Genomic DNA, 72,089 nt, shown 5'->3' on the forward strand with positions numbered 1-72,089 from the left:
TTTAATTTCAACTTAAAATCAACAATTAATTTTAACCACACATTTCATGAAATCCACAACTTTTTAATCAAATATTTTAAACTTTTATCAAAATGTATTGAAAGTTTGATTTTAATCTACAAGAAATGGGGCCTAGCTAGATATATAAAATGATTAAATGAATAGATTGGATGAATACATTTAGCCCATTTATGGTGCCATTTTTTATGACTCATGTTTTCTAAACTCATTTTTAATCACATATTTCATGAGATTCTCAACATTTATCAACTTTTTTGTCATAACATTCACTTTTACTAGAATAAACTAAAACATGATTTTTAGCAAAACTAATCGGGGCTTAAAATTCCCTCTTCGTTGCATGGCTGAAAATACCTTAACATTTATGCAATGCTCCTATTTAGTTGTATTAGTTTTCTAATATTTTGAATTATTATTGATATAGAATGTAGTGTAAAATATGAACAGTAAAATCAAGAATAATAATAATAATAATAATAATAATAATAATAATAATAATAATAATAATAATAATAATAATAATCAGAAGATCGAGTAAATTACCTAATAGATATCAATTACACATTGCACTTGGAGAAAACTATAGTTTGATATGTTTGAGTTTTATGTCGAAAAACAATAAGCACGTTCGACGATCCCATGTTTGTTTGATGTTACAAGATGACAAAGATTTATGGAGTTACTCTAGTTCTTGTAAAGTACTCAATACTTTAGTAATTGTTTTTCCTAGTCCATGCTATGGATATAGTTATGAGTGAAAATAATGTTAGAATTAGTTTGGTATTGTGCTCACAACATGCTTAGCAGTTTAGATGAGGAACAAATAAATTTTAGTGACATACTTAGATGGTAGAAAATGAACGAACATTAATATTCAATTGTATCTATCATAACATGTGATCTGCTAACACCATAAACTGGCCATGACATATCGTCTGTTCAAATGACCCAAACGATCATTGATAGTCTATTTTCCACTACTTTTTTTTCATTAATTTGGTGACATACTTAGATGACATACTATGATGGTAACACACCATAGTTTGTTCAAATAAATTTTAGTGACATACTTAGATGGTAACCATGTGTATTTGGGTAGCATACTGGATGCCAACAACCAAACCAAATCAAATCTTCTTGATTGACACTGTAATTTGAGAATTGTACTCATGCATGAGAAAATTGGTCACGTCCTTGAGTAGCCCTTTCCAGAGACACCTGCTGATGATTCGATTAAAGAAGGGGTGGCTACTGTAATAAACACAGTGATGACGATAGTACTGCAACATGTGTGATGTTTGCATTACGTCACCTGAGTTACAAAGCAACTTGAGAGTATAGATGTTGACTCATGATTTTTCATTTCATAGAGTTGTATGATAATAATCATGTGTGGAAGGATGCGAGACTTCCAAGCAACTATACCGATGCAAAATGACAGAGCGATCTTCAATTAGTGCTAAGGTACTGAAGGTGATTGACGTTGAGAAGTGTCTCAATTAAGTTCAATCATGATTATTAGAAAAAATTGTTTTCCAACACAAATGATACTGTTCTAGACATGAAAGATTAGACGGGATCAAACATTATTAATGAAGAAACACGTGTAAAAAACCTAAAATAATCAATAGAAAGGTTTCTTGTACAATAATTTTTGGCCATCAATGAACAAATAATTAAAGGGAGACACGAGCGAGTGTATCTTGTGATTTTGGCACGGCTTAAGAGCCGTTTTCTAGTCACTGTTATAAGGAATATTTCAGACCCTTAACTTTGTTCTACAATCTCTATCAGAAAGAGCTATTCGCAAGTAATTATGAATTATAATATGAATAAATTCAAATGCATACTCTTTAAGTTGCTTAACATACTTAGGACTGTTAAGCTCGATATCAAAGTTAGTAGTGGGCAAGCTATTGATTCCTCTAAGGATATTAAGAGGAACTCTAAAGGGGCTTTATGAAAGCGTCCAATATTGCTAAGACCGTCAAAGCAAAGGACAATACCAAATCTCATGACCTTTGGTTTCATTATAGAATGAAAGGTCATTGGAAGAAATATTGTATGGCTTACATCTACTTCACGAGTTTCTTAGGTATTTGATACCAGATGTAGATATTATATTTATACAAATATGGAGAAACTAAATAGAAATAGACCACTGTGAAAGAGAGAAGTTGACCTACACATTGAAGATGAGCAAATATTGTTGCATTGCCTGTAGGAGCATACTTCTTGCTATTGCCTTTTGGCTTAGTATTGAAATTAGAGAAATGTTGCTTTGTACCCACTGTAGCTGGAACTTTAAAATGAATTTCATGTTCAGACATGAACTATTTTAATGTTAAAGACAATTGTTGTTCCTGCTTATTTTGATTAAGATCTTAATAGTTATAGCAAGCTTCAAAATAAACATTTATATTTTAAACACTAAGCATTCTATAATAAGTATAGAAGTTAAGAGGCATAAAAGTGATAATCTGAATAATACCCAAATATGACATTGTAGACTTGGTCATATAGATGAAACGCAATTTTAAAATTACATAGAGATGTATACAAAGAGTCAATTGATTTTGAATCATTTGACAAATGCAAAACATGTCTGTTTGGCACAATGATCAAATCTCCTTTCACTTGAGAATGAATAAGTCTGCATAAATATTAGCATAATATATAGTGATGTTTATAGACTCATGTCAATTAATGCTAGATAAAGTTGCTCTTATGTCATCAATTATCTTGTATACTTGATGAAATTCAAGCATGAAGTTCTAGAAATGTTCAAAGGATTCAAGCTAGAAGTAGATAAACAAATAGGTAAAGATACCCTCACATTAAGATCCGATCGAAGTAAGAATATCTTAAAGATAAAATTTAGATTATCTAAGAGAGAATGAGATTCTCTTGCTGTGGACTCCTCCATATACACTACAACATAGTGGTGTATCTAAAAGGAGAAATCGTTAACTATTAGAGATAGTGCTATTAATAACAAGCCATGCAAATCTCCCAAAATTGTTTTGGGGTCATGCATTGATTGCAGTATGCAACACACTAAATCATGTCACATCTAAGTTGGTTAACAGAACTCCATACGAGTTATGAAAAAGCAGTAGTCCCAATTTATTTCATATGGAAGTTTGGTGCCATGACGTTTATTTGAAGCACCTTGAATCGGAAAAGTTTGAGACTAAATCCGATAAATACATATTTGTGGGGATATTCAAAGCAGACATTTGAATATAAATTCTATTATCATGAAAAAAGTCTTCGTCTCACGACTTATCACTTTCTTAGAGAAAATGTTTACTCTAGGGGAGGACAGTGGGAGCAAAATAGAACTTGAAAGAGTTCAAGAGTCCAAAGATATAGTTAACTAAGTAGATAAATCTGAGTTTGATCCCATATCTGATATGGGACATACTTTTGATCAAGAAGTAAAGACTCCTGAGGACATGTCAGCTTTATGTGAATCTAGTAAGATCATTCGACCTTCAAGAAGGTGTGAATCCATGATTACTAATCAGGTATTACTGATCTAGGATAATGAACCTGCTAGTTGCACTAAAATAAAGTCAAGTGTTGACTTAAAAGAGATAGCAAGAGGCCACGAAACTCGAGATGAACTTGACATATGTGAATAAGGTTTAGAATAGGGTCAACCCTCCTGGTGGGATAAAACCCATAGGTTGTGAATTGTTTACAATAAAAGGTAACAAACAAAGACAATGTGTTGACTTTGATGAAACCTTTCACCTGTAGCCATGCTGAGATCCATTCGGATTTTCGCTGCAATAGTTGCATACTGTGACTATGGGTTAAAGCAAGCCTCTTGGAGCTAAAATCTTCGATTTGATAAGAAAATCAAAATTTTGATTTTATCAAATATGAAGATGAATTGTGTGTTTACAAGAAGATAGTGGGAGCATTGTCGCATTCCTAATATTATAGGAAATGACATCCTTGTATTTCATTTGTTGAAATAATGGTTGTTAAAGGATTTATTCATGAACGATATGGGGAAACAACTTGATCTATAGAGATAGATCTAGATCTAGAAGATTGCTTAACTCATCCCAATCTATATAGATAAAATATTGAGAAGATTTTATATAGAGAAATTGGTTTACTCTTAAATGGTGTGTTGGAAAGGTTCCAAACGTGAAACAACCGTTGGTTCATTGGCAGAAACCTAATACATGATTGTTTCAGAAGCAGCAAGGAGTTGTGATGTGGATCAAGATGTTCATTAATGAACTTGGAGTAGTTTCTAATATTGTTGATCACATGTCATTGTATTGTGTAACAATAGAGCCACCGCGAAAGCGAAGGAACTGAGGTCTCATTAATGATCCAAACATGTATTAACAATCTCATAAGAGAGATAACACATAGAAATGACGTAAAGAGAAGAACAAATTCTTACATTTAACAATATTGCAAATCCACTGACAAAGAGTTGTCGTAGCATATACATGATCGTCATGTAGACTCTTATGACATTGGATACATAAGTGATTGGATCTAGTGTAAGTGGGAGTTTGTAAGTGTTATGCCCTAAGTCCAATCAACCTTGGACATAAATACTTTTGATATATAATTAATGTAATTTAATGGTAGATCTATTATTTAATTAATAGACAATTAAATTAAATAATAGAGTCCGTAGATTCAAATCTTTGTAATTTATTAATCACAAGGAGTTGTGATTGAAAGATACAAATTACATATTATTGAATCTTAAATCATCCGCGATCGTAAGTAATAACGAGATACGGATATCGTTATTACAGATAGATCACATGTGTCATTTCTTACTTGTGAAGTAAGTAGTTGATCTCACAAGTTAAAGTGTGGTGACACTTAAATGAATACGTGGATATTTTATTATAGAACAAAATATTGGAGACTCATCGAAAGATTCCATATGAATAACTATCTGAGTCTCAGTGGTTAATCTCTAACATTCGGTAGTGAGATTGGTCCTTTTGACTTGAGGTCGTCATAGTACCTTATTTGAGGACGGTCATGCTTTGACGGTGTTGGATGTTGCCAAGGACCGCTAATATAGCATCGTTCAGGTATAACAAGAATCATATGAAGGTTGTGAATGATCAATAGATGATTCGTCACTCTTAGATACTAAGAGATTATGATCTGCGTTTCATTCAATTAAGTCGATAACGAAATCCTTGGCCAAGGTGTATTCATAAGTCGAAAAGAAGTTTTCGACATATATTGACTTAATAGTGGAATGAAAGATATGATTGATAATCAAGATTGACATACTTCCATATCTTGTAATTGATCGGATTATATTGACGAAGGGATTATAGTTTCATGGTAAACGAACTAGTTTAGTTTTGTCATACTACGTGGTATTTTTCGTCACATGTATTGCCCTGACACATTGCTAGATGTCAATCTGGTACGGCGAGTGTTATTGGTGATAAATTAAAATGATATTTTAATTTATCAATTTTGATTAGATCAAAATAATATTTCACGTCCTCAGATATCGTGATCGGGAACCTAATGGATCACACACAAAAGAGAATTGGAAGATTGTAACTTGTCAATTAATTAATTTAACAATCGTTTGATAAATTAATTAATTGTATTAGTTATTTATATGCCCAAATTAATTAATTGGATTAATTAATTCACAGACTAGATTTAATTAAATGGATTAATTAAATTTTGGACCGAGTCAGGCCAAGCCCGTGTGGACTTATATAAATAACTTATTAGGATTTATAATTTGGGAGTGAATTCATTATTCTTGCTAGCACAAGAAGAAAGCCTCAATCCTGCAATCTTGTTTTCTGTGTGGATCACTGTTGGAGGCTGGATAATTGGACAGCTGTGGGTGACTGATCCATGTTGCTGGAACAAAGATATGACAAAAGAGTTTGCAAATCTTGTAAAAGGTACATCTTTATCACAATTTCTATCTAAACACAAAGACGATTCTTAGTGGGAATCAAAAATTGTTTTAATTTTTTGTTGTGCATGTTAAGTAGATCCCCAACATACCATACCACAGCACCCCAACCAACAAAATCCCCAAACCAGCCACCGCTATCTGCATATTCAATAAACCACAAATCAACCTCCAACACCTAGGGATGTCAATTGGGCCGAGCCAGCTAGGCTCGTGAAAAAGGGGCTCGAGCTCGTGAAATCACGAGCCCGTGCACGAGCCGAGCAGGCCTCGCCCGTAGGCGAGCCGCTCGTGGGTGGCTCGTTTGGATGAGCCACGAGCCGTTCAGTGACCGTTTTGGTCACTAAACTTTTGTTCAGTGACCAAAAGGTCACTAAACTTTTTTTTCTTTCTTTTTTTCCCCCCATTTTTTTTACTATAAATACCCCCTTCCCCCAGAATTTTTTTTCATATCAATCTCTTCTAAGATTACAACTCTCTCAACTCTCTTTTATTATATCAATTATCGAGTTTTTACTCTCTAGTGCTGCAAAATATACAATATCAATTCAATTTTTCCAGTTTATTAGTTACAATTTCAATTCATCCAATTCTCAATTCTCACAATCTCATTACATTTATATTCATCTAGTCAAGATTTCATCATAAACAATCACAGAAATGGATCAACGTTCATTTGTTGAAAGCTTGTTCGATACAGGATGTGAGCCATTGCCACATCATGGAGAATCACCTAGTACGCCGCAAAGTCAATTTCCAAATGAATTTGCCGGTTTAAATGACATACCGATACCTGAAGATATTCACATTCACGGTCAGGGAAGCCACATTCCAATTGATTTGGATGATATTAACGTTCCCGAAGCGGAACATGAAGATGAAGATCAGCAATTAAATATCCTAGATGTGAGGAGAAAGAGAAAGGCCAAAAAACAAGCAAAATGCTGGGCTCACTTTAAGTTGATTTCAACGGGAAAAGTCGTTGATGGCCTTGCAGAATCTAAAGTAGTATGTAAATACTGCCAACAAAGATTGACATGGCAAAAAGGAATTGGTACCACTCATCTCAACCGCCACTACAAATCATGTGCAGTTAGACATGGACTTCTTCCAGCTGGTCAAACACAATTACAATTTGGCAGTCTAGGCGTCGGTTCTACAACTTCACCCCTATCCACGTGGGTGTATTTGGAGGACGAGACTCGAATTGGAATGGTCAAATTTGTTGCCGCCACTGAGTTGCCTCTGGCTATTGCAGACAACCAACACTTCGTCTCGTTCGTGAAAGAATATCTACAACCGAGGTACGTTGGGGTAAGTCGAAATACTCTTCGTGCCGATACAATAAATTATTTCAATAATTCAAAACAACAATTAATTATGGATTTGCAACAATATGGGGGTGTTATATCCTTAACTTCTGATATATGGGAAGGGGTTAATAAAAGAGCATATATAGTTGCAACCGCACACTATATAGACCCACTTTGGTGCATGCATAATAAAATTATTTCTTTTAGAATTATTGAATTTCCTCACAATGCTAATAATATATATAATGCTATTGTCAGTATTGTTAGAGAATATCATTGTAAGAGTAAAATTCAATCTTTTACTTTTGATAATGCTAGCGTTAATAAGGTAGTCGTTGATAAATTGTGTAGGACACTTCAACCTGATTTTGGTGGGTATTTGTTTCATATTCATTGTGTGTGTCATATCTTGAATTTAATTGTGCAAGATGATTTAAAACATATAAAGGATGAACTTCAAAGGATTAGGAATGCATTAGTTTATATTACGATCTCTCCTAGTAGAAAACAAGAATTTGAAGATTTTTGTGCCGAACTAGAGGTGATGACTGCTAAAACATTTGATAGCGACGTATGTCATAGATGGAACTCTATATACTTGCTATTAAAATCATGTGAAGGTTTCAAAAATTTAATAACTGACTTTTATAATAATAGACATGTTAGAAGTGATGATGATGGTATGTTAAATGAATCCGATTGGATTTTAGCTTTGAAAGTTAAACGATTTTTGACATCTTTTTATGAGACCACAAGATTTTATCCGGCGTTTATTATCCCACAAGTTGTATGGTGCTTGAACGCCTTTATATAATTGCAAGAACATTCCATAAATATAAAAATGATCCTGTTTTTAGTGAAATTTTAATTGCTATGGAATTAAAGTTTAGAAAATATTGGGAAGAACTGCTTATATTATTTCCTTTAGCATGCGCAATGGACCCCCGATATAATATTTCGGGAACTAAATACATAATTGATCAAATCAATAAAGTTTTAATACTTGATACACCTATCGCCTATAAGAATTTAGAGCAAATATTATGTGGAATGTATGATTTATATGCGGAAAGAATGGGTGCAAATGTTAGTCGGGTACCCTCTGCTGCACCTACTCCTTCTGCTGAAATTGAAGAAGATGCTGCGGAAATAATGAATTTATTTCAGAGCATTGATACATTTAGATATGATGCAACTGCAATGTATTCATCTAGTGCCATGTCGTCTATATCTGCATCTCATCAAACATCGGCTGAAACTCAAAATGCGATGCCTACCGAATTAATTGATTATTTCAATCATAATATGCCAACAGACAAAAATTAAAAAAACTTCAGAAGAATTAATTGAATTCTGATGAAAGAATGAAAGACGTTGGCCAATTATTTCTGCAATTGCGAAAGATCTATTGACACCTCCGGTTAGCACTATTGCTTCGGAGTCTGCTTTTAGTGCAGGTAAAAGGGTTTTGACTAATGTCAGGAGCCGACTGAAAGAAGATGTTTTGGAAGCGTTAATGTGTGTGAAGGATTGGTAGGACGCTCATTTTCGATTACAAGATAAATACGCTGAAATTGCATGTCGTCAGGTAAGTGATATTTGATTTAATTATAGTAATCAAATTTTTTTATTTTTTAATCGTTAAATTTAATTTTCTTTAAAAAATTGTACACATTACAACAAGTTGTTCGTGTACAATTTTTAACTCCCCCTACTTAAAATTGATGTAGCCGGTCCCAAGTCCGGATAAAGGAGGAGGGTTTACATTTTATTAACTTTAAAAAGAAATCAAAAAATATATTTTTTATAAATGTATTTCAAAAAATAATTCGTTTTCATTATATAAATATTTTATACTTTATAAAAAATATTACAAATTACAATATGATATAAATAAAAAAAATAAAAATTTATTTTCGTTAAATTATTTGTATTTTTTAACACTTTTTATTTTTAAAACTCTATTCTTTATTAACTTTAAAAAGAAATCAAAAAAAATATTTTTCGTAAATGTATTTCAAAAAATAATTCGTTTTCATTAGATAAACATTTTATACCTTATAAAAAGTATTACAAATTACAATATGATATAAATAAAAAAAATAAAAATTTATTTTCGTTAAATTATTTGTATTTTTTAACACTTTTTATTTTTAAAACTCTATTCTTTATTTTATAAAAAAAAAAATAGGCGAGCCCACGAGCCGAATCTCGGCTCGGCCCACGAGCTCGTGGGCCAAGCCGAGCCGAGCTCGCCCAATTTCAACGAGCCGAGCCCGAGCTCGGCTCGCCATGAGCACGAGCCAAGCTCGTGGCATTAAGCAGCTCGGCCCATTGCCAACCCTACCAACACTGGCCACCACAAAATCAGAAAAAGAAAAGAGAAACGAGAAAACCTGATTTTGCTCAGTCACGACTGGAGGAACTGATCGTCGCTACAGGCGACGATTGGCCCATCGACTCTGCCACCTTATTATACTAGCGGTACTTGGAGAAGTAGATTGCTGCTTTGGAGAATGTGAGCATTACCGATACCATCATCTATGCATGCGACCGTCATCCTATCAAGTTTGACGTCGGATTGTTGTGTTGTGCGTGTGTGAGAGTGAGTGAGAGACGATGGTGGTTGGTTGGGTCTGTTGAATTGGGAGGATTCTTAGGGTTTGGGTAGGTGTAGTTGTTAGTTGGGGGATAGATATATAATTACATATGTTTTTCAAAATTAAAAATAATTATAACATTTCAAAAATAATAATCATAACATTATTTTTGTGTAAATAAATTTTAGATTTGATTTTTGAAGTTGAATCTTCAAAAATCTGGTGGGTGGATTTTTTTTATATTTTTTTTTACTTATTTTATCGATGGCATGAGGTTCGTGGATGTTTCTCTTAGAAATTTACCATGTTATATATATTGTTCATCTTTATTTAATTTGGCAATACATTATATCTTGTAGAACACAAATATGTTAAGTTGTTCCATCAGAACTGTGTGTAAAACTGTCTGTAAGAAGTCCTGATTGACTGGCGTATTTCGGATAAAAGGTATAATTGAGACAAATTGATTAATTAACTAGGTTTCAGTACTTACAAAATTGAAGATGAAGAATAAATAAATAAAATTATATTCATAAGTGTCTAGTTCCATTCAATATTGCATTCAAGCACATGAATAAAAATTCAAGAACGATCACAAGAAAAGCATAAACAAAAATCTAATTATCTATCTAAACTTATTTTGATTAAACGAATAAAAACAATTGATCCCCAAAAATATATGTCTACAGAAAATACATAAAATTTCTGGATCAATTTTCTGTAGTACATTCATTCATCCAAACGCTGTTTCTGGAAAGGAATCTGACTTTCTACTTTGTGTTGATCACCAAGAACCTGGAAATTCTGGCGAATGTAAAGGGTGAAATCTGAGTAAGTCTCCAGTAACGCGGGCTGGTTTAAGTTGAAGTCGACTGTAATGGTGCGCCCATTGCTGTTGCATTGGCTGAAGGCGCCGCCCCTGGATGTGATCCCACTGGTTTTCTTGCCGCCCTTTATCTCGCCTTCATAGTGCCTCCGCATGTGGCCACCCAAAGCTTGGCCAGTGGTAAAAGTCTGGTTACAGACGTGGCATTTGTGAATCCTACCGCTTGGGTTGAGATAAGAGATATTAGAGGTGCTGGTGCAGTGGTGGCGAACTGAGACCGATCACGGTGGCTGGTTTTGTGGCCGCCGAGTGCTTGGTACGACGAAAAGGACTTGCCGCACACACTACAAATGTACGGCATATTCTGGTCCGGCGGAGAAGAGACAATAACAGGAGAAAGGGTTCCATTGATTTCTTGTCATCATCGGAGGAGGCTAAAGCGGCTGTTCTTTCACTAGTGGTAGTGACTGCGGTGGTGGCGAGATTTAGTACATCTTTTATGAGTTCAACGACGGCGGCAGCACTGGTGGCTGGAATAGTGTGCCAACTCCGATTGTCCTGAGATAGCATCAAGAGGGCAAGTGCTGCTTCTTCTTCAATCTCCGTTGGTTCGTGGTTTCTTTTCTTGCTAGATTGAGAACAAAGAGTGTCAAACTCGTTGGTTTGAAGGCCCGCCATGGCTGAATTTATGGCTTCACTGTGTGTATTCTGTGTACGAGTGTGGAATTTATGGACTGAGTAAGAGAGAGAGAGAATTAGAGTGACGGATTCTGGAGTTAGTGTTTAGGGTTTATGTGGAAAGGCGTGGGATTTTATAATTAGAGTAGACTACTAAGGAATTAATTGATGCCATTAAGTGACTTTTTACAATTTAATAAGAACAATCCTAAGTTGATCAGAATCCTAGTAAAATCGAATCATGTTCCTATTTACAAGCTTTCTTGGACACATGTTACATGTTAACTACTGCTCTTATTAGGGACCTTAACAAATCTTTTCTTTGCAACAGAATCTATTGCTCGAACCGGAAATTTAGGCCCCTTATCACTCTGGTAAATTTTCGAGGACGTTCTTACATGTATATCAAGATATAATGGATTACATACTTTATCATTGGACATTTTAAAATACAGTGAATTTTTAACTACACATCATTTTTTGGCACACTTTCTGAATTTCCTTATCTTGACAAATACCATAATCCAATTTTCAATTGCAATTTTTTTTTTTTTACATATGTAAATAAGTTAAAAAATATTGCATAGGGTATGTTAACGTCAATATTCGCCGCATCATAATAGCTCTTGATTGGTATAGGTTAAAATCTTATTTTAATTTCAACTTAAAATCAACAATTAATTTTAACTGCACATTTCATAAAATCCATAACTTTTTCATCAAATATTTTATAAACTTTTAAAGTCTGATTTTAATCCACAAGAAATGGGGGCTAGATATATAAAATGATTAAATGAATAGATTGGATGAATACATTTAGCCCATTTATGGTGCCATTTTTTATGACTCATGTTTTTTAAACTCATTTTTAACCACATATTTCATGAGATCCTCAACATTATCAACTTTTTCATCATAACATTAACTTTTACTAGAATGCCGTAGCTAACCTGACCATTGAAAGAACTTGTGATTTTTAGCAAAACTAATCGGGGCTTAAAATGCCCTCTTCGTTGCATGGCTGAAAATACGTTCACATTTATGCAATGCTTCTATTTAGTTGTATTAGTTTTCTAATATTTGGAAATATTATTGATATAGAATGTAGTGTAAAATACGAACAGTAAAATCAAAAATAATATTAAGATCGAGTAAATTACCTAATAGATCTCAATTACACATTGCAAATGGAGAAAACTATATTTTGATACGTTTGAGTTGTATGTCGAAAAACAATAAGCATGTTCGACGATCCCAAGTTTGTTTGTTGTTACAAGATGATAAAGATTTATGGAGTTACTCTAGTTTTTGTAAAGTACTCAACACTTTAGTATTTATTTTTCCTTGTCCATGCTACGAATATAGTTATGAGTGAAAATAATTATTGTTCAAATGATCGAGACGATCGTTGATAGTCTATTTTCTACTAATTTTTTTCTCTCATTAATTTGCTAAAAAAACTCACATATTTATCTAATAATTCATACACATATATGAAAACAAGCAAAAATCAGGCAACATAGGATTAACAATTTCAACCGAAACTCAAACTAAAGAAAGAAGTGTAGATTACTTCAGTGTGCTTAGTGGAGATATTCTGCCAAGTTTTGCCTCCAGAAACACGTTTTTGCCCTTCCTTGCACACTGCAGATTCGGTTTTAATATATATAAGAATTTTGGTGTGGGAGAATTGTAGGAGGAGGAATGCAAAAACGCTGCTTTGGCTCTTCTTGCACAGCATTATACTTCTGTAGAATAGAGTAATTTCGAGAACTTGGTAGAAAAACTCAACACGTGCACATACGTAAGTGGCATTTGTTTCAAGCCAACAATTGTGCTAGTTTGCAAAATATTCATACCATATGTTGATTTCTGATTAATCTTTAATCTTATGATGTTCCAGAGTGCAATTACTCCGTCTCTTTTTTTGTTTCGTCTAGATAATTTCACAGGGAAACAGCTCATGTAACAGAGCTGGTCCTGAGACACCCAGGTCGAACAAAGAAACAAGAGCCAACCTCCACCTCGACAGTCAGCGCTTCTAAATCTGGAAAGCGTGGTGAAAAGAAGCGATAGTTTCAATCACAAACATGTCATGTCTATTTCTTTTAACTATTGAGGAGAGGCATATGAAGGAAGATTCCACTAATCAAGCTAAGGAGCAAAAATCAGCCACCACAAATCAAGCCAAGAATCAAAACCAGCAAGATAGCCAATAATCATACCTATAACAGTCAATCAATTTTTTGTAAATGTTATTTTGGTATAACCATGAAATTAGCCTGCTACTTTTATATATGCAAAATGTTGGCTAATTTCCTATAATAGAGATTGGAGATTTTGTATTTAAACGTACTCAAGTCATTGTAAAAAGTAGGTTGTAAAGTCTGTCATTTTTACAGAGAAATAAAACACTGCTCTAATTTTCATCAGTTGCGAATTTCCATCATGGTATCAGAGCTGCCATTCTCTCACGAGAGTTTGATCCCCATTTTATCTAACTCCACTCAAAATCCTTCATCCCCAACTGATATCCCCTTGATTGCTCTCAACGTTTCAGCAAAAATCAATAACAAACTTACTCCCTCAACGTTCCCACAGTGGCGTGCCCAATTTGAAGCTTTTCTAATTGGGTATGACCTCCTCAACTACGTCACTGGAGAAAAACCTTGCCCCCATCAAACTGACCAACCCTCATCCTCCCTTCAAAAAACGCACTGGGTAAGGCAGGATAAACTAATCCTAAGTACTATCCTAGCATCCACTGTGACGACCATCACCCCTCTCATTTTGTTTGCCAAAACTTCTCAGAAAGCGTGCAAAAATTAAACACCCTATATGCTAGCAAATCTCGAACCAGGGCAATGCAACTCAAAGAGGAAATAACACTAATGAAATGGGGCAATCAAACCATCCAGGAATACCTGCATATAGTGAAGTCTATTGCTGATGAAATAGCACTCATTGATCATCCAATTTCAGATGATGATCTCACTTTATACATTCTCAATGGTCTCGGCTCTGATTATCGGCACCCATTAGAGCTCGGGAAAAATCCCTCACCTTTGAGGAACTACATGATTTGCTCATAGGCCATGAGACATACCTGCGTCGTCTTGAAGTCTCAACACAACAGCTACTAGCCACGGCCAACTACACGAATCGGCGTCCAGGTTCTTCCTCTTCATCTGGAAGCAACGACAACTCCTCTTGGGTCCAAATAAGCAACATATCTTTAAAGGGTCCGTGGCCCAATCACGCCCAGATAGTTGGCCACGTGATAACAGGAAGCAAAATAACTTGGGCCGGTACAACGGCCAACGATGCTTCCAGCCTAAATGTCAACTTTGTGACCAATTGGGTCACATTGCAAAGCAGTGTCCGCGAGTGACTTTTCCCGAAGCTACTGCAAATTGTGTTTCCACCTCTCAACAGCAGAAAACTAAGTGGCTCATTGATTCTGCTGCTTCACATAATATTATGGGTGATTTGGCAAACCTCTCAATGCACTCGAAATATGGTGGGACAGATGAAGTTGTAATAGGCGATGGTTCAGGTTTGTGTGTATCACACATTGGTTCTTTGGTATTTCAATCACCAACACGTACCTTTCATTTAAATGATACACTTTGTGTTCCAAGTATCCGCAAAAATTTGATTTCCGTTCATCACTTTACTACTCAAAATAATGTTTTTCCTTGAATTACACCCTGTTCGTGTGATACCCGCAAGTGTACGGGATCGTTGATAAGTAATAATAAGTTAGTTAAGAGTTATCGTCCCATAGAGAATAAATTTAATTCAAGTTTACTAGTTTCGTATGGAATTCTAGTTATGAAAACAAAATAAATATTTTGATTTGATTTAAACTAAACTAATCTAAGAAAACAATAAAAATTGGGGTTTTATCAAATTATGGAGGATTGTATTGAATTTTGACTCCACCCATTGCTATTTATTTCAATTCTTGATTCGTAATCTAATTTCTTTCACGAGTTCTTGACAATCGATAATACTAATATGTTAAATGTTCTTTTCCAAGATACACCAACCTATGATTAACACGACCCGATCCTATTCCTAGTCCGAATTCATATGAAAATCATGCATTTAGTTTAAGTTATCAATATGATTGCATGTATGATAGATATTATTCCTAATCCTAACTATACATGTTAATTTTGCCATGTTCTAGACTCGTTGTGAGTATTCCTACACTACAACAAGCAACTAACTATTCAATTGATGGTCAAACAATTCAATAGTGCAATGGGAATGCAAAATTAATCAAGTAACACACGAATTAAGCTAAATACTTATTTTGAATTAAAATAAATAAATATTAGGGTTCATCTCATCCAATACAATGAAAAACTAGCCTATCATATTAATATATAATTTACAAGAAGAATAATAGAAACATATCACCCGAATCATGAAAAAATACAAAAGATGTTGATCTTTACGTCCAAAGTTGAATTCTTCAAAATTTGATGTAATTAAACTTCAATTCCTTGTTATGGCTTGATCTTCTCTCTCAAAATATAGCAATTAGCCCCTTGTTTTTGATGGATTTGATGAAACTATTGTGTATGAAGAGGTAAGAGAGAGACCCTTTCATTGCTGTCCATCTTGTATTTATATGATGAAACTAGGTCAAAATTCACGTCCAAATTGTCTTCTAAAAGAGTTTGAATCAAATAAGGAAAGTTGCCTTCGCGCGCACATAATTTTGTCTTTGCACAGTTTTCAGTATTTTGATCATAACTTTCTCTTTCAATGTTCGATTCAGGTGATTCAATGTGCATTGGAAAGCTAATTAAAATATCTACAATTCTTCTAGAAATACAATTTTTCCAATTCAAACATTATCCATCCGAAAAATGGGTCTCAATTTGACCAAAAATCTTGAAAATATCCTATATCATTGGAAGTCAATTTATGTTAATATTCTAATTATATCCCTTTCCTTTTTGACTTAAATTTGCATTTAATTGACTCCTATCAATCTTCAAAGTATCTTTTGTGGTTCAAATCAACCATTAAATATTTACACTTTGGTCCCCATACTTTGAATTTGCTTCATTTAGACATTTTCCGTTCTTTTTTCCAATTTTTCTTTAAAACATGAACTTTTCCTAATAAAAGCAATAAATAACAAATCAGGCACTAATCCATTTAAAGAATAACAAAATATCATCATTTAAGATCCCAAATAAGTGTAGAAACTACACTTATCACACCCCACTTATTTTCTTGTCAAGGATCAAACCACGGGGGCGACTTTACTCAAAGGTGCATGTGAAAATGGTGTTTACATGCTCCCAGACTCCCTGACGGACTCTCCTTAAAAAATGGTTGCAAATGTACATGAGTGAACATAGATTGATGGGTGGCAGAGGCTTGAACATCCATCTCAAAAAGTTGTTCATTATCTTATCAAATCTTTTTCCCTTCCAATAAAAAAAGACCAAGTGTCTCACATTTTTATTTCTTGTTCAATGAATAAAGCACACTAGCAACCATTTCGTGCCACTAGTTTAAAAAGCAATGCACCCCTTGATCTCATCTACACTGACGTTTGGGGTCCCACACATACAATTGGTATCGATGGTTCTATATATTATTTGATTTTGGTCGACCATTTTACCAAATATGTGTGGTTCTACCATTTAACAAAAAAATCCGATGCAAGCACCATTTTTCCACAGTTTAAAAATCTTGTGGAAAATCGCTTTCAAAAAAGAATTAAAAGTCTCTATTCCGATAATGGTGGTGAATTTGTGGCACTCAAAAATTATCTTTCATTTCATGGAATTAGCCACTATACCACGGCACCCCATACACCACAACAAAAGGGGGTCTCCGAACGTCATCACCATCATCTTGTTGAAAGAGGATTAACCTTATTACAAGATGCTTCTCTATCCCTATCATATTGGTCCCATGCTTTTGAAATGGTTGCTTATCTTATTGACCGACAACCAACACAATTGTTAAAAAATAAATCACCATTTGAAGCCTTACTTCAACAAACACCAAATTATCTCAAGTTAAGAACAGTTGGTTGCCTCTGTTTTCCTCTAATCCGGCCCTACAACTCAAATAAACTCCGGCCTAAACCCATCCCATGCCTATTCTTAGGCTATTCCCAAACCTAAAATGCATTCAAATGCCTTGATATGAACACAAAACGTACGTATCTCTCTCGTCATATTATCTTCGATGAAACCAAAAGTCCCATCACTAAATCCTTGCCATCTATGCTGCCTATGTCGATGATTCCCGTGCCACAACCACTGTCAATACAGTTTGAGAGCTAACCACCTTCTGCTGCACCCTCAAGTAATTTCCCTAATTTCTCTCTTCAAAATATTCCCAATTTGAACTCAATTTCTTTGATCACACCACACCAGTCGCACACAAGTGAGTCCACTCATTCAAGTCCCTTACTCACCATGGATAAACAAACTCCTTGTACAGAAATCACCGAGTCCGTAGTCAATAACCCACCTCCTGAGATAACCCGAACTCACACCATGACCACTCGGTCCATGAACAACATCTACAAGCCGAAACAGTTAAATTTAGTCACAAAACATCCTATTCAACCAACCATTGAACCAAACTGTGTGAGTCAAGCACTCCGTGAACCAAAATGGAGACATGCTATGTCTGAAGAACTCACGGCATTGATGAGGCATGGTACGTGGGACTTAGTTCCTCCTCCTACACACTGCAAACCAGTAGGCTGTAAATGGGTATTTCGAGTTAAGAGGAAAGCTGATGGGTCTATTGATCGTTTTAAATCAAAACTTGTGGCCAAAGGGTACAACCAACACCCTGACTTAGATTATAAAGAGACATTTAGTCCGGTTGTAAAGCAGGCAACAATAAGAATTGTCTTGACTATTACTATCATGCAAGGGTGGATTTTAAGACAATTTGATGTCAACAATGCATTCTTACATGGGATGTTGACTGAAAATGTTTATATAGTTCAACCTCCGGGGTTCAAGGATACATCTAAGCCTAACCATGTCTGCAAGTTACACAAGGCCATCTATGGCCTAAAACAAGCACCAAGGGCCTGGTATTCGACCCTCAAGAAAACCATTACAGAGCTTGAGTTTATGAATTCTAAAGCAAATTCTTCATTATTTTTATATAGAACCAGCTCGGTTACATGTTTTTTACTGGTATATGTGGAAGACTTAGTCATAACTGTCAGTGATACTCAATTTGTTGCTTCAGTAATCACAAAACTTGGACACTGTTTCTCTTTGAAAGATATGGGACAGCTAAATTTTTTCCTGGGGATTGAAGTTATACCTACTAAATCTGATCTCTTCTTGTCTCAGCATAAATACATTAGAGATATCCTGTCCAAAAGTAATATGATTGGTGCAAAAGATGCATCCACACCATTATCAACCACTACATCCCTCAAACTCATTGATGGAACCAGCTCTGTTGACAACACAGAATTTAGGAGTGTTATAGGTGCTCTTCAATAACTATCTCTTACAAGGCCAGACATTTCATTTGCGGTGAATAAACTCTCTCAATTCATGCATAAACCCACTGCAACTCATTAGACGGTTGTGAAGAGGCTCCTTCGTTACTTGAAACAAACAAATTTTCATGGAATTCACATCAGAAAATTCAGTTTGTCAACTCTTACCACATACATCGATGCAGATTGGGTAGGGAACTTTGATGATAGAACTTCAAGCTCTGCTTATATATGTTTCCTTGGCACAAATTCAATTTCTTGGAGCTCAAAAAAACAAAGGGCAGTTGCTCGATCATCAACTGAGGTCGAGTACAAAGCCCTTGCAAATGCGGCCTCTGAAACCATTTGGCTCCTTCAGTTATTTCAAGAACTTGGCCACCCTATATCATCCACACTAAAGCTACTTTGTGATAACTTGGGTGCCACACAACTGAGTTTCAATCCAGTATACCACTCTCGAATGAAGCACATTCAAATTGATCTACACTTTGTGCGTGATATAGTTTAGAAAGGAACGTTCCAAGTTCATCATGTAAATACACAGGACCGGCTTGTAGATATTCTAACAAAACCATTATCAAAGCAACGTAAGGAACAACTGAGAAACAAGATGGGTCTTGCCAATGGCAGCCCAATCTTGCGAGGGCGTATGAAGGAAGATTCCACTAATCAAGCCAAGGAGCAAAAATCAGCCACCACAAATCAAGCCAAGAATCAAAACTAGCAAGATAGCCAATAATCATGCCTACAACAGTCAATCAATTTTCTGTAAATGTTATTTTTGTATAACCATGAAATTAGTCTGCTACTTTTATATATGCAAAACGTTGGCTAATTTCCTAGAATAGAGATCGGAGATTTTGTATTTAAACGTACGCTAGTCATTGTAAAAAGTAGGTTGTAAAGTCTGTCATTTTTACAGAGAAATAAAACACTGCTCTAATTTTCATCAGTTGCTCTTGTTGAATTTCCATCAAGGCAATCCAGTTTGCAATCTCCCAACTCATCTTTCTCATCTAGCATCCTTTCTGTTCTTCAACTGGTTTTAATTTTTCGCTGAGATTTCTCTGGGACTTGTAATTTACATTTGCAACATTAGTTAAAAATCCATGAAGAAGGATATTATTATTATTATTATTATTATTATTATTATTATTATTATTATTATTATTATTATTATTATTATTATTATTATTATTATTATTATTATTATAGTGGAAAATAATGATATAGTTGTATTTTCATTGAAATAATTCACTGTTTAGTAGTTTATAAGGACATATTTACTAAATTTAAGGAAGTTGAGGACCTATAACGGGATAAGCATAAATTGAAGGACTCATTGCTATTTTACCCAATATTGATTTTTTTCATTTTTAAGTGCTACGGAGGTTTCATACCAAAATTTAGGGCCGAGTGCGGTTCGATTCAGTTCTAAATAGAACCAAACTGGACTCGAAATTTTCGAATATTTAGTAAGTGGAACCGTTGGATTCAAATTTAATTATGGAATCGTTCAGGTTTTGTTCCATTCAGTTCCCCAATTTCGTAATATAATTAATTCTTTTAATATTTACAAAGTTACATTAATTCAACTAATGACATGTTCAATCTTAACTCTTACAAAATAATATAGTCAAATCTGATGTGTCTTTTACGTCTCTCTTTACTGAGTTCTCCATAGAATCAAATTTTTCGATTCTCAATTCAAATATTTCATCGGGTATTTAACTTAAGAAAAATCACTCGATTTGATACCGATTAATTTTGGTTCATGAGTTTTGCCCAGCCTTATCAAAATTGGTTAAGCTCTATTTGGTTTAATTAAAATATAAATCAAACTCAATAATTAAATTATTTTGTGAGATTCATAATTTTTAAACACATATTTCATCAAAATTTTCAAAAATTTGGATTTTATCTAAACAAAAGAAGGTTATATATCATAACCCAAATTTGCAACTTCAATTAGTTATATAATCGTATAACTGCTTGTTTGGATAAATTTATAAGTTCATCAAAACATTGATTTTAATCATATGTTCACCACTGCCATCAACTTATTGTCTAAACATTTCATGAGACTCAATACTCCATTGAGAAATGTGACAAATTTACCCTCAATATTTTTTAGCATAATCCGTAATCAATCTTTCAATTATGTAGCAAACTTGTAACTCCCTCTATTTTGGCCATTAAATGACATATTTGATCTCCATGATTGAGCGTTTTTATGATTTTTTAATTTTTTTTCCGATTCTCCAATGAAAAATTGCTAAGTGTAGTCTAGAAATGCTTTTTTGTCATTGACTTTGGCCACATAGCATGATTGTTAAATAAATAAATATAAAAGAAAGTAGTAAAATAGCAAAAAATAAAATAAAAAATTGCACATAATAGTCATATAACTTTTCAAAACCCACTTGACTTTCGTAGCATTTTATTCCCTAACTTATTTTGCATGAGATGTGAACTCTCAACCAATTAAATACATTTTGGTTCCTCAAAAGACAGTTTTCACGATAGATAGTATAGCATTTGACTCCGTTGTTTTGGTTTCATCCTCATCTTTTCATTTTTTTTCCACAACTTTTGACTATGATTGATAACTTGCCAAGGAAGAGGATGAATTTTTATTTTTATTTTTTAATAATTTTCTTGTAATAGTTGAATACAACAATGTATTTGTCTTTTTTATCTAACTTGCTTTATTTTTAATCATTTACAAGGACCACTATATAGGGGCGAACCCACATGGGGTCATGTGGGGTCAAATGACCTCACAATTTTTTGGAATTTTTTTTCTAAATTTTTAATTTTTAACCTAACAACTACTCTCGCCAATTGCCAAACCCAATTTCCCAATAGTAGCCCGCATTTGTGAAAAGCCAAAATCTAATCACTATATCCATATCCATAATCCCATTCCCATAATCCATTTACTCATTTACCCAAATCCAATCGAACTTATATAATGAGTTCCAACATTCCCAAATCAAATCCCATTTTCCCAAATTGCCAAACGTGAGTCGTGACTCATTTTTTCCATTTTCCAGTTTTCTTTTTGCCATCGGCCCTCCGTCGGGCCGTCCCTTAGCGGCTCAACCCTTACTGCTACTCGACTACAGACTACCTTGAAATTTTTCATTTTTGACCCTACAGTTCAAAATGTCTATGTCTGCCTCTACCACTATACTAAGAACCATAAAAGTATAAACTGAAGGACTCATTTGTAAAGATAATACACATAATTTTATTTTTTTTAATATAGAAAATTAAAATTAATGTATATGTAACTAATGAGGAGGGTGGGGTCTTTATTTTGGAAGCTTCTTTTAATAACTTATAACTCATCAATAACTAGACTTATTAAAGAGGATAAAACTATTGGATATCATATCCAATCTTACATGTTAACACATAACCACACTAGTATACTTAACTTCAACTTAAATTATTATATATAAAAAAAAATTGCATTAAAGCACCCTTTGTTTAAAATAGCAAGTTAGAATCAAACTTTTGAAAAAAATGCAAATTGATCTTCAACCTTTCTAATTAGCTGCATATTGAGTCCTCAACAATGGCAACAAATCCAATCATTAACAATCATAATGTCTTTCTTTAAATCTGTGGGAATCGTCCAAGTTGATTCGTAAGAATAATATGGACATCTATATATTTAGCCCCAGTTTGGTTTAATTAAAAATCAAAAGTTTAATTGATTTTTATAATAGTTGATGCAATATGTGATTAAAAATGAGTTTGAAAAATTTGATTGTCAAACATGAAATTAGTTTCTATCATTATAGACTCATAGTGTAACTATAATATATAAATGGAGGACCAATTAGCTAATAATTATCACGTGGCTAACTTGATTTATCAAGAAAGTAATGACGTGGCAGTTGAATCCTCTGTTTAGAGTTTTATTACTAGTAAATTAATGAGAGTTATGAAAAATCCACGAGAATTGGTAGACTATTTTAGGGATTTTTGAGCGAGTGTGTGAGACTGACAGATTGAGTGTGCTATTTTTTTACTGTATTTCCGGGTTAGGTGGAGTCGACCTGAAAATTATTTCTTCCTTACATAATGAAATAGTAAACTAAACTATATTTTATCAAAGAGCTATTATCCTGTTTCGTTTCCATTTTATAAAACTTATTTTAAACAATACAATTAATGAAACCCACAACTTTTATGAACCTTTTCAATTACACATTTCATTGATTTTTATAAAACTCTACTAAAAAAATTGATTTTTAGACAAACCAACAGGAATTATGTGTTATTTCAACATAAAATACAATAAGAACAACACCAAGTAAAAAAACAGTTTTATAATGTTATTTTTTGAAACCAGAAGTACATATACTAGTTAGGTTAAAATGGAGACTTGTGAACGGGCATGACATTTATCCTTTGATAGGAGCTTTCTATCCTGGCGCTGGATATAATTTCTCAATATTTCGAGTATTTACATAAATACTCACACAAGCATATATAAAAGCAAATAAAAATCCTAATGACCAAATAAATAAAAAGTATAATCAATCGTAAATTTATTTTGATTAAATGAATACAGTAATCGATCTGAAGAGTTATAACTATTTCTTGCACCACCACCAACAAGAACAACAAGAATATTTCTCTAGGCAAAAAAAAAAAAAAAAAAAAAAGGGAACAACACCAGAAAACAATCATCCAAACGCTGTTTCCTCAAGGATTAGGACTTTCATCTTCTGGTAAGGCGGGGAGGTTCAAGTCGAAGTCGTGAACCACGTCGCCATTGCTGTTGCAGTGGCTGGAGGCGCCGCCGTCGGATGGGATCACATTGGTTTTCTTGCCGTTGATGATGACGCCTTCATAGTGCCGCCGCATGTGGCCACCCAAAGCCTGGCCAGTGGAAAAAGTCTTGTAACATTTGTTGTATTCGTGAATCCTACCGCTTGTGATTGCAGCTGTGGCGACGAATTGAGCCCTATCGCGGTGGCTCGTTTTGTGGCCGCCGAGTGCTTGGTACGAATTGAGCCCTATCGCGGGATTTACGTCTTCTCTGATTTCAGCGGCGGCTTGACTGATGGTTGGACTAGTAGCGGTGGCGAACTGAGAACAATCACTGTGACTTGTTAGGTGGACTCGACTTGAAAATTATTTCTTCCTTACATAATGAAATAGCAAACTAAACTATATTTTATCAATGAACTATTATCCTTGTTTTGTTTCCATTTTATAAAACTTATTTTCAACAATACAATTAACGTAACCCACAACTTTTATCAACCTTCTCAATTACACATTTCATTGATTTTTATAAAACTCTACTAAAAAATTGATTTTTTAGACAAACCAACAGGAATTATGTGTTATTTCAACATAAAATACAATAAGAACGACAGCAAGTAAAAAAACAGTTTTATAATGTTACTTTTTGAAACCAGAAGTACATATACTTGTGAATGGGCATAGATGACATTTATCCTTTGATAGGAGCTTTCTATCCTGGCGCTGGATATGAGTTCTCAATATTTCGAGTATTTACATAAAATACTCACACAAGCATATATAAAAGCAAATAAAAATCGTAATGAACAAATACATAAAAAGTTAAAATTATGTGTTGTATATATCAATCGTAAATTTATTTTGATTAAATGAATACACTAATCGATCTGAAGAGTTATAACTATTTTTTGCACCACCACCAACAAGAACCACAAAAATATTTCGTTAGAAAAAATACCAAAAAAATGAAAAAAGGAACAACACCATTACACCAGAAAACATTCAATTTATGTAAAACAGTTCATTCATCCAAACGCTGTTTCTTCAAGGATTAGGACTTTCATCGTCTGGTAAGGCAGGGAGGTTCAAGTCAAAGTCGTGAGCCAAGTGCCCGTTGCTGTTGCAGTGGCTGGAGGCGCCGACGTCGGATGTGATGACAGTGGTTTTCTTGCCGCTGCTGCTGATCACGCCTGCATAGTGCCGCCGCATGTGGCCACCCAGAGCCTGGCCAGTGGAAAAATTCTTGTAACATTTGTTGCATTCGTGAATCCTACCGCTTGGATTGAGATGAGAGACATTAGAGGCGTTGGTGATTGTAGTTGTGGCGGCGAATTGAGCCCTATCGCGGTGGCTGGTTTTGTGGCCGCCGAGTGCTTGGTACGAGAGAAAACACTTGCCGCACATGTCACATTCGTGCGACTCATGTTTCCGGTCCACCGAAGAGGCTATGACTGAAGGATAATAAAAGGGGTCCGTCGATTTCTTGTCATCACCGATGGAGGCTAAAGCGGACTTTGTTCTTTCACTAGTGCTAGCGACGGCGGGATTTTCGTCTTCTCTGATTTCAGCGGCGGCTTGACTGATGGTTGGACAAGTAGTGGTGGCGAACTGAGAACAATCACGGTGGCTTGTTTCGTGGCCACCGAGTGCTTGGTGGGACTCATGTTTCTGGGCCGGCGGAGGATAATTTTCAATACCATTCATGACATTGACGGAGGCTGAAGCATAGATTCCAATGGTGGTCGTTGGGGCCGGCTTCCTCCATTCCACCGTGTTGGCTGGACGGGTCCAGTAAGCATCGTCGCAGCGTGAAAGCTTAAGGAGGGCGAGGGCCGTGTACTCAACATCTGTTGGTTTACGATAAAAATGCGATCGCTTTCTTTTGTTGAATGATTTTAATCCTTCAGTAACCATATTCACTGTGTGAAAAAAAAGAAAAATGGATTTGTGGAAGAAAGGAAGGAAGGATTGATCTCAGACTTTGAGAAATATGGAGTGAGAAGTAAGAGAGTGGTTAAATATATTTATAGGGTTTTCAGGGGTTGGAGTGTACTTAGGACTGGGATTGATTGAATATGGTAAGAAATTCAAATCGTAATTCAGGAATACCGTTACGTACGCGGCATTATTTGATCAAATTTCCTTAATTGATATCTTTTTCTCTTCATTACAATCCTAACTAAATTTTCAATGGAACTCTGGTGTTCTTCGCATTTTGTAAATTAAATGGCCCCAAACTTTTTAATAACTAAATTACATTTTAATTGCATGAAAGATTCATAATCTTTACATATTATCACATTTATGTTTCAAACTTTTTTCATTGCATTCTTAATTTCAAACTAACTTAAATTATTTCTAATTATGCAGTCTCTCTAAAAATTTCTTTAACATACAGTAAAAGACTCATTTGTCATTTTAAAATAAGAAAAAATATTAGTAATAATGTAAAAATGCGATTAAATATTTGACCCTCATTTTAAAACAAATTAATAATATTTATTAATAGACACCATGATTAAGGACAATATTTTCTTATTAATAAAATGATAAAAATAGGAATGTAACGAAAAAAAAGTTAAGGATATAAATATGATAACGAATAAAGGTGAATGACTTTCAATGTATTTTAAATATAGCATGGATATAACCCAAATAAAAAATAACTGGATGCTATGTGATATCACAAAATTTATTTTGCCGATATAAGTTGAATCGGGATGCCTACAGGTTAAAGGAAAGCCAGTGAAGGATATGAGTAAGAAACAAAATTTTTCTACAGCTATTAAACACATCATTGTACTTGAATCTCGTGACTTATCTTATGTTAGTGTCTTTTAGGTGATGTAAATTGTTTGTTATAATGTGTCCGTTTATTTTTTGTAATGGAAAAAGTTCTTCCATATTTAAAAATTTTCAATTCATTTGTTCTTTTGATCTCTTGATATAATTCCAGAGGTTAGGCTCATGTCTTCCTCTGCTCTTACTTTGGTTTGACCATTAAAATAGGATCTGTATATCCAAACCTCCCCATCTGGTCGAGATTTAAGCTTCAATTTGATGATGTTTATGCTAAAGAAAAATTAATTTAAATGTGTCATTGTTGAGTAGTAAACTTGATTTTTGGACTAAATAATATGGGCTTAAGGATTTTGCTTATAGGCCCAAATCAATTAAAAGGCGTCATCACATTTCTAAAAGGTATTTTTTAAATATTAATTGCCATGATAAAATTATGAAAATTATAGTGGAGTGACTTACAGAAAATATAATATTCACAAGCAACATCATATGCATGGGGATGTGCCCGCAGAATTCAGTAGTAAAATCAAAGGTTTGCAGCCTTCTTCTACCGATGGATTGTAACCAAAATCTTGTTTGTAGTGTGTAGAAGGGGCTGAAGATTTGGAAGGTTGTCAATAAGACACCTGGGAAAGAATAGGATAATTAGTTGATGAGAAATCAACAAAAATGGATCAAAAGAAATATATCAAAATTATATAATTAGTCAAAGTCAATTTTGGTGGAGATTAAAATCAAATTTTAAGCAGATTTTGATTAAAAAATAAAATAAATTTGATGAAATGTGAGATCGAAGAGTTGCGAAGACACATGAAATATGTAATTAAAATTGATTGTTAATTTTGGTTTAAAATAATATATGAATTTTAATCAATATCAAATAGGTGTTGGTGACTGCAGTAATGGTGGCGAATTGAGACTGATCACGGTGACTGGTTTTGTGGCCGCCGAGTGCTTGGTATGAAGAACAAAGAGTGTCAAACTCATTGGTTTGAAGGCCCGCCATGGATGAATTTATGGCTTCATTGTGTGTATTTTGTGCATGTGTGTGGAATTTATGAAGGAAAGGACTGAGTCAGAGAGAGAATTAGAGTGAAGGAATCTGGAATGTGTTTACGGTTTATATAAGGTATGGGTTGTTGCAATTAGAGTAGACTAAGGAATTAATTAATGCCTTTAAGAGAGTTTTTACAAGTTAATATGTGTTTAGGGTTTATAGAGAGAGTAAGGTGTAGGATGTTGTAATTAGAGTAGACTAAGGAATTAATTAACTCCGTTATGTGAGGTTTTTACATGTTAACTAGTCACTGTCATGTGCGTTGCACGAATTTTATATTTATCATATTTTTATTAATATATGAATTTTAGTTTTTCGGAATGTTTTTGAAGCAATATCTAGAAATATTTTCATGATATAAGAAAATAATTACAAATTATTTTTATAATTGTATAACAGTATTGTGTCATCTGGAAAAAATATGCTTGTATATTTCATGCTTGAATAAGAAATATACGAGGTTATACAAACTATTTTCCTTGTATGCTTTGACAGTGTTGATATGATTGAGTTGAGTGTGAAGACTATATTTTTAAATTTAGTGTAATTCAATATTGAAAAATTGAAGAATGAGCACAAAATTATAAATCGACTTGCATATTCATATGCGTTCATATTTTGTGTTTCATAAATTTTAATATTTATTTTCTGCTTATGTTGAAAAAATAAAAATTTGAAAATTTTTTTGACATTCGTTTTGGTAAGTGAATGTACGGTGTTCTGCATTCTCGATATTTATAAGTGCAAAATCGACATATGAAAATACGGTAAGCTGCAAATACGTTAGGCAGTATATACGGTAAGCTACAAATGCGGTAATGTCCAAATATGGTAAGTTGCCTGCAAATACGGAAGGCAGCATATACGATAAGTTGCAAATACGGTAAACTGCATATACGGTAAGCTGTCTATAAATACGAAAAGCTGCATATACGGATTTATAATTTGTTATAAATGTATAAAATTTATAATATTGAATTTCTTAATTCTTGAGAACTAAATGTTTTGATTCAATATTGTCTTATTTTTATATAATTATTTTTTCGGGAATTAAAAAAAAAAAAAGACGGATGGTTATGTAATTGCTAATTTTTTCCCTGTGACTTTCCCATTTTAAAGCCATCCTAACAAACGAAAAGCATAGCTGACTAAATAAAATAGATTAAATGAGAAAAATAGTAAATACATTCATTATGATCTGTATTTTATACAAGTGAAAAATAGATATAAATCATATTAGAAACAATCTTTTAAGGTTTGAGGTAAAATATGAAAAACTAACTTAGATATTTTGCCAAGAATCCATGGTAAAAAACCATCTTCGAGAGAAATGTACATCTGAGAAAAGTAGAGAAAGCGGAGAGGAAAAGAAGAAGAAAAAATTACCGATAAAAAAGGACCATCTCTTCATACAGTGCGTAGAGAGTTGATCTCTCCGCAAGTAGAGATAATGTTTCCACTTTAGGTGGACTAAAACTTTTTTTGGGGACAACCTTTTTACCATGCCTTACTATCTATCGACTAAAATAATTAACCTACAAATGCATATTATCTTTCACATTGAGAGTTTATGTAAATAAATTAGAATTTTGATGGAGAATTGTTACATATATGAGATTACAATGAAATTAGATTTAGAGCTTGACGAGAGTTTTTGTATCCTGTATACATTATTTTCTAGTTTAAATGTGAAGATTATATTTCTAAATTTTGTATAATTCAATATTGAAAAATTGAAGATTGAGTACAAAGTTATAAATCGACTTGCATAATCATATGCGTTTATATTTTGTATTTCATATATTTTAATATTTATATTCTGCTTATGTTGGAAAAATAAAAATCTGAAATTTTTTTTTCTTTTTTACATTCGATTTGGTAAGTGAATGTACAGTGTTGTGCATTTTCGATATTTATAAGTACTAAACTCGGTATATGAAAATACAGTAGACAGCAAATACAGTCAACTGCAAATACGGTAAGTTGCCTGCAAATACGGTAGGCAGTATATACGGTAAGCTGCGAATACGGTAGGCAGTATATACGGATTTATAATATGTTATAAATATATAAAATTTATTTAATATTGAATTTCTTAAGTATGTTGCAATTCAATATTGTTTACTTTTTATATAATTGTATTTCCAAAAAAATTTAAAAAAAAAAAAAGAAAAAGAAAAAAGAAGAGTGGTAATGAAATTGCTAATTTTTTTCCAAGTGACTTTCCCATTTTAAAGTCATCCTAACAAATGAAAATCATTGCTCACTAAATAAAGTAGATTAAATAAGGAAAATAGCAAAGACGTTCATTATGATCTGTATTTTATACAAGCGACAAATAGATAGAAATCATATTAGAAACAATCTTTTAAGGTTTGAGGTAAAAGATGAAAAACTTAGATACATTTGTCAAGAATCCATGGTTAAAAAGCATCGAGAGGAATATACATATGAGAAAAGTAGGGAAAGCAGAGAGAAAAAAAAGAAAAAAATTATCGATAAAAAAGGATCATCGCATTGTGCGGAGAGAGTTGATCTCTCTGCAAGTAGAGATAAAGTTTCCACTTGGGGTGGATTAAAACATTTTTACCATGCCCTATTATCTATCGACTAAAATAATTAACCTACAAATGTATATTATCTTTCATATTGAGAATTTATGTGAATAAATTAGAATTTTGGTGGAGAATTGTTACATAAATGAGATTACAATGAAATTAGATTTAGAGCTTTACGTGAGTTTTTGTATCATGTATATATTGTTTCCTCGTTTAAAGACTTATTATATATTGCTCTCTCTTGAAAGAATCTCAATCGGCTGGATAGTGAAACTATTTTGTCGGGGAAGGAAGATTTTCCAATCGATTCAGTCAGAAAGGAAAGTCAGGTCAAAAGTAAGATCATTAGTGCTAGTAGTCTGATCGAATTGATGATTATTTTTCATGTAACGCAAGATTATTTAATAAACAATAATGATTAACATTAATTAGTTAGTAGTAAAATGTGCCTATATTAACAATGAGACATTATCATAAGCCATATAAGGTAAAAACACAAAGTAACAAACTTTTAAGAAAAATTTTACCATTTGCTCTGAAGGTAAGCCTTGCACTTTTGTGTTTGTGCAGAGAATTGGGAAATATAGTGTTGGAGTATTAAAAAAAATATGTTTTGTTATTGTATGATATATGGAACATAGTCTTGTATTTATGCTTGTCATGAGAACGGGATCTGTTAGACAAAGTTTTGTAAATCACTTTAGAAAACTTCCTACTCAATTTTGAGCAAATTATAAGCATGGACTAATTTTACATAGCAAAGATTATGCTTTTTAGAAAAAATTTTATCTCTCCAGTCATTTTGAGTTATAATTTTGTCTCTTTTTCTTCACTTTCTTTTTTAATGTTTTCCTCTTTTGCTTCTTTTCTTCATTTTTAGAGTATGATATTGTATAAATTTAGGTACATTGTAAAATCGAGCAATCTTACAAATCCAAGAAATGTTTAATTTGACTAGAAGCAAGATATGAATGAGTTTAAGATACATTAGTTTGGTAACTTGCTAGTAGAGTTCATGAGAAATTGTAACAAGACCGTAGAACAAATGTTAGTACTTAGAGTTTGAACAAGTAAATAAGTTTCATCAAAGTATCTAAAAGGATGATCGACTTGATTTCTCAATGAGTTTCAGCACAATATTAAAGTTTGGCTTGAACAATAAAAATATTAAGGTGCTTGAGAGATAAAATATGAATTGGACAAAAATTTTATAATTTGGTTGAGAGAGAAGAGTTTGAGAGAAAAAGAAATAGGATTGTAGGAGAGAAGAAAGATAAATGGCGTAAAGAAGTAAGGAAAAATAGATATTGCGTAAAGAAATGAAGAAAAGTAGGGAAAGTAGAGAATGATAAAAAAGAAAAAAAATTACTGATTAAAAAAAAAAAAAATTCTCTCCGCACTGTGCACTGTGTGAAGAATTTGTCAACTCTCCGCACATGATTCAACTCTCTCTGTACTATGTGGAGAGGTTTTTTTTGGCACATGGTTCGACTCTCTCCGCACTGTGCGAAGAGTTTTTTTATTTATTTATTTATTTATATACTTTGTACTATGCGAAGAGTTTGTCAACTCTCCGCACATGGTTTGCCATCTCTCTGCACTATGCGGAGGTTTTTTTTTTTTTTTTTTTTTAACTCCGCACATAGTTCAACTCTCTCCGCACTATGCAGAGAGGTTTTTTTTTCTCTTTGCACTTTTTTTACTCCGCACATGGTTCAACTCTCTTCACATTGTGCTACGGAGAGTTTTTTTCTCTCCGCATTGTGTGGAGGGCTTTTTGTTTTTTTTTTTTAATACTTTGCATTATGCGAAGAGTTTGTCAACTCTCCGCATATGATTTGCCATCTCTCAGTACTGTGCGGAGGTTTTTTTTTTTACTCATGATAGTTTATATATATTAAATTTATTATTATTTTTTTAATACTAATGGCATGATGTGTGGAAGAACATTTGTCTGACCATAAACAAAATGAAAAATAAAAAAAATGACATCATACACAGTAAAATTGGATTAATTTACTGTTGCATCAACAGTAGTCCTTCGTTCTTCTTTTTATAAGAAGTTAGATAAGAGCAATCCTAAGTGGATTAATTTACTTGTACAATGATGATTGACAATATTTGTTGACAATGTTAAAATCTTGACAATTGATTTAAGAAACAATTTTTGAAAATTTTTAAAATAGATGAATGTGATGATGTCAAATCATGATTATAAACAAACATTGTTAACTATCATTGTACATGCAACATGATTAATCCTAAGTTGATCAAAATCCCAGTGGTGGACCCAAACTTTTTGTGCTATGGGGTCGAAAATTAAAATATAAATATTTTTTAAAATAAATATTATATTATTGAAAATAAGTTAATACGTATTTTGATACTTTGAAAATGTTGTATAATTACAACATTATCAATATTATTAAATAAATTTTGCTCCTTGTATAGTTTTGTTTACTATTTCGTTGACAAACGCTAAGTTGACTATGAGTAAATCAAATTGAATGTAGAAAGTAAATGAATTGAAATAAAATACAAATTTAATCCAAGCAAAATCGAATCATGTTCCTATTTATAAGCTGCATGCTTGAGTTTGTTGGGCATGTGTTAATTAATGCTCTTATTTGGGACCTTAAGTATATTCCCTTTGCAACATAATCATTTGCTCGAACCGAAAATTTAGTCCTTTTATCATTATGGTAAATTTTCAATACAAAAAATTTTACATATGTAAATCAATTATGCTACACAAATAGGCTCAATGAGAGGGTCAAAAAAGAGGGGGACATGTGGCGCAACATCATTGGACAATTTTTAAAAAAAGAAGTTATCCACACAAGTTGACAACTCAGCGACTATTTGCGATCCCTGTTTGAGTAGCAATCAAGTTCAAAAATATCGCGTAGAGTATGTTGCTAAAATTTGCCACATCTTAATAGGCCCTTGTTTGATATAGATTAAAATCTGGTTTTAATCTCAACTCAAAAATCAACAATTAATTTTAATTGCATATTTCATGAAATCCACAATTTTTCAATCATATATTTTGTAGACTTTTATCAAAATTTATTGAAAATCTTAATTTACAAAAACAGGGCCTAGATGTATAAAATGATTAAATGAATAGATTACATGTCATTATAATGATATGCTAATACCTACAAACGGGCCACGACAGATCGTATGTTCAAACAAACCACACAATTCCATTGTCGAGAGTCTAATTTTCTACTTTTTTTTCAATAATTAGCTAAAAAAATTCACATATTTGTCCAATAATTCAAACACATACGAAAACAAGCAAAAATTAGGCAACATAGTATTAACAATTTAAGCCGAAACTCAAACTAAAGAAACCAAACTAAGTAAACGCAGAAAGGTAAAAATGTACTTTTCATTCAAACTAATGGAACGTTAGCTTCTACCTACTAATTGAATTGGGATGAACTGTTTTCTTTTATAATTAAAAGGGTATTAATATCATTTTATCTTTAGATTATTTTAATTATTTATGTTGTGATGGTTATATTGACACCATAATTTTTATTTCTTACACCACATTTTAATTGCATTAAAACTTCTCAATCTTTATTCATTGTAGCAATTATTTTCTTAATTTTTTCCGTCGAATTCTTATCGTCAATCTTTTACTAATGAGTACGTCTCATCTTTGATGATGATTTATATAAAAATATTTTGTTTTCATGTTTTAAAATGAGGAAAAAAATATTTTTTCATACTTTTTATTTTTTTATTTTTAAAAACATGATAGAAAAATAAGATATTTTACGTCATTTCAATGGACTTTTGGAGATAAAATTGTTATTAAATACAAAATGTTTTAATTAATGAAAAGTTTGAGACTAAAAAATGACATAAAAAATCGAACTAGAATTTTGGGTATTTTGTAAATGAAACAATCATTTCCAAATTTAATTATGGAATTGAATCAGTTCGGTTCGATTCGTTTTGATTCGGTTTTGTATCATAATTAAATTTTAATATTTATAGCAATACTACATTAATTCAACTAATGATATGTTCAATCTAAATTCTTACAAAATAATGTAATCCAATTCAAAAATTACAAATAAATAAGTTGTTTAATACGATCCACTTATCAATGTATATAAATTACCAAATGGAAAATAATAATACTAAAATATCGGCGATTCCATCGCAATGATTCATTTGCTTCAAGTCTTCAAATATATATATAAAAAATGAAATATATATTAAAAGCTATATAAATAAAATATTTTTAAGTATTGTTAGTATTCAGATGACTCAATTTTGATTCTTTAAAATTTGAATTACAAAGTTAAGTTTTGGCTGAAAATAGGAAAATAATATTCTAGATTCAATTAACTGGTTGACAAATGTAACAAGAAAAAAATTAAAATATTTTGACTTATTTAATATAAAAAAATTAGGTAGATTTAATTCTTATTCAATTTTTCGATTCTTGATGATATTCATTCTTTATATCTACTCAGAGTTTTAAAATGTCCAATTTAAAAATTAGATTTGAAAGTTTTTCTTTCAAAACTCAGATAATAATTTAAGCTTTTTAATATTAATTAAATTAATATATCCACCCACATCCCCAATTTGAACTCCCAAATGGCCAAACAAATCTCTCACCCTCGACCCTATTCATTTTTCCCTTTCTATTCTCTCTTCATATCTCACTAGGGGCGGACCCACTGCTGGACTTGGTGGGTCACGAGACCCACCAAGTTTTTTCAAAATTATATAAATATATATGAAAAACAGTAGAATTCCCAAGACCCATTTCCCAGCCAACTCCTCCGTCCCATTAATTACAAAACTTTGAAAATAGAAAAATGAGAAGATAAACCCATTACAATTTACAAACCAATTCCAATTTCCAAACACCAAAAAACTGAAAAGAAAAACTGTTAATCTGCCTTCCCTTCCAGCCTTCCATAATCAGTGACTGGAGAAACTAGAAAGATTCGACCGGCGTTCCGCGTTCGTGTCTTTGCTGTGACATGTGAGTTTGTGACGTGCGGTGTCGTGCGACTGTGTGAAGTGTGCGGCCATCCCGTTCAGACTCAGCCATTCGCCGACCGCCTGACCACTTCCCTCCATTGGCGCCATCGTCCGCCTCTAAACGGTTAGTAGGTGCACCGTGCATAGCATTCATGACTGAGTCTATCTGTCTATGTAACTATGTTGTGTTTTTTATTTTAATATGTGAGTTTTGAATTTGTTGAGACTAAGTATGTTTGAATTTGTCTATATTTGATTTCAGAATTTTTAGTGAATTTTTTGAACTAAGTATGTTAAGTTGTTATTTGTTAACATTGTTAACTGTTAAGTTTTTTATTTACCACTATTTGTTGATTTTAGCATTAAATGGAAATTTGTTTTATCTGTGAAAATGAATAGTTTCAATAATTATCTTTAGACTTGTATTTTGGAGATTTAACTTTTTTGTTTTTTTAAATCAACGAGTTTAATTATATTGAATTGAAGGCAAGAAACTTCATAACCAGATTTTTATTTCTGCGACGTAGAATTCATTAAATATGGGAAAAGTTTCTTACTGAATAAACTCCACTTAAACTCAAGGATAGATCCAACACAAGCAACACACTATATATACCTATTTTATCACGAAATTATAGATTAACACAAACTTATTAGCCATTAATTAAATCTTACGTCAATAATCAGTGTGATAGTCATTGTAAATTTGTAATGGTCATATCTTGAAGTCATGTCATTCTCAATTCTCTCTGCTCTCTTCTCTTCCTCGTACTTTATCCCTTCTTCCATATTTAATTTTGTGAACTTTATCGCCTAAGCTGTGATCATTAGGTTTAAGTTCATTTTTTTTTTCAATGAATTGATTGTTTTCATTGATCGTTTCTATCAGTTATAGAGAAGTATTTTAAACGTAAATCTACGTTTTCTTGTGATGAGCAAGATGTTAATAAAAGGAATGTTCGAGATAAAAGAGATGAAATGAATGTTGGGGATGAAATTGATGGAACTAATCTTGGAGATGGCCCAATTCAAACAAATGTCGATGATGTTGAGGATGAAAGTCATGAATTTGATGTTGCACAGCTACCTTCAGATCCTGGATTGAGAGTTCCAATACAAAATTATGATATTAATATCCGCGATGAAATTCGAAGAACATATGTGCAACGGGGTCCTTGTCAACTTTGCAATCATGAATTTCCACCCACAAGAATGGCTAACAAAGATAGGCGATTTTGTGTTTCATGGTATAATGAGCATCCTAGTTGGTTGGAATACAATATCGCTTCAAACTCGAACAGAGTATTAAATTCATTTGAATACATCAATTGATTGTGTTCGATTTCTTCTACGACAAGGGTTGGCCTTTCATGGACATGATGAATCAAAATATTCAAACAATCAAGGGAACTTTCTTGAACTATTACATTGGTTGTGTGATCACAATACTGAGATTAAGGTTGTTGCTTTGACGAATGCACCAGAAAATCTGAAATTAACAACACCACAAGTTCAAAAAGATATCGTGAGTGCTATTACTTTTGAAATTCTAAACGTGATTATCAAAGATGTTGGTAATAGCTTCTTTTCTTTTCTAGTTGATGAATTTCGAGACAATTCAGTGAAGGAGCAAATGTCAGTTGTCATTTGTTATGTGAAGAATGTGCATGTATTGAAACATTTTATCGGTGTTATACATGCTTTGAGTACCACAGTTGTCTCACTTAAGGCTGGAATTGATCAATTATTTTCCACACATATTCTAAGTATATCTAATTTAAGAGGTCAAGGATATGATGGAGCTAGTAATATGCGAGGTGAGTATAATGGTCTCAAAACATTTATTTTGAAAGAAAATTCAAGTGCCTACTACATTTACTGCTTTCCTCATCAACTTCAATTGGGTCTTGTAGCTGTGGGACAGAAACATCCAAAGATAGAAACTTTTTTCACTTCAGTACACAGATTGGTGAATGTCGTAGGAAGATCAGCTAAACGAAATGATCTTATTCAAGATAAAAAAAAGATTGAAAATTCTTGAATCACTTAGTATTGGTGAAATATCAAGTGGGCGGGGTCTCAATCAAGACACTACTTTTAAGCGTTCTGGTGATACACGTTGGGGATCTCACTCTAGTTGTTTACTTGACCTGATAGTCATGTTTTCAACCACAGTTGATGTTGTTGAGATGATAGATACTGACACTACAAGTTCTTGAACAAGAGGTGATGCATGTATGTTATTGGACTTGATGTTAAAATTTGAATTTGTATTTAATCTACATCTCATGAAAAATATTTTAGAAATTTCAAATGAATTTTCAAAAGCATTATAAAGAAAAGATCAAGATATTGTCAATGCCATAAGATTGGTACAATTATGTAAAGCACAGCTCCAAACCATGAGAGATGATGGATGAATTTTTTTTTTTTTTGGAATGGTTTGTTCGTTCTGTGAAGCTCATGAGATAAACGTTCCCAATATGGATAATATGTTCGTAACTCTAGGTCGTTGACTGTAATACCTTAATTTAGTTAAAAAGAAAAAAAAGGAAAAAGGAAAAGTCAACATTGTCAAGCAAAAGGGGGGGGGGGGGAGGGTTGTTCGTTTTCTGTTTTGCTGTTGTGTGTGTGTTTGTTTTGCTGTTTTATAACTTTTTAACTTTAATCCTACTCAGTACTCTTCTTAGTTTTCTATAAATCTTTTATTAGAATCATGAATCCTTTTATTTATTTATTTAAGTTTTCATCACCTATGACATATAAACTTGAACCTGATTTCTTTCTATAAGGTTACCGTGGCACTCCCTTATAAAATTCTTAGATTAATTTATTCTTTTTCCCCAGCATCTTTAGAAAATATCAAAAGGCTCACTCCGACCAATAGTTTTCTTTTATCTGAGTCACTCAGGATTAACCTAAAAACAGTATGGCTTCTAAAAATCAAGTTATGCTTTTATTATATAAATAAGATGAAATGATTTATCAAATATTTACATAACTAAAAATACATAAAACATTAAAACATTAAACTAACTATAAATGCATAAAACATTAAACAGGGATTTATAAATTCATCTTAAAAGATTTACAACTAAGGATTTTCCTTTCGAGAAGTCCCTAAAATTCTTAAAATAAAAATTTAAGAAAACAAGAGTACCTTAAAATATTCACGAGAACTTCAGCTATACAATGATTTTGGATTGAGAATTTTTCTATAAGGAAGTTTCAAAGGGTTTTTTGGATAGCAGTGATTACACAGGTTGTAAACGTCTACCTTAACCAAATGAAACATACTCCTTATATAGAGAAATTTTTGGGAGCAAAAAGTCTAATCTACCCTTAGTGGGAAAGACACTCACTTCACCAAGAAACTTCTGGCCAATCAAAAAAGTCTCTTTAAACATTAGTGAGAATCTTTCTTTTGTAAAAGTCTTCCACTATGTCGGGGAATCTTTACTATTTTCTTTTTATGTCTTGTTGAAGCATCTGCTTTTTAAAAGTTATTTGTCTTCTTGCGCCGGTAATCTTATCCTTCCATAGCATTTATGATATTTCTTTCTGTTGTAGAAGAAAATGATATTCCACTATCAAATTATTGAACCTTACATTTTCTGGATCTTCTTCTCCATTATCTGGTTGAGATTCGTCTTCTTCATTATTTTCTCTTTATGAATTTTCTGGAATCTCTTTTTCTTCTTCATTTTTCTTTTCAAAGCCTGTCTCAAAAACTTGTTTAATTGCTTCCCTAATTTGTTCTTTTAATTCTTCATCATTTTTCTTCTTCTTAATTTGAATCTTATTCTTTCTTCTAGATGAAGTTCCTTCATCTTTTTTTAAACTGTTTTTGGAATTCTTCAATTTGAGAAAAAAATCTTTTCTAAAGAAACAGCATCTTCATTTGGATTTTGGGCATCTTGAAATAAACTGTCTTGAACAATTGTCTTATCCTTATCTTGGCTAGAATGAATTTCTTGAGTCTGAGATGAATTTGGATTATTAAGATAATGTTCTGGTGGACTATATTTGACATAATAATCAAATTTACCACTGGGCTGGCCCAATAAATCCCAGATTTCTTCATCTTTATATGTAGCAGATTTATCAATCTGCTGTGTCTGATTTTCTAATCTAGTAGAGGAATCAATAGTCCTCTGAGTCTGTTGGGCTTTTGGCAAGTCTATAGCCTTTAACGAGTTTGATAAGTCTTTACCAGTTACTGTTTGACTGGACTAGCTATTGACTTCTTGGGCTCAATAGTCTCTCTAGATAAACTGAGCTTTAACTCAATTATCTCTTTTTCAAGTTCTGTGATCTTTCTTTGTAGTGAAGATCTTTGTGTCATGAGAGTCTGGTTAGATTCATTAATTATACTAAAATTTTTCTGCATGCATTCACAATGACTACAGAAAATATTTTTGTCTTTGCTTGGTGAGAAATCAAGAGGGGGTTCCGAAAAATTTCTAAGTGAAGGAGAAACAAAGAAGTTAATCCCAATCATTTGTCCGGCCGAATCTAAAGTTTCTTGAAAATTATGAAAACCTTTATAAAGAGGATCTTTAAAATCTTTTATGCAATCTACTTCTTCTAACCATGTATGAAAAACACAAGGTTTTTTTTCCCTTGACTACTACATAAAACTTAAACTTATTCTTGTTCTGATTAAAATATTCTGAAAGTGCATTCAAGTGTGCAAGAAAATACTTTTGGTCTTTTGGATTCTTATTATAAGATATCCATAAATTGTCTAACAAACATTTTTCTTCTTTATTTAAAGAAACGTGTTGTAAAACTTTAAAAAAAATATTACTATTAGGAAAACTTATCAATTCTTGGCTACCAAATCTCATTCGTTCTTGGTAAAATGGTCTGTTCTGAGTAGATGAAATCTTTATCAATGCATTTGATGCAAAAGAATTCCTTGGCGGAATTCCTGGTCTTGGAGGTGGTCTGGACATCTGCCAATATTATAATGAATTAATTTCAAAATAATCTTTATTTTCAATCATTCTACTTAGAATATTTGCTGCTTTATTATCACTACCTTTTATATGTTCAAATTCTATATTAATTCCTATATTAGTAATCTTATCTATAAAATTAAGCCATCTTCTTCTACTAATTTTCTCGGAGTCTAACTTAAGTTTATTATAAAATGAAACTATTGCAATACAATCTGTTCTAATAATTATTTCTTTTTTAGAAATAATAAAAAATTCAAAGCTATCTAAAGCATAATTTACAGCAAGTAATTCTGCATCTATACTACTCATATTTCATTTTTCTTTATAATTTTCACTATTATATCTACAAATTATTTCTAAACTTTTATCAGAATATTTATTTGATTTACAAAGTAAAACTGCATCCATCCTAATAAACTTCCATCTGTCTCAATAATTAAATAATCTATATCTAATGGCATTGTTAATTCTGGTAAATTTTTTATCATTTTTTTAATTTCTTGTACTAATTTTATATCTTCTTGGTTAAAATATATTTGTCCTGTTGGTGAGGTTTTTGCATATAAAGGTCCTGCAATTTTTCCTAAATATTTTATAAATAGTCTAGCATAATTAACTAGTCCTAAAAACTTTTGAATTTGTTTTAAATCTTCTATTTTATCTAAAAATTCTAAAACTTTTTGAGCTATATGGGGTTATAATTTAATTTTTCCTTCTCCTATATTTTCTCCTAAGAAATCTATACATTTCTTAAATAAAACCATTCTCTTTTTACTAATAATTAATCCATGTTTAATGAATTCTGAAAAAACTATCTGTAAATGACATCTATGTTCTCTTCTATTTTTACTAAATACAGGAATATCATCTATATATACTACTACAAATTTATTATGTTTATTAAAAATATTTTTCATTTTTCTTTGAAAAATACTTGGTGCATTCTTAATTCCAAATGGCATAACTAACCATTCAAAATGGCATTCCGGACATGTAAATGCTGTCCATTTTATGCTATCCGGATGCATCTTGATCTGCCAAAATCTTGACTTTAAATCAAACTTACTAAAAATCTTACAATCTTGAATCTTATTTATTAAAACTGTTTTGTCTGGTATATTATATGCATTATCTATTGTATTGTCATTTAGTCTTTTATAATTTATTACCATTCTACTATTTCCTCTAATAATTTTTGAATTTTTTCTTACTATAATAGCTGCTGATCTATGAGAACTATCTAATTTTCTTATTACTCCTAATTTTATAAGTTCTTCTATATGCATTTTAAAGTCTTCAATATCATTATTTGTAGCTTCTATATTTTTTGTCTTTATTATATATTCTGAATTTTTTATTTTTAATTCACACATTATTTTATCTTTTTCCCAATATTTTAATACATTTTCTCCTATTTTTTCCATTTTTTCTAATTTTGATATTAAACTATCTATTTCTTGTTCTGTAACTAATTTATTATATATTTTTTCATTGTCTAAGAATTCATAGTCTATTATTTCTATTGTTTCTAGATCTATTTCATATTCTTCTTCTGTATTATTTTCTATTAACTGACATTCTCTTTCTTTTTTACAAGAACATTCTTTTTCTTGACTTTTACTACTACTACTACCACCACCACCACGCTTCTCTATGCACTCTGATATAAAGTGATTACTTTGTGTAGGTGTGAATAATGTATGTTTTTGTAAATGTACAAAATCTTTAATAATTGTTATACTACCATTGTCTTTTAATAAAAAAACTTAATCAAATAATAAAATCTATATTTTTTAATTTTAATGGTCTTACCCATGTAGATTCTATAGGTAATGTATATTCTGTACTTAATCCACAATTAGTTTCAAAACTAATTTTACTTTTTGGTTTTAATTTTTCTGTATAAGTATAGGATTCTCCATCCATTTGTTGTGCATTAACTGGTTCTTTTGATTTTATAATATATTTATTTGGTATTAATTTTTTATTAATTACACAATTACTACATCCTGAATCTATAAGTCCTAAACATTTTATAATATAATTGTCTATTCTTATTTGACATTTTATCTTAATATCTTTTAACTTTTCTGAATTACAAACAACTTCTATATATTCTGTTTGTATTGAGTCTTGGTTTTCTTTTATAATACTTTTTCCCTTATTATTTTCTAAGATTTCCATTCTTCTTATAAATAACTTTTGCATTTCTTCTAAATTTTCAATTCTTTTCCTAAGAATTCTTATTTCTAAAATTTCTATTTGTTCTTGAGTAAATTCTGTTTTTACTTCTTCTTCTTTAATTATTAAATTATTATTTTCTAAACATTTAATACATGCTTCTTTATAACATTTTAAACATTTTGCTCTTAATTTTCTAACTGGATACCAAAAACATAAATAACATGCTATATTATCTATTCCCGTATTTTTCTGCCATTTATGTGTGCAATCGTTTATTTCTACTAGTTCTATATCTTCTTCTGATTCTGATTCATTATTAATTTTTAAATCTAAAAATTCATCTAAAATCTATTAATATGATTCTTCTTGTCTTATTTCTAAATTTCTATCTTCAATAGATATTATACTATATATAGATTCTTTATCTGATACATACTCATCTACCTGTATTAAATCTTCATTAGTTCATTCGATTAATGTACTCTTTTTATCATTATTATTTATTCTTTTTGGACAAGTCTTAGCTAAATGCTCATTACTATTACAAACATAACAATTAAGTTTATTTCTATAAGTTCTATCTGGTTTGAATTTTCTAACATGTCTTTTTTCATCTAAGTAAGGTTTTCTTTTATTAGATTTTCTAATAAAATATTTTTTCCTAACTGGTCTTTTATCTATTTTTTTTTTATATCTTTTCTTATAATTCTTTGAACTAGAGGCTCCATATGTTTGTGGTGTAAAAATGTCTTTACAAAATTTATAATCTGTCTTTTTAAGTTATTTTTGTATTTGTAATTCTACACATTTTCCTTCTAAACATCTTATTACATGTTGAATTCTATGTCTTATACTCCATTATTTTTCTGGATGTTCTTTTACTGAATTTAAATTATTCCATGAGTCTGTTATTTCTAATCCTAATGGTCCTGGTAATTTATGAAATAATTTATTTCCTATTTCTTGATTAAATGTATTTCCTGAAATTGATACTAAGTAATAATATTCATTTAAAAATCTCTTAACATGTCTACTTTTAGTCCATTTATATAAACTATGTTGTTCTAAGTCTCTCATTGCTTTTCTTTGTATACTCATGTGTCCTGAATTTGGATCTGCTCCAGTTATTAATATCTGAATTTTATTGGCAAAATTATAAGGATTACTTCCTAGGCTCACTAATTGTTCAAATTCTTCTTTTTTTCCTGTTTTAAATACTTCCCACATTGTTTTAGTACTTTCTCCTAAAAATGTTTTTAAATACCTATACATATCTAAAGGTTCCATTTCTTGGAAATTTCTAATAAAATGTCCTATTATAGTATTTTTCCATACATCTATTACATTTGTCTATGTCTGTGGATCATGTGCTGTAATATTTAATATTTGTGCTTTATTGGCTACTTGAAATTCTATTTTATTTTCTAATGTCTTTCACTTCCTCTTGAAACATATTTAGTATTTTCTGGTGGGTTATTATAAATATTATAAGCTCCTCTTGGAGGATAACCATATCCATAAGTTAATGTCTCATGTTTTATGGTTCTATCAAAAGGTGACTCATCAAAAGATTTATAAACATTTTCATCATCTATAAGTTCTTTGTAATTAGATCTTTCGATCTTGTTTCTTCTATTTCTTCTTTACTTATTCCTATCCTTATATTTAAATCTGAGTCATAATATAAATATTCTAGTTCTTTTATTTGTTTATTAATATACATTTGATCTTCTAATGAGAATAATTCTTTTTTATCTAATATCATTCCTAATTCTTTAGGGAAAATTATTTTATCTAAATTTTCTTCTAATAATTTTATATGAACATATTCATTAACTTGTTCTTGTTCTTCTGAATTAGATTGATTTGATTCTTCTTCAAAATTATTATTTTGTATTTAATTATAATCTAAGAATCTTAAACTAGTTCTTCCATTTATGTCTTTATAGGTTAATGATTCTCGTGGTGCTATAATTTTTTCTTGGATGTTTTCTAAAAATTTATCCATATCCTATTCTAATCCTGCTAATTGTTCTGATGAATATTCTTTGGGTCTTACCATATTAATTCCTTTGCTACTCATTAAATTTTCTACTTTGTCTATGTAAATTTTATATTTAGTTTGTGAATTACTAAAACATCTCCCTAAGAATCCTATATGTATTAGTAAATTATCTCCACTTTTTACGTCTTCATATCCTTTTGTTTGGATTCCTATCTTAATTTTTTCTGAAAAATCTTTTATAGTAATTAAAAAATCTGGATTATAGTAAATTATTACTATTCATGTCTACTTCCATACTAGCTATTTGGCTTTTATCTATATTATTAATTCTTTCATCATATATAGTAATTAAAACTTTACATCCTAAATTTTTTCTCATTAATCCTTTAATACCTATAACTATAAGTCCTAAATGCATAAATCTAAAATTTTTCTTTTTTAATTCTTTTTTAGATTCTTCTGATATTAAATTTAACTTTTTTTTACTTGATTTCCTATACATTGTATAGAAACTTCTCTATGGTGTCTAAAAAATCGAGTACTGGATTCTAACATTCATCTATTGTATAATACATTTGGATTTAGAAGTATCAAACCATGTGTCAGAAATCTAGTATAATCCTGTTGTGGATCTAATATTTCTTCAATATTTTGATCATACTGTTCTGGTCTGTTTAAGTATTAGAAATTTTTAGAGTAATTAAAAATTTACCTTTAGAAATAAAAGAAAAAATATTTAAAAAGATATTATTTGAAGAATATAAGCATATATATATAATAGAAGAAGTCTTGAGTGAAATAGATTTCACAGTAATTTGGAAGTAAAAAAGCTAGATTATTTAGACTTAGAAATAAGAAATAACAGTAGAAAAGTAACAACTGTAGAAAGCAATATTTTAAAGTGTAATTTAGAAACTAAACATAAATTACATAGTTTATTTTCAGAAGAACCAAATCAAAATAGTATTATAGACTTAATTATAAATTTGTCCAGAAATTTAGAACTTGAAAATAAAAAGAAGTTTAATTATTTAGAAATAATTAAAGACAATATAATAGATAAAAACATTGAAATAAAAAATATTAAAGAATCTTTAGATTATATTAAGAATCAAAATTCTAGCATCCTAGAAAAATTAGTAAAATTAGAAAAAATTCCTATAAAACTAGATTTTTCAGAAATTATAAAGAATTTAGATTTTAATAAACCTAAAGAAATAGAAATAGTCATTAAAAGAATAACAATTAAAATAGAAGAATTAGTTAAGGATCTTAAAAATTGTATTCTTAGTTAATGATAGATAAAAATTATTTAGAAGCACTTGATTATTGTAAAACCTTTCATACAGAAGTAGAAGGACTTATTAGACATACTTCGCAAAAAAACTTGGACACAGTTATTATTAAACAAAATAATATAATAATTACATTATTATTGTCTCTCCATAAAAAGATAGACATTTTAGATAAAACAAAAATTACAGATAACATACCCTCTTCATCAAACGTAGAAAAAGATTTGAGATTTTTAACAGATAAGTTAGAAAATTTAAGTTTTAAAGAAACATGTAAAGAAAAAATAACTAGAAACTTACCTAAAGAATATAAGTTTCCAAGATGAATCCATTTTTAGGAAGATCTAGAACTATAAATGAAGAAGCCTCTTCATCAAGAGAAAGCCATAGATTAAGTTTATCAAGTATAAACAGAAGTTTAATAGACAGAATGTTAAATAGACCAGAACAGTATGATCAAAATATTGAAGAAATATTAGATCTGCAACAGGATTATACTAGATTTCAAACACACGGTTTGAGACTTCTAAATCCAAATGTATTATACAATAGAGGAATGTTAGAATCTAGTGCTCAATTTTTTAGACACCATAAAGAAGTTTCTATACAATGTATAGGAAATCAAGTAAAAAAGTTAAATTTAATATCAGAAGAATCTAAAAAAGAATTAACAAAGAAAAATTTTAGATTTATGCATTTAGGACTTATAGTTATAGGTATTAAAGGATTAATGAGAAAAAAATTTAGGATGTAAAGTTTTAATTACTACACATGATGAAAGAATTAATAATACAGATAAAAGCCAAATAGCTAGTATGGAAGTAGACATGAATAGTAATAATGGAATAATTTACTGTAATCCAGATTTTTTAATAACTATAAAAGATTTTTCAGAAAAAATTAAGATAGGAATTCAAACAAAAGGATATGAAGACGTAAAAAGTGGAGATAATTTATTAATACATATAGGATTCTTAGGGAGATGTTCTAATAATTCACAAACTAAATATAAAATTTGCATAGACAAAGTAGTAAATTTAATGAGTAGCGAAGGAATTAATATGGTAAGACCCAAAGAATATTCATCAGAACAATTAGCAAGATTAGAATGGGATATGGATAAATTTTTAGAAAACAACCAAGAAAAAATTATAGCACCACAAGAATCATTAATCTATAAAGATATAAATGGAAGAACTAGTTTAAGATTCTTAGATTATAATCAAATACAAAATAATAATTTTGGAGAAGAATCAAATCAATCTAATTCAGAAGAACAAGAACAAGTTAATGAATATGTTCATATAGAATTATTAGAAGAAAATTTAGATAAAATAATTTTTCCTAAAGAATTAGGAATGATATTAGATAAAAAAGAATTTTTATCATTAGAAGATCAAATGTATATTAATAAACAAATAAAAGAACTAGAATATTTATATTATGACTTAGATTTAAATATAAGGATAGGAATAAGTAAAGAAAAAATAGAAGAAACAAGATCAGAAAAATCTGATTATAAAGAACTTATGGATAATGAAAATGTTTATAAATCTTTTGATGAGACACCTTTTGATAGAACCATAAAACATGAGACATTAACTTATGGATATGGTTATCCTCCAAGAGGAGCTTATAATATTTATAATAACCCACCAGAAAAATACTAAATATGTTTCAAGAGGAAGTGAAAGACCATTAGAAAATAAAATAGAATTTCAAGCAGCCAATAAAGCACAAATATTATATATATCCACCAAACTTAAGTTAATCCATTACCCAACCAAAACAAATCCATTTCATTTACACATAGAGAGAAGCCGAGAGCTGGGAGAAAAGAAAGAGAAAAGAGGAAAGAAAGAGGGGGGAAAAAAGAAGGAAGAAAAAGAGAAAAAAATTAGGAAATTTCGACAAGGTGGTTTAAAAATAAGTGATTTCTAGTATTAAGCTTGAATTCCCCAATTTTGAAAGGTAAGTAAAAAGTTACTTATTGCCAAGATATGTTTAATTTTATAATTGTTAGATTTTTAGACTAAATTCAATTTTATTGAAGTGGTTAAGTATAATAAACTATGATATTGAGTAAAGTGAAAGAAAAACTAGTTTTAGTGATTAAAGAGAATGTAGAAATCACTTAAACATGAAATGATTAAGTTTGAGTATTGCCTATTTAATTATTGAAATTACTTAAAATAATTAATTGTTAATTTAAAAATTATATTATATTTCAGGCGATAACACTTACATCGGGACAGCTTACCAGTCAAGTTGATTTTGCGAACATAGTTCAGTGAGTGGAAAAATATGAATATTTTTAAAGTATTTATAAATTAAGTATATTATCAAGGTATGTGCAATTATGTGTTCGATTATATGATTATTATGGAAATCTCTTATATTATGATAGATGTGGAATTTCAAAGATTACTTGTGGTACATTTATGACTTGGTATGTGAAACATATGTGATATTGAGATCGGTCAGAAAAGTATCCATGATTATACACTTCTTCTAGTTCACAGAGGGGCATTGGCCGTGTTCTATCCTACACGGAGGGGTCTTGACCAGATATTGGTTTTGACTGTGTACATATACTTCACAGAGGGCCTTGACCATGTTCTAGAATTGATTACCAGAGGTCTTGAGACTAACTTTCGTTCACGGAGGGGGCCAAAGGCCCGTGGTGAAAGTTCTTAGCCCGATAGGTGGATTACAGATTTTAATCAAAAGATACATTTTTGGTGGATTTTTCAATACATTTGATGTGATGAGATTATAGCATGATTACTAGCTTATATTTATATCATGACTTGAGATGATATTTTACCACATTATGTGAATGTCTCAAGTTTTGGCTATAATTATATGATGTTATCTTGCAAGTTATTCAATGATATGGACTCGATTTTTGATAAAGATGTAAAATTGAAAAAGTATAATTATTTTTGAACTTCTCCACTTACTGAGTTATTAACTCATATATTTTCCCGTAATTTTTCCTACAGGTTGCAATTGATTCTTTTTAGTTGGAAGAGCCTAATGATATTGAATTGAGAGCCACATGACATGTTGAATATTATAACTCGTTTTGATGAAGTATGAAGTAAATAATTTGGGCCCATCGCATTATGTTTTACATAAGCATTTGATTTTATTGCATTTTTTGAAGTAACTCATAGTTAGCCTTGGTGATAGATTTGACATCTAGTTAGCATCTATCATCAGAGCACATCACATTTCGGGTCTACTAGGGTGATTCGAAATGGGTTGTATCAAAGTGGCATCAGAGCATGGTTATAAAGTTTTGAAAGTCCTTGTAGTTCATGCATTGACATATCATGTAAAATCAGTGTGTGGTCACATGTCGTGGTGGCAAAAATCACAGGCTCTCGAGCTGAAATGTATGGATCCAAAAATGTTAGGAAAATAATTTTAACAGATCTAGAAATGACTAGTATGTAAGTATGGTAGTTACAATGATCTGATGGTTGGAAATGTTACTAGTTGTTGGGTTGGAACTATGTGTGTATGTAACCTATTAAGATTTGAACAGATTGTGATGATTTTGCGGGGCATTCGAAATTACATATGTTACAGCCACATAATTATCAATTTATATGTAGAACTACATGATTTTTTTATGTATAAATAGGAAAATCTTTAGTTATAGCTTGCACAATAAATAAAGAAAAATAATAAAATATGTGTAATTGGAGACAATCAATGAAGAATTTTAATTATCTTGGGAAGTCAAATGGTCATTAGTTTTATCAAAAAATTTTGGTGATTTGTGGCCACTTATATGGAATGATAATGGAAGTCATAATGGTGTATATTTATGCTATATGATAAGAAATTGTGAAAGACAAAATGATGATTTGTTAATTGATAGATAGCAATGTGTCATTGTATATTTTAGGCGTCGAGGAGTTAACATTTAGTTGATTGCAATTATTTCAATTATTTAAGAGTTGTTTAATTACATGGATTATAGGTAAAATAGGGATAGATTAAAAGTGATCGCTTATTGTGGGTAATTTGTTGCTTAAGAAATAGAATTAAATGGACGTGCATTTAGGTACGTTATGTGACTAAAAAAATTTTTTTTTTTAAAAAGTTAAAGAATGGTAGAGTTGAGATTTATTGAGATTGGGAAATTAACATGAGATGTATTGATGTGTGAAATGTACACGTGATAAATATGAAGATTATTATCTTGTGATATTAAGAAAAATTGATATAATTAAAAGTTTTAGGTCATACGATATGACGATAAATACCAAGGTTACATGATCATAACATGATATGGTGAATAACATGTAAATGAATATAATAGTTGACTTATAGCAAAATAGTGTGATGATAAATTTGGGTTATTAAGTTAATTAATTTTGTTAAGGCCATTCGTTGGATTTATTGTGTTATATTCTATAGCTTTGAGTTAAATTTTGAAGTTAAGATGAATTTAATAAATTTTTAGTGTTGCAATTTTTGGGTTGTTTTCAATTGTATTTTTGGATTTCACGTATAAAGTATTCAATGTTTATTGAGATCTATTTGCGATGAAATAAATGGATGATATGTCGAATAGCTTGAAGTTTAGGGTGATCATTGAATGTAATTTTATTCAATTGTGGGACGGTATCTTTAGGTTACATTATCCCAATTAAAGGTCTTTATACAAGAATGATTATGCATTGATGATAGATCAACGACTCATTTATGGACTAAGAGTATAGATTTTCATGATTAAATGTTATTATTATCTCTTCATAGAAAGAAAGAACAAAATATATATGAGTATAGAAATGTCAAAAGTTTTGCTATCATGAAATGTTGAGGAAATATTTGCTCTTATATCTAAAGATGATAAGTGATTGATTCACGATAATGATTTATGTTAATGTTTAGGAAGTATTCTGAAGTAAACTTATAAATTATGGATGATACTGTTGATTGTTGAAGAGGCATGATTAAAACATGATTTGAAGTTGGTTATATTGGGATTTTGTCATCACATTGCGAGAAATATCAATATTTTTCAATCATCAGACTTTAAGGTAGATTTTATTCGAAATGGTGGAAATGGAAATTGTGTATACATTTTTAGTAGGTGATATAGAATTAAAGGAAAATAACACCATATTGAGCTATCTCAATTGTTTTGTTTGGGATAACTAGAATTTTAGAAAATCATGAATAATTGAATTTTTGGAGATATTGTCAATTTAGAATGGAGGTAGTTACCCTCAAATATTTTTTGTTTGGGGATTCCAAATACATGGAATGGAGACAAAATAGTATTTAAATCATTGTGGATAGATTGATAAAGGTTACAAGATTCTTTTTAAAAGATACAGTCAGTTCATAAGATAAATTTATAAAATTATATATAGACAATATTGTTAATTACATGGTGGAATTTGAGTATCTATCTTTGGTTAGTTGTAAGAAGTTATATAATTAAATTACATTTTACATCTTCTTTTGATAGAATGTCAAACACTAAGAAGACAAGTTCAAAAGAGAGGCTATCAACTATGATTGGTTAATTAAAGGAGAAACTTGGATAATTATTTATTTTCATGGAACTGACATATAAAAACTAGACAAAAGTGACGATAATTGAGGTTATATATAATATTGAAATATTCCAAGGAAGTATAACGAAATTGGCGAAAGAATGTTGTTAGATCTTAATATGTAACAATTGTTATAGAAAAAGAATGTGATTAGAAAATAGTTTAAATTATAGTGTAAGGTGAAGATTTGGAGAACATGAAAAGTAGAGTCTTAAACTTTAAATTGGAAAATAATTGAGTTTTCCTAAGAGTTGGGAAAAGGAAAAGACAAAAATATCATATATTGGCTCTTAGGAATTTATTAAAGGTATCATAGGAAAGATTAAATTTTGGGACTAAAAGTTTGTTGGAGTAATCATTCAATAAATGAGGCGTTATGGCAAGCGAGGATCAAAGGTGTTCTCTATTTATATTACATGTGCAAATCTTAGTCAATTGAATTTCGAGGACGAAATTCTTTTGAGGGGGTGAGTTTTGTAATACCTTAATTTAGTTAAAAGAAAAAAAAAACGAAAAAGGAAAAGTCAAAATTGAATTCCTCAATTTTGAAAAGTATGTAAAAAGTTACTTATTGTCAAGATATGTTTAATTTTATAGTTGTTAGATTTTTAGACTAAATTCAATTTTATTGAAAGGGTTAAATATAATAAACTATGAAATTGAGTAAAGTGAAAGAAAAATTAGTTTTAGTAATTAAAGAGACTGTAGAAATCGCTTAAACGTGAAATGATTAAGTTTGGTTATCACCTATTTAATTATTGAAATTATTTAAAATAATTAATTGTTGATTTAAAAATTATATTATATTTCAGGCGGTAATACTGACATTGGGATAGCTTACCAATCGAGTTGATTTTGCGAACATAGTTCAGTGAGTGGAAAAATATGAATATTTTTAAAGTATTTATAAATTAAGTATATTATCAAGGTATGTGCAATTATGTGTTCGATTATATGATTATTATGAAAATCTCTTTTATTATGATAGATGTGGAATTTCAAAGATTACTTATGGTGCATTTATGACTTGGTATGTGAAACATGTGATATTGAGATCGGCCAGAAAAGTACCCGTGATTATATATTTCTTCTAGTTCACAGATGGACATTGACCGTGTTCTATCCTACACGAAGGGGTCTTGATTGGATATTGGTCTTGACTGTGTACATATAGTTCACAGAGGGGCCTTGACTGTGTTCTAGAATTAATTACCAGAGGTCTTAAGACTGACTTTCGTTCACAGAGGGGGCCAAAGACCCGTGGTAAAAGTTCTTAGCCCGATGGACGGATTACATATTTTAGTCAGAAATTACATATTTGGTGAATTTTTCAGTACATTTGATGTGATGTGATGAGATTATAGTATGATTACTAGCTTATGTTTATATCATGACTTGAGATGATATTTTACCACGTTATGTGAATGTCTCACATTTTGGCTATAATTATATGATGTTATCTTGCAAGTTATTCAATGATATGAACTCGATTTTCAATAAAGATGTAAAATTGAAAAAGTATAATTATTTTTGAACTTCTCCACTCACTGAGCTATCAACTCATATATTTTCCAATAATTTTTCCTACAGGTTGCAATTGATTCTTTTTAGCTGGAAGAGCCTAATGATTTTGAATTGAGAGCCACACAACATGTTGAATATTATAACTCGTTTTGATGAAGCATGAAGTAAATAATTTGGGCCCATCGCATTATGTTTTATATAAACATTTGATTTTGTTGCATTTTTTGAAGTAACTTATAGTCAGCCTTGGGATAGATTTGACATTTAGTCAGCATCTATCATCGGCGCACGTCACGTTTCGGGTCTACTAGGGTGATTCGGAACAGGTCGTGTCATTCACGACGTGATACAGTGACAAATTTGCATCATTTTTGTGTAGAAATATTTTATGCCATCGTTGATATGCAACTTCAAAAGCTGAATGATCGTTTTTTAGATGTCAATAGTGAGTTGCTCTTTTGTGTTGCATGTTTGTGTCCAAATAATTCATTTGTTGCTTTTGACAAGAATAGTGATTCGACTATGTTAGTATTATCCGGCATATTTTGATGGGACAGATATCTGGAACTTGATGATCAACTAGATACATATATCTTTGACATGTGCACTCACGAAGATTTTGGAGAATTACAAGACCTTAGTGGTCTTGTACAGAAGTTGGTTGTGAAAAACAAACATAAAGTTTATCCATTAACTTACAAGATTGTGACATTAGCCTTAGTCCTTCCCGTGGCTACTACTATAGTTGAGAGAGCATTTTCTGCGATGTCAATTGTTAAAAATCGTTTGCACAATCGAATTGGGGATCAATGATTGAATGATAGTTTGATTGCATATATTGAGAATGATGTATTTGACAATATTAAAAATAATGTCATTATGGAATGCTATCAAAGTATGAGAACTCGTAGAGAACAATTGTAATAAGATATCAAATATTTAAATTCTTTCGTCGCTTTTTGACAAGTTTGATTGTGCCTCACTAACTCAAAATATCTGCCTCCGCCACTATATCTCACCATTGTCTTTGTCTCTTTACCACGCACTACACACAGAGTAGATACAAGAGGGAGGGAAGCATGGGGTTTCGATATGTGTAAGGTGAAGTGACGAGCAATGTTAATCTACAAGGTGGAGCGATGCATAGCGTAAATCTAAGAAATGTACGAGGTGAGGAAGCATCAGATATCAATCTGTGCGAGGTATATAGCTATTGATGGCGATGTTAATCTGAGAGTGGTGTTGCTCGACGTCGTTGCGTAGCGATGATGGAGTTGTCTGTGAGATTTCGAGAGGTAGAGTGGTGCTGAGAGATCCCGAGCCATGAGATTTCGATACCATTCGTTGTGTTTATGATGATAGCCGGAGTTCACTAGGCCTTTGCAGTTAGTGGTGTTTATGGTGTGGTGGTGTTTTGCGCTGGAATGGTTGTGTAGTAACTTTGGTGGTGGCGTTGTTAATTGTAGTTTATTTGACGGTGAAAGTAGTTCTCATGGTGGTGTGGTGGCTGTGATTGTGATGTTGGTGATGCTATGGTGGTTGTAGTAGTGAGCTAGCCTGGTTTTTGGTGGTGGTTGCGGTGGTGCCATGGTATTTTTTTTTTATTGATCACGGTGATTTTTAGTGGTGGTGTTAGTTTATTTGAGATGGCGAAGGTAGTGGTGGTGCTGCCCATTGTCATACGGCGTTGGTGTTAGTGTTGATTTTGGCGGCGATTGTCACAAATTGTGGTGGCCATGTCACATATTATTTGTTTGATCGTGACCTATAAATTAGTTAGTGTGTGACTACTAAATAATATGTGACCAATAAAATAGATATTTTGTGACCAATAAATGATGTATGACCTAAAAGTTTGTTAATTCGTAATCATATAATAAGTTGTGAATTATAAAATTTGTAATTTGTAATCAATAAATAAATTATGACCTATAAATTTTTTTTTTATCTGTCAAAGCATGTACAAAAAAGTGTTAAATTACAAGTCCAAAAACAAAATTAGTTAGTCAAGAATGATTGTATGCTATAGGCTAGCAGAATCTTAGCTATGGTTTTTTAGAGTTTTCAAATCCTAAAAGAGGTATATTTTTTACTTACTTATAGCAGTATATACAGGAACATATACTTACCATCTTGGATATGTTTGATTGGTCAAATAATTAAAAAAAGAAAATATTGTTTTATCTAAACAAAACTTTCCTTAATTCAATTATTGACCATATCAAACATATTTGTACATTATTCTTACCTTGCAAAACTTTCATAGTTTAGGTAAGAAACATTCGTGCCTTGATGGAGCCTCTATATAAGTGGAGAAAATTATTGAGAGATGTTTCTGTCTATGTTTGACAAACTTGCAACAGCAAGTTTTGAAGTCTTATAATCATTTCCACTTACCTCTGATTGGCTGATGTTCCATTGAAGTATCTTCAAGTAAAAATCATGTTCTTCAGCTGTAATTAAAGATAACATACCTAAGTGTGAATGATATAATCATACTCAAAGATCAGTGGCAATAAAGTCAAGATCATAGGGTTTGATTCCACTTTCCCAACGAGTCAAAAGAAGAAAGGAAAAGAGGGAGTTGTTCTTTACTTGCTTTTGTTAATTTTACGAAATTACAAAATTGAAATTATTATATCTTTTATTTTTTGATAGTTGATTATTTTATGAAAAAATTTATATCTAAAAGATTAAGTATTACTCATTTCAAAACTAAGAAACAATATTTAAAACTTCAAAAATTAGATATTAACTTTATTTTATTTATAAAATATAATAAGGTCACAGTTATATACTATTTGGCTATAAATTATTTTTCAGTCACGAATTAAAAATGTTATAGATCACAAATTATTTCACAGTTACAAATAAAAAATTTTATGGGTTACAATTTATTGATCGATCACAAGTTAAAAAATTTATAGCTCACAATTTATTTATCAATAATAAATCATAAATTTTATAAGTCACGACTTAAATATTTAGGTCACATATTATTTATTGGTCACATTGATCACAAAATATCCAATTTATTAGTCACGATCTCATATAATTAGTCATATCTTATTTATTGGTCACAAATTAACCAAATTATGGTCATAATTCACCAAACAATTAGTCACAAGCCTACCCCCATACCATCCCACCCATAACCTCCACGATGAGAATCACCACTAACACCATCGCTACTGTCACACTGCCAACACTATCTTACAATTTGAAACTCACAAACAAAAACAAAAACAGAACCCAAAAAGCCAATACCGCCACACCGCTACCACCACTAACACTACCTCACAATCTAAAATTGATAAACAAAAACCAAAAAGTCTGTACCACCTTACCTTCACCGCCACTGCCACTACCTCTACCACACACATCATCGCAAATCCCATCCCCAATCTCCAGTTCCAACAACCACTACCTCCACTTCTATTCGCAACTCCAATCCCTTGCATCAGCATCCACCATTGCCACCACTACCTACACTAGTAACCACTACCTACACCAACTAAAATCCACCATATCATCCATCTCTACCATACCACACCATAGCCACCACCCCAACCAACAAAATCCCCAAACCTGCCATCGCCATCTGCACTTTCAATAGACTACAAATCAACCTCCAACACCGGCCACCCAAAATCAAAAAAAGAAAGAGAAACAAGAAAACTTGATTTGCAACGTCACGACGATCGACCTATCGGATGGAGGAATTGATCGCTGCTATGCACATTGATCGGCCTATCAATTGTTGCTTTGGAGAATGTGAGCGTTGCTGATACCATCATCGATGTGCAGATACCATCATCGTTGCAAAGCGCTATGGTGATACCATCACCGTTGCGCGTGATGATCAGCCTATTGGATGTCGGATTGTTATGTTGTGCGTGTAAGGCTTAACAAACCTCCCTAACCAAACTGAACCGAACTGAGCAATCCTTCTTAAGTTAAATACGTGAATAGGTATCTGAATCAAGAACCATCAGGTCCGATTCGATTCTCGGTTCTAGATCAATAATCGAATAACCGAATCTTCCTAATTTTTTATTTAATTTATTTTAAATAAGTCAAATTATTTTATTTTTTCTAAATAAATTCCCCAACTAGTTAATTTAACTCAAAATCAAAAATATGATTTTCCTATTTCTAATTTTCAGTTCAAAGCCAATTTGATCAAATTGACATAAGTTTTATCCAAATCTATTATTCTACCGTAGTGTCGTTTCTACCGTTTGGGAGAAATCGAATTGAAACTCAACAACGCTTTTCTTAATTATTGTAAGCTAGCCATCTTCCTTTTTCTGTGATTTTAACAATCAAGTTTATAAAAAACTTAGAAAAGAGAGACGCAAAAGATACATAAAATTGATAAGAGTTAAGATTGAACATGTCATAAATTGAATTAATGTAGCTTTGTAAATATTAAAAAAATTAATTATAATACTTAGTCTGGGAACTGTATGGAACCGAACTTGAATGGCTCTATAATTAAATTTGGACCCAACGATCTCACTTACTAAATACTCGAAAATTTCAGATTTGGTTCGGTTCTCGTTATAATCGTACTGAACCGGACCATATCCAGCCTTGTGCAAGAGTGAGTGAGAAAAGGTGGTGGTTGGGTGGGTCTATTGAATTGGAAGGATTATTAGGTTTGGATAGGTGTGGTTGTTAGTTAGGGGATACATATATAATTACATATGTTTTTTAAATTAAAAATAATTATAACATTTCAAAAATAATAATTATAACCTGATTTTTGTATAGTTTGGCCCTCATTCTCATTTTCATTCTGTTTTTCTCTTATTTTCAGCCACACAATCTTTCATAAAATAAGATTACACGCAAATAAAAAACTTTTCATTCTTTTTCAACCACACATTATTCAAAAAAATACTATTCCAACCATAAAAATTTGGCAAGAATGGGGGCCAAACAAGGGCTAAATAAACATTAAATTTAATTTTTGAAGTTGAATCTTAAAAATCTGGTGGGTTTATTTTATTTTTTACTTATTTTATCCATGGCATGGGGTCCGTGGATGTTTCTCTTAGAAATTTACCACGTTATTTATGTTGTTCATCTTTATTTAATTTTGCAATAGATTATATCTTGTAGAATACAAATTTGTTAAGTTGTTCCAATCATAAATGTGTATAAAACTGTCTGTAAAAAGTTCTGACTGACTTGCGTATTCTAGATACAACGTATGGTTGAGACAAATTGGTCAATTAACTAGATTTTAGTACTTATAAAATTGAAGATGAAAAATAAATAAATAAAATTATATTCATCTTAGTGTTTAATTCCATTCAATATTGCATTCAAGCACATGAATAAAAATTCAAGAACGATCAAAAGAAGAGCATAAAAAAAAAATCTAATTATCAAATATGTATATATCTAAACCTATTTTGATTAAACGAATAAAAACAACTGATCCCCAAGAATATATGTCTACAGAAAATACATAAAATTTCTGGATCAATTTTCAATAGTACATTCATTCATCCAAACACTGTTTCTTGAAAGGAATATGACTTTCTACTTTGTGTTGATCACCAAGAACCTGGATATTCTGGCGAATGTAAAGGGTGAAATCTGAGTAAGTCTCCAGTAACGCAGGCTGGTTTAAGTTGAAGTCGACTGTACTGGTGCGCCCATTGCTGTTGCATTGGCTGGAGGCGCCGCCCCTGGATGTGACCCCACTGGTTTTCTTGCCGCCCTTTATCTCGCCTTCATAGTGCCTCCGCATGTGGCCCCCCAAAGCTTGGCCAGTGGTAAAAGTCTGGTTACAGACGTTGCATTTGTGAATCCTACCGCTTGGGTTTAGATAGGAGATATTAGAGTTGCTGGTGATTGCAGTAGTGGCGAACTGAGACCGATCACGGTGGCTGGTTTTGTGGCCGCCGAGTGCTTGGTACGACGAAAAGGACTTGCCGCAAACACTACAAATGTACGGCATATTCTGGTCCAGCGGAGAAGCGACAATAGCAGGAGGAAAGGGTTCCATTGATTTCTTGTCATCATCGGAGGAGGCTAAAGCGGCTGTTCTTTCACTAGTGGTAGTGACTGTGGTGGCGGCGGGATTCAGTACATCTTCTATGATTTCAACGACGGCGGCAGCACTGGTGGCTGGACTAGTGTGCCAACTCCGTTTGTCCTGAGATAGCATCAAGAGGGCAATTGCTGCTTCTTCTTCAATCTCCGTTGGTTCTTGGTTTCTTTTCCTGCTAGATTGAGAACAAGGAGTGCCAAACTCGTTGGTTTGAAGGCTCGCCATGGATGAATTTATGGCTTCACTGTGTGTATTCTGTGTACGTGTGTGGAATTTATGGACTGAGTAAGAGAGAGAGAATTAGAGTGAGGGATTCTGGAGTTACTGTTTAGGGTTTATATGGAAAGGTGTGGGATGTTGTAATTAGAGTAGACTACTAAGGAATTAATTAATGTCATTAAGTGACTTTTCACAATTTAATAAGAGCAATCCTAAGTTGATCAGAATCCTAGTAAAATCGAAGCATGTTCCTATTTACAAGCTTTCTTGGACACGTGTTAACTAATGCTCTTATTAGGGATCTTAACAAATCTTTTCTTTGCAGCACAATCTATTGCTCGAACCGGAAATTTGGGCCCCTTATCACTATGGTAAATTTTCAAGGACGTTCTTGCATGTGCATCAAGATATAATGGATTGCATACTCTATCATCGGATAATTTAAAATACAGTTAATTTTTTCACTACACATCATTTTTTGGCACACTTTCTGAATTTCCTTATTTGGACAAATACCATAATCCAATTTTCAATTACAAATTTTTTTATATATGTAAATAAGTTAAAAAATATTGCACAGGGTATGTTAACGTCAATATTTGCCGCATCATAATAGCCCTTGACTGGTATAGGTTAAAATCTTATTTTATTTCAACTTAAAATCAACAATTAATTTTAACCACATATTTCATGAAATTCACAACTTTTTAATCAAATATTTTAAACTTTTATCAAAATGTATTGCAAGTCTGATTTTAATCTACAAGAAATGGGGCCTAGCTAGATATATAAAATGATTAAATGAATAGATTGGATGAATACATTTAGCCCATTTATGGTGCCATTTTTTATGACTCATGTTTTCTAAACTCATTTTTAATCACATATTTCATAAGATTCTCAACATTTATCAACTTTTTTGTCATAACATTCACTTTTACTAGAATAAACTAAAACATGATTTTTAGCAAAACTAATCGGGGCTTAAAATTCTCTCTTTGTTGCATGGCTGAAAATACCTTCACATTTATGCAATGCTCCTATTTAGTTGTATTAGTTTTCTAATATTTTGAATTATTATTGATATAGAATGTAGTATAAAATATGAACAGTAAAATCAAGAATAATAATAATAATAATAATAATAATAATAATAATAATAATAATAATAATAATAATAATAATAAGAAGAAGAAGAAGAAGAAGAAGAAGAAGAAGAAGATCGAGTAAATTACCTAATAGATATCAATTACACATTGCACTTGGAGAAAACTATAGTTTGATATGTTTGAGTTTTATGTCGAAAAACAATAAGCATGTTCGACGATCCCATGTTTGTTTGATGTTACAAGATGACAAAGATTTATGGAGTTACTCTAGTTCTTGTAAAGTACTCAATACTTTAGTAATTGTTTTTCCTAGTCCATGCTACGGATATAGTTATGAGTGAAAATAACGTTAGAATTAGTTTGGTATTGTGCTCACAACATGCTTAGCAGTTTAGATGAGGAACAAATAAATTTTAGTGACATACTTAGATGGTAGAAAATGAACGAACATTAATATTCAATTGTATCTATCATAACATGTGATCTACTAACACCATAAACTGGCCATGACATATCGTCTGTTCAAATGACCCAAACGATCATTGATAGTCTATTTTCCACTACTTTTTTTTTCATTAATTTGGTGACATACTATGATGGTAACACACCATAGTCTGTTCAAATAAATTTTAGTGACATACTTAGATGGTAACCATGTGTATTTGGGTAGCATACTGGATGCCAACAACCAAACCAAATCAAATCTTCTTGATTGACACTGTAATTTGAGAATTGTACTCATGCATGAGAAAATTGGTCACGTCCTTGAGTAGCCCTTTCCAGAGACACCTGCTGATGATTCGATTAAAGAAGGGGTGGCTACTGTAATAAACACAGTGATGACGATAGTACTGCAACATGTGTGATGTTTGCATTACGTCACCTGAGTTACAAAAGCAACTTGAGAGTATAGATGTTGACGCATGATTTTTCATTTCATAGAGTTGTATGATAATAATCATGTGTGGAAGGATGCGAGACTTCCAAGCAACTATACCGATGCAAAATGACAGAGCGATCTTCAATCAGTGCTAAGGTACTAAAGGTGATTGACGTTGAAAAGTGTCTCAATTAAGTTCAATTATGATTATTAGAAAAAATTGTTTTCCAACACAAATGATACTGTTCTAGACATGAAAGATTAGACGGGATCAAACATTATTAATGAGGAAACACGTGTAAAAAACCTAAAATAATCAATAGAAAGGTTTCTTGTACAATAATTTTTGGCCATCAATGAACAAATGATTAAAGGGAGACACGAGCGAGTGTATCTTGTGATTTTGGCACGGCTTAAGAGCCGTTTTCTAGTCACTGTTATAAGGAATATTTCAGACCCTTGACTTTGTTCTACAATCTTTATCAGAAAGAGCTATTCACAACTAATTATGAATTATAATATGAATAAATTCAAATGCATACTCATTAAGTTGCTTAACATGCTTAGGACTTTTAAGCTCGATATCAAAGTTAGTAGTGGGCAAGCTATTGATTCCTCTAAGGATATTAAGAGGAAGTCTAAAGGGGCTTTATGAAAGCGTCCAATATTGCTAAGACCTTCAAAGCAAAGGACAATACCAAATCTCATGACCTTTGGTTTCATTATAGAATGAAAGGTCATTGGAAGAAATATTGTATGGCTTACGTCTACTTCACGAGTTTCTTAGGTATTTGATACCAGATGTAGATATTATATTTATACAAATATGGAAAAACTAAATAGAAATAGACCACTGTGAAAGAGAGAAGTTGACCTACACGTTGAAGATGAGCAAATATTGTTGCATTGCCTGTAGGAGCATACTTCTTGCTGTTGCCTTTTGGCTAAGTATTGAAATTAGAGAAATGTTGCTTTGTACCCACTGTAGCTGGAACTTTAAAATGAATTTCATGTTCAGACATGAACTATTTTAATGTTAAAGACAATTGTTGTTCCTGCTTATCTTGATTAAGATCTTAATAGTTATGGCAAGCTTCAAAATAAACATTTATATTTTAAACACTAAGCATTCTATAATGAGTATAGAAGTTAAGACGCATAAAAGTGATAATCTGAATAATACCCAAATATGACATTGTAGACTTGGTCATATAGATGAAACGCAATTTCAAAATTACATAGAGATGTATACATAGTGTCAATTGATTTTGAATCGTTTGACAAATGCAAAACATGTCTGTTTGGTACAATGATCAAATCTCCTTTCACTTGAAAATGAATAAGTCTGCATAAATATTAGCATAATATATAGTGATGTATATAGACTCATGTCAATTAATGCTAGATAAAGTTGCTCTTATGTCATCAATTATCTTGTATACTTGATGAAATTCAAACATGAAGTTCTTGAAATGTTCAAAGGATTCAAGCTAGAAGTAGATAAACAAATAGGTAAAGATACCCTCACATTAAGATCCGATCAAAGTAAGAATATCTTAAAGATAAAATTTAGATTATCTAAGAAAGAATGAGATTCTCTTGCTGTGGACTCCTCCATATACACTACAGCATAGTGGTGTATCTAAAAGGAGAAATCGTTAACTGTTAGATAAAGTGCAATTAATAACAAGCCATGCAAATCTCCCAAAATTGTTTTGGGGTCATGCATTGATTGCAGTATGCAACACACTAAATCATGTCACATCTAAGTTGGTTAATAGAACTCCATACGAGTTATGAAAAGGCAGTAGTCCCAATTTATTTCATATGGAAGTTCGGTACCATGACGTTTATTTGAAGCACCTTGAATTGGAAAAGTTTGAGACTAAATCCGATAAATACATATTTGTGGGGATATTCAAAGCAGACATTTGAATATAAATTCTATTATCATGAAGAAAGTCTTCGTCTCACGACTTATCGTTTCTTTAGAGAAAATGTTTACTCTAGGGGAGGACAGTGGGAGCAAAATAGAATTTGAAAGAGTTCAAGAGTCCACAGATATAGTTAACCAAGTAGATAAATCTGAGTTGATCCCATATCTAATATGGGACATACTTTTGATCAGGAAGTAAAGACTCCTGAGGACATGTCAGCTTTATGTGAATCTAGTAAGATCATTCGACCTTCAAGAAGGTGTGAATCCATGATTGCTAATCAGGTATTACTGATCTAGGATAATGAACCTGCTAGTTGCACTAAAATAAAGTCAAGTGTTGAGTTAAAAGAGATAGCAAGAGGCCACGAAACTCGAGATGAACTTGACATATGTGAATAAGGTTTAGAACAGGATCAACCCTCCTAGTGGGATAAAACCCATAGGTTGTGAATTGTTTACAATAAAAGGTTGACATGGATGGAAATATCCATACATATGAAGCAAGGCTAGTAGCAAAAGGTAACAAACAAAGACAATGTGTTGACTTTGATGAAACCTTTCACCTGTAGCCATGCTGAGATCCATTCGGATTTTCGCTGCAATAGTTGCATACTGTGACTATGGGTTAAAGCAAGCCTCTTGGAGCTAAAATCTTCGATTTGTTAAGAAAATCAAAATTTTGATTTTATCAAATATGAAGACGAATTGTGTGTTTACAAGAAGATAGTGAGAGCATTGTCGCATTCCTAGCGTTACCGATACCATCGTCGATGCGTGCGACCGTCATCCTATCAAGTTTGACGTCGGATTGTTGTGCTGTGCGTGTGTGAGAGTGAGTGAGAGACGATGGTGGTTGGTTGGGTCTGTTGAATTGGGAGGATTCTTAGGGTTTGGGTAGGTGCGGTTATTAGTTGGGGGATAGATATATAATTACATATGTTTTTCAAAATTAAAAATAATTATAACATTTCAAAAATAATAATCATAACATTATTTTTGTGTAAATAAATGTTAGATTTGATTTTTGAAGTTGAATCTTAAAAAATCTGGTGGGTGTATTTTTTTTTTTTTTTTTTTACTTATTTTATTGATGGCATGAGGTTCGTGGATGTTTCTCTTAGAAATTTATCATGTTATATATGTTGTTCATCTTTATTTAATTTGGCAATACATTATATCTTGTAGAATACAAATATGTTAAGTTGTTCCATCAGAACTGTGTGTAAAACTGTCTGTAAGAAGTTCTGATTGACTGGCATATTTCGGATAAAACGTATAATTGAGACAAATTGATTAATTAACTAGGTTTTAGTACTTACAAAATTGAAGATGAAGAATAAATAAGTAAAATTATATTCATAAGTGTCTAGTTCCATTCAATATTGCATTCAAGCACACGAATAAAAATTCAAGAACGATCACAAGAAAAGCATAAACAAAAATCTAATTATCTATCTAAACTTATTTTGATTAAACGAATAAAAACAATTGATCCCCAAAAATATATGTCTACAGAAAATACATAAAATTTCTGGATCAATTTTCTGTAGTACATTCATTCATCCAAACGCTGTTTCTGGAAAGGAATCTGACTTTCTACTTTGTGTTGATCACCAAGAACCTGGAAATTCTGGCGAATGTAAAGGGTGAAATCTGAGTAAGTCTCCAGTAACGCGGGCTGGTTTAAGTTGAAGTCGACTGTAATGGTGCGCCCATTGCTGTTGCATTGGCTGAAGGCGCCGCCTCTGGATGTGATCCCACTGGTTTTCTTGCCGCCCTTTATCTCGCCTTCATAGTGCCTCCGCATGTGGCCACCCAAAGCTTGGCCAGTGGTAAAAGTCTGGTTACAGACGTGGCATTTGTGAATCCTACCGCTTGGGTTGAGATAAGAGATATTAGAGGTGCTGGTGATTGCAGTAGTGGTGGCGAACTGAGACCGATCACGGTGGCTGGTTTTGTGGCCGCCGAGTGCTTGGTACGACGAAAAGGACTTGCCGCACACACTACAAATGTACGGCATATTCTGGTCCGGCGGAGAAGAGACAATAACAGGAGAAAGGGTTCCATTGATTTCTTGTCATCATCGGAGGAGGCTAAAGCGGCTGTTCTTTCACTAGTGGTAGTGACTGCGGTGGTGGCGGGATTTAGTACATCTTTTATGAGTTCAACGACGGCGGCAGCACTGGTGGCTGGAATAGTGTGCCAACTCCGATTGTCCTGAGATAGCATCAAGAGGGCAAGTGCTGCTTCTTCTTCAATCTCCGTTGGTTCGTGGTTTCTTTTCTTGCTAGATTGAGAACAAAGAGTGTCAAACTCGTTGGTTTGAAGGCCCACCATGGGTGGATTTATGGCTTCACTGTGTGTATTCTGTGTACGAGTGTGGAAAGAGAGAGATAGAATTAGAGTGAGGGATTCTGGAGTTAGTGTTTAGGGTTTATGTGGAAAGGTGTGGGATTTTGTAATTAGAGTAGACTACTTACACCCTGTTTGGCCCCCATTACGGGGAAAATTTAATGTATAGAATAGTGTTTTTTGAAAAATGAGTGGTTGAAAAAGAAAGAAAAATTTTCGATTTACGTGTAATATTATTTTATGAAAGATTGTGTGGTTGAAAATAGGAGAGAGAAAAATAGAATGTAATGTAATGTAATTTAATGAAAATCAAACAAGGGCTAAGGAATTAATTGATGCCATTAAGTGACTTTTTACAATTTAATAAGAACAATCCTAAGTTGATCAGAATCCTAGTAAAATCGAATCATGTTCCTATTTACAAGCTTTCTTGGACACAGTTAACTACTGCTCTTATTAGGGAACTTAACAAATCTTTTCTTTGCAACACAATCTATTGCTCGAACCGGAAATTTAGGCCCCTTATCACTATGGTAAATTTTCAAGGACGTTCTTGCATGTATATCAAGATATAATGGATTACATACTTTATCATTGGACATTTTAAAATACAGTGAATTTTTAACTACACATCATTTTTTGGCACACTTTCTGAATTTCCTTATCTTGACAAATACCATAATCAAATTTTCAATTACAATTTTTTTTTTTTTTTACATATGTAAATAAGTTAAAAAATATTGCATAGGGTATGTTAACGTCAATATTCGCCGCATCATAATAGCCCTTGATTGGTATAGGTTAAAATCTTATTTTAATTTCAACTTGAAATCAACAATTAATTTTAACTACACATTTCATAAAATCCATAACTTTTTCATCAAATATTTTATAAACTTTTAAAGTCTGATTTCAATCCACAAGAAATGGGGGCTAGATATATAAAATGATTAAATGAATAGATTGGATGAATACATTTAGCCCATTTATGGTGCCATTTTTAATGACTCATATTTTTTAAACTCGTTTCTAACCACATATTTCATGAGATCCTCAACATTATCAACTTTTTCATCATAACATTAACTTTTACTAGAATAAACTAAAACGTGATTTTTAGCAAAACTAATCGAGGCTTAAAATGCCCTCTTCGTTGCATGGCTGAATATACGTTCACATTTATGCAATGCTTCTATTTAGTTGTATTAGTTTTCTAATATTTGGAAATGTTATTGATATAGAATGTAGTCTAAAATACGAACAGTAAAATCAAAAATAATAATAAGATCGATTAAATTACCTAATAGATCTCAATTACACATTGCAAATGGAGAAAACTATATTTTGATACGTTTGAGTTGTATGTCGAAAAACAATAACCATGTTCGACGATCCCAAGTTTGTTTGTTGTTACAAGATGATAAAGATTTATGGAGTTACTCTAGTTTTTGTAAAGTACTCAACACTTTAGTAATTCTTTTTCCTTGTCCATGCTACGAATATAGTTATGAGTGAAAATAATTATTGTTCAAATGATCGAGACGATCGTTGATAGTCTATTTTCTACTAATTTTTTTTCTCATTAATTTGCTAAAAAACTCACATATTTATCTAATAATTCATACACATATATGAAAACAAGCAAAAATCAGGCAACATAGGATTAACAATTTCAACCGAAACTCAAACTAAAGAAAGAAGTGTAGATTACTTCAGTGTGCTTAGTGGAGATATTCTGCCAAGTTTTGCCTCCAGAAACACGTTTTTGCCCTTCCTTGCACACGGCAGATTCGGTTTTAATATATATAAGAATTTTGGTGTGGGAGAATTGTAGGAGGAGGAATGCAAAAACGCTGCTTTGGCTCTTCTTGCACAGCATTATACTTCTGTAGAATAGAGTAATTTCGAGAACTCGGTAGAAAAACTCAACACGTGCACATACGTAAGTGGCATTTGTTTCAAGCCAACAATTGTGCTAGTTTGCAAAATATTCATACCATATGTCGATTTCTGATTAATCTTTAATCTTATGATGTTCCAGAGTGCAATTACTCCGTCTCCTTTTTTATTTCGTCTAGATAATTTCACAGGGAAACAGCTCATGTAACAGAGTTGGTCCCGAGACACCCAGGTCGAACAAAGAAACAAGAGCCAACCTCCACCTCGACAGTCGGCGCTTCTAAATCTGGAAAGCGTGGCAAAAAGAAGCGATAGTTTCAATCACAAACATGTCATGTCTATTTCTTTTAACTATTGAGGAGAGGCGTATGAAGGAAGATTCCACTAATCAAGCTAAGGAGCAAAAATCAGCCACCACAAATCAAGCCAAGAATCAAAACCAGCAAGATAGCCAATAATCATACCTGTAACAGTCAATCAATTTTTTGAAAATGTTATTTTTGTATAACCATGAAATTAGCCTGCTACTTTTATATATGCAAAATGTTGGCTAATTTCCTATAATAGAGATTGGAGATTTTGTATTTAAATGTACTCAAGTCATTGTAAAAAGTAGGTTGTAAAGTCTGTCATTTTTACAGAGAAATAAAATACTGCTCTAATTTTCATCAATTGCTCCTGCTGAATTTCCATCATGGTATCAGAGCTGCCATTTTCTCACGAGAGTTTGATCCCCATTTCATCTGACCCCACTCAAAATCCTTCATCCCCAACTGATATTCCCTTGATTACTCTCAACGTTTCAGTACAAATCAATAACAAACTTACTCCCTCAACCTTCCCACAGTGGCGTGCCCAATTTGAAGCTTTTCTAATTGGGTACGACCTCCTCGACTACGTCACTGGAGAAAAACCTTGCCCCCATCAAACTGACCAACCCTCATCCTCCCTTCAAAAAACGCACTGGGTAAGGCAAGATAAACTAATCCTAAGTGCTATCCTAGCATCCACTGTGACAACCATCACCCCTCTCATTTTGTTTGCCAAAACTTCTCAGAAAGCGTGGCAAAAATTAAACACCCTCTATGCTAGCAAATCTCGAACCAGGGCAATGCAACTCAAAGAGGAAATAACACTAATGAAAGGGGGCAATCAAACCATCCAGGAATACCTGCATATAGTGAAGTCTATTGCTGATGAAATAGCACTCATTGATCATCCAATTTCAGATGATGATCTCACTTTATACATTCTCAATGGTCTCGGCTCTGATTATCGGCACCCATTAGAGCTCGGGAAAAATCTCTCACCTTTGAGGAACTACATGATTTGCTCATAGGTCATGAGACATACCTGCATCGTCTTGAAGTCTCAACACAGCAGCTACTAGCCATGGCCAACTACACGAACCGGCGTCCAGGTTCTTCCTCTTCATCTGGAAGCAACGACAACTCCTCTTGGGGTCCAAATAAGCAACATATCTTTAAAGGGTCCGTGGCCCAATCACGCCCAAATAGTTGGCCACGTGATAACAGGAAACAAAATAACTTGGGCCGGTACAACGGCCAACGATGCTTCCAGCCCAAATGTCAACTTTGTGACCAATTGGGTCACATTGCAAAGCAGTGTCCGCGAGTGACTTTTCCCGAAGCTACTGCAAATTGTGTTTCCACCTCTCAACAGCAGAAAACTAAGCGGCTCATTGATTCTGCTGCTTCACATAATATTATGGGTGATTTGGCAAACCTCTCAATGCACTCGAAATATGGTGGGACAGATGAAGTTGTAATAGGCGATGGTTCGGGTTTGCGTGTATCACACGTTGGTTCTTTGGTATTTCAATCACCAACACGTACCTTTCATTTAAATGATACACTTTGTGTTCCAAGTATCCGCAAAAATTTGATTTCCGTTCATCACTTTACTACTCAAAATAATGTTTTTTCTTGAATTGCACCCTGTTCGTGTGATACCCGCAAGCGTACGGGATCGTTGACAAGTAATAATAAGTTAGTTAAGAGTTATCCTCCCATAGAGAATAAATTTAATTCAAGTTTACTAGTTTCGTATGGAATTCTAGTTATGAAAACAAAATAAATATTTTGATTTGATTTAAACTAAACTAATCTAAGAAAACAATAAAAATTGGGGTTTTATCAAATTATGGAGGATTGTATTGAATTTTGACTCCGCCCATTGCTATTTATTTCAATTCTTGATTCGTAATCTAATTTCTTTCACAAGTTCTTGACAATCGATAACACTAATATATTAAATGTTCTTTTCCAAGATACACCAACCTATGATTAACACGACCCGATCCTATTCCTAGTCCGAATTCATATGAAAATCATGCATTTAGTTTAAGTTATCAATATGATTGCATGTATGATAGATATTATTCCTAATCCTAACTATAAATGTTAACTTTGCCATGTTCTAGACTCGTTGTGAGTATTCCTACACTACAACAAGCAACTAACTATTCAATTGATGGCCAAACAATTCAATAGTGCAATGGGAATGCAAAATTAATCAAGTAACACACGAATTAAGCTAAATACTTGTTTTGAATTAAAATAAATAAATATTAGGGTTCATCTCATCTAATACAATGAAAAACTAGCATATTATATTAATATATAAATTACAAGAAGAATAATAGAAAAATATCACCCGAATCATGAAAGAATACAAAAGATGTTGATCTTCACGTCTAAAGTTGAATTTTTCAAAATTTGATGTAATTAAACTTCAATTCCTTGTTATGGCTTGATCTTCTCTCTCAAAATATAGCAATTGGCCCCTTGTTTTTTATGAATTTGATGAAACTATTGTGTATGAAGAGGTAAGAGAGAGACCCTTTCATTGCTGTCCATATCTTGTATTTATATGATGAAACTAGGTCAAAATTCACGTCCAAATTGTCTTCCAAAAGAGTTTGAATCAAATAAGGAAAGTTGCCTTCGCAAGCACATAATTTTGTCTTTGCACATCTTTCAGTATTTTGATCATAATTTTCTCTTTCAATGTTCGATTCAGGTGATTCAATGTGCATTGGAAAGCTAATTAAAAGATCTACAATTCTTCTAGAAATACAAATTTTCCAATTCAAACATTATCCATCCGAAAAATGGGTCTCAATTTGACCAAAAATCTTGAAAATATCCTATATCATTGGAAGTCAATTTATGTTAATATTCTAATTATATCCCTTTCCTTTTTGACTTCAATTTGCATTTAATTGACTCCTATCAATCTTCAAAGTATCTTTTGTGGTTCAAATCAACCATTAAATATTTACACTTTGGTCCCCATACTTTGAATTTGCTTCATTTAGACATTTTCCGTTCTTTTTTCCAATTCTTCTTTAAAACATGAACTTTTCCTAATAAAAGAAATAAATAACAAATCAGGCACTAATCCATTCAAAGAATAACAAAATATCATCATTTAAGATTCCAAATAAGTGTAGAAACTACACTTATCACACCCACTTATTTTCTTGTCAAGGATCAAACCACGGGGGCGACTTTACTCAAAGGTGCATGTGAAAATGGTGTTTACATGCTCCCAGACTCCCTGACGGACTCTCCTTCAAAAATGGTTGCAAATGTGCATGAGCGAACATAGATTGATGGGTGGCACAAGAGGCTTGAACATCCATCTCAAAAAGTTGTTCATTATCTTATCAAATCTTTTTCCCTTCCAATAAAAAAAGACCAAGTATCTCACATTTTTATTTCTTGTTCAATGAATAAAGCACACCAGCAACCATTTCGTGCCACTAGTTTAAAAAGCAATGCACCCCTTGATCTCATCTACACTGACGTTTGGGGTCCCACACATACAATTGGTATTGATGGTTCTAAATATTATTTGATTTTGGTCGACCATTTTACCAAATATGTGTGGTTCTACCATTTAACAAAAAAAATCCGATGTAAGCACCATTTTTCCACAGTTTAAAAATCTTGTGGAAAATCGCTTTCAAAAAAGAATTAAAAGTCTCTATTCCGATAATGGTGGTGAGTTTGTGGCACTCAAAAATTATCATTCATTTCATGGAATTAACCACTATACCACGGCACCCCATACACCACAACAAAATGGGGTCTCCGAACGTCATCACCATCATCTTGTTGAAATAGGATTAACCTTATTACAAGATGCTTCTCCATCCCTATCATATTGGCCTCATGCTTTTGAAACGGCTGCTTATCTTATTAACCGACAACCAACACAATTGTTAAAAAATAAATCACCATTTGAAGCCTTACTTCAGCAAACACCAAATTATCTCAAGTTAAGAACATTTGGTTCCCTCTGTTTTCCTCTAATCCGGCCCTACAACTCAAATAAACTCCAGCCTAAATCCATCCCATGCCTATTCTTAGGCTATTCCCAAACCCAAAATGCATTCAAATGCCTTGATATGAACACAAAACGTACGTATCTCTCTCGTCATGTTATCTTCGATGAAACCAAAAGTCCCATCACTAAATCCTCGCCATCTATGCTGCCTATGTCGATGATTCCCGTGCCGCAACCACCGTCAATACAGTCTGAGAGCTCACCACCTTCCGCTGTACCCTCAAGTAATTTCCCTAATTTCTTTCTTCAAAATATTCCCAATTTAAACTCAATTTCTTCGATCACACCACACCAGTCGCACACAAGTTAGTCCACTCACTCAAGTCCCTTACTCACCACGGATAAACAAACTCCTTGTATAGAAATCACCGAGTCCGTAGTCAATAACCCACCTCCTGAGATAACCCGAACTCACACCATGACCACTCGGTCCATGAACAACATCTACAAGCCGAAACAGTTAAATTTAGTCACAAAACATCCTATTCAACCAACCATTGAACCAAACTGTGTGAGTCAAGCACTCCGTGAACCAAAATGGAGACATGCTATGTCTAAAGAACTCACGGCA

At 32.1% G+C, this 72,089-nt stretch overlaps 3 protein-coding genes across 3 annotated transcripts; all 3 read right to left on the minus strand.

Moving 5' to 3' along the window:
• Positions 1 to 10,610: 10,610 nt before the first annotated feature.
• Positions 10,611 to 11,385, minus strand: LOC111411228 (zinc finger protein 1-like). Its single transcript, XM_023041781.1, has 2 exons — positions 11,044 to 11,385; positions 10,611 to 10,895 (listed from the first exon to the last, which is right to left on the minus strand). Exons 1-2 carry the CDS (start codon positions 11,383 to 11,385, stop codon positions 10,611 to 10,613), a joined length of 627 nt encoding a protein of 208 aa, XP_022897549.1.
• Positions 11,386 to 24,571: 13,186 nt separating this feature from the next.
• LOC111410981 (zinc finger protein 1-like) lies at positions 24,572 to 25,667 on the minus strand. Its single transcript, XM_023041567.1, has one exon. It carries the CDS (start codon positions 25,601 to 25,603, stop codon positions 24,734 to 24,736), a length of 870 nt encoding a protein of 289 aa, XP_022897335.1. The 5' UTR covers positions 25,604 to 25,667; the 3' UTR covers positions 24,572 to 24,733.
• Positions 25,668 to 58,191: 32,524 nt separating this feature from the next.
• On the minus strand, positions 58,192 to 58,971 carry LOC111411229 (zinc finger protein AZF2-like). Its single transcript, XM_023041783.1, has one exon. The coding sequence runs from the start codon at positions 58,969 to 58,971 to the stop codon at positions 58,192 to 58,194; it is 780 nt and encodes a 259-aa protein (XP_022897551.1).
• Positions 58,972 to 72,089: the final 13,118 nt, after the last annotated feature.

Source organism: Olea europaea, chromosome 15 (assembly GCF_002742605.1).
Source record: "Olea europaea var. sylvestris chromosome 15, O_europaea_v1, whole genome shotgun sequence".
NCBI classification, from domain to species: domain Eukaryota; kingdom Viridiplantae; phylum Streptophyta; class Magnoliopsida; order Lamiales; family Oleaceae; genus Olea; species Olea europaea.

Excerpts from the sequence above, each read along its gene's own strand:
- LOC111411229 (XM_023041783.1), bottom strand. The coding sequence starts at position 58,971 with ATGGCGAGCCTTCAAACCAACGAGTTTGGCACTCCTTGTTCTCAATCT.
- LOC111411228 (XM_023041781.1), bottom strand. The coding sequence starts at position 11,385 with ATGGCGGGCCTTCAAACCAACGAGTTTGACACTCTTTGTTCTCAATCT. Across the intron at positions 10,896-11,043 it reads GTACATTTGTAGTGTGTGCG|ACTTTTACCACTGGCCAAGC; the intron begins GCAAGTCCTTTT and ends GTCTGTAACCAG.
- LOC111410981 (XM_023041567.1), bottom strand. The coding sequence starts at position 25,603 with ATGGTTACTGAAGGATTAAAATCATTCAACAAAAGAAAGCGATCGCAT.